The sequence below is a fragment of the Eulemur rufifrons genome, chromosome 6 (assembly GCF_041146395.1).
Source record: "Eulemur rufifrons isolate Redbay chromosome 6, OSU_ERuf_1, whole genome shotgun sequence".
NCBI classification, from domain to species: Eukaryota; Metazoa; Chordata; class Mammalia; order Primates; family Lemuridae; genus Eulemur; species Eulemur rufifrons.
The window spans coordinates 94,418,786-94,479,733 of NC_090988.1; the positions used below are offsets into that span (position 1 = coordinate 94,418,786).

Below are 60,948 nucleotides of genomic sequence, written 5' to 3' on the forward strand. Positions count from 1 at the left end.
CTGGAAAATTGTTTGAAGAACAGGATTTTCTTCAGCCCAGTCATCTATCCATCCTCCAGCTTCTGCTTTCTGAAGGAACAGTCCTCAGGCCTGTTGATGATGTCTTCATAAAAAAAAAGAAGAAAGAAAAATCTCTTTATTGAGGTATAATTGACATACAACAAACTGAAGTTTTTGGAAGGCTATAATTTGAAAAGTTTTGACTTATGTATACAGTCATGAGCCATGATCACAATAAAGATAATAAACATTGCTATCACCCCCCAAAATGTCCTGCCCCTCCCTACCTTCCACCCCTATTTCCTGGAAACCAATGATCTACCTTCTGTTGCTATAGATTAGTTTACTGTTTGAATTTTATATAAATTAAATGAAACAGCATTTCCTATTTTAAAGTATATTTTATTCGATATGAATATAGCCATTTCAGCTCTCTCATAGTAGGTAAATCATTTTTGCAGATATAAATAATAAATAATTTTTGAAAAATGCATAGTTACCCCTACTGATAATATGTGGAGACATTGTAAAGGACAAAGGTTGCAGGTGTGATTTCCTATGGTCAAGTTAGCTGCTTCCAGGAAATTCTCCAGGGAGACACAATTAGCACCATGGTTTGTGTTTTCTGATTATCTGGAGGGCAAAATTGTTCCTCATTATCACCACAAGGTGTCAGTAGAGTCAACTGTGTAGAAACTGAAAAAGGCCATTGATTCTAGTATCTTTCTCTGTAGGGAAAACAAGTTCACTACATGGTCTGAGACTCCCTGTTTACAGAACTCTACAGACTTTCTTGAAGAAATAGATATGATGAGAACAATCAGGTTCAAAGTCCCAGAGGTGTATTCGGGTTAAAGTTTATTTTAGTCTTGGAGGATCAAGTTGAAATAGGGAAGTTTTACTAAAAGGAGAAGGGAAGAAAATAGAGAATAAAAACTCAGGTTAACTGAGCATCTTCTAGGTGTCAAATTTAATGGTAACTGCTTTACAAATGTTGTTTCAGTACATCGTCATATCTCAAAGGAGACGCCACTCTCATTTGACTCAGGCTGCAGGGGCGTTGCTACTTGAAAGAAAACATGCGGATGGCTGACTGAGCAGTTAGGTTAAGCGTAGGATAAAGAGTGGCTTTGGGTGCTGCCTAAAGAGCTGTCCACCTTCTCTGATAAACAAACCAAAGCTGAAAAGAAGCCCACGAGGGACCCTGGATACCAGAAAGTTTACTGGTGGCCGTGTGGTGGTGATGAAGATATGGTGGCCAGGGATGAGGAACAAAGCGGGAGAGGGAGCACAGTAGATAAATACATCAATTGTGTATTCTGGGTCATATCCTCCCTGTGGCAGGAAGGTGGCGCCATGTGATTGACACTGGAGAGAGAGAGTTGTCACAGGAAGGTCTCTCTCTCTCTCTCACACACACACACACACACACACGCGCACACACACATTTATTGTCTATATTCTTTTAGGCAGAATAAGGTATGCTTTATTCTGTGCTCAAATAGTGTTTGGTGCCCTGTATGACAATTTCATTGTCATCTTTGTTTCCCCTATTTGACTATAAATTCCTTGAGGCCAAGGAGCATATCGTATTCACCATGATAACCCTGGCATCAAGCACAGTGTCCAGTGCCCAGTAAATATCAATAAAAGTGGCCAGTCCACAATAGGTGAATAACAAAGAGGAATTCTGTGGGAGGGAGGAGAGCAGAGGACAGGGAGTAGATATAAGGAAGAGAGAGTTTGCAGAAAAAGCTAAAACTGAAGGAACTAACATCCCAGTCGCAGACTGGGGAAAAAACAGCAGGGAAATTGAGCCCCAAAGATCTGATACAATAAGTATGACCCCTGCCATGGTGGGTCAGGACAAGGAAAACATGACAAGATCTTTCAAAGAAATGGAGTTCATACAAAATTGAGAAAACCTTTCTACGCCTGTGCGTGCCTCTGTGTGTGTGCGTGCTGAGGCTTAACATTTATACTTGAACAATCGTTCTTTCTTACTGTGAAATAAGAAAAAAATTATGAACTAGTTGCCTCTTATGAACAGAGAAGTATTCCTGGTTAGCTTTTGTTTGCTTATTTGTTTTGTTTGAGTATTTGGTGGTGAGAAAAAGACTGTTCAAATTTAGGTTTATATCTATCATTGTTGACTTACTCTATGTTTAAAGGAAAAATAGCAAAGTAAGTTTTCAAACAAAATATGCACTCAAATAAAGATTTTTATTTTGAAGCCAGCTACTTGTATACATCCTGAACTTCGTCATAAGGAGCTTGTCTCCATGTACTAATGAGTAAAGTACATGTGTTAAAACACTGGTGCCTATTATAAAGGAGTCTGAACACCCCAAAAACTCAGTTAACTCATGTTGACAATTAAGGGGTATAAGAAAAAATGTCTCCTTTGCATCACCATGACCCACTGAGTCATCATCATTCTGCCTAGTTTTCTGAGGACCATCTATGACTATTTGAACAGTCTAGGAAAAGGTAATTTATAGCTCTGTGCTTTTGTTGAAGTCAATATCAGGCAAATCAAGAGATCCTCATTCAACATATATATTCAATTAGAAGAAAACAATTTTTAAAAATGTTGATTGCCTAACAAGCTCACATTTAGGAAACTGAAACTTTGCTTTTTAAATAATTATTAGGTTTTCTATATTATCCTAAAGACCAACTTTCTGATGAATATTCCACCCCCGCCTTTTTCCTAAGGATTCTATAGCTCTTGATATCCAGGGCCACACTTCTTTGAGGGCATGCTGGATACATCCTTGTAACTCTGAGGCAGGAAACGCACAACCTAGAAGAAACAAAATATATCTTCAGACTTCACTCAAGTTGAACTTTTTATATATATTAAATATATAAAAATATTTCTTGATGCCATTTCCTCCAACTTTATACATAGGATTCTTAGCTATTCCAAGATGACTATAGCACATCAGAAAATTCTTCGTATAATTGCTGTTCATTAGCCTAGTATTCATTCTGCTCTCTGTGATAAAGTTTTGGACAAATCAAAGCTTTCTAATTCAATTAAATGAAGACATGAATCCATGGTTGTGGTAGTGAGGTGTCCCATGTAATTTGATTAAATAATAATTTTTTATATCTTTTAGGGGAAAAAAGAACTTTAAAATCACAAGAAGGGAAAAGCAGAGCATAAGACATTTACTGAATCCAGTCACATGTTCAAATGCCCTTTACCAAGTCGAGACTGTTAAGGAGACTAGTGGCTGTGGCTGAATTTATCCCTACTTAGAAGGGAGGCACGCCAGGTTCTCGTGTTCTAAGCACAGGCACAAGCTCATAGCATAATGCCAGACAAGTCATTTAACTTCCCAGAGCATTGGTTCTTTCATTGGAAAAATGGGAGAATTGAAAAAGTTGATTTCTCAGGCTTAACTATCTTCACATCCAGTGAATCCTCAGCTGGTCAGCTACTTAAATTGCCATTCCTTATCTGACTGTCTTCCATCACCATCAAAATGACCCCCCACGTATATCTCATGACCAACTGATTGTTCCTTCTGCCATTCTTGGTGACATAGCTCAACACAGCCCAGAGACACAGCAGGCAGGATTCAGTAAGGCTGGCCAGCACACTCACCCCGTCGACGTCAGAGTGAGCCTGTTTCCACCAAAGCACAGCGGTGAGCACAGCTAGGCAGAACTCCAGCATGGTGCAAATCAGCATCAGAGACAAAGTTCCCTGAAAGTCAGGAAATGAGAGACTGGTGTTGCTTGAGTCAACCGAAAACTTCATGCCTGTTTGGGAGGTGACTGCGGGGATAAAGACCATCTCGACCATCAGAGAACAAAGTAAGGACATTGTCAGGAAGAGAATAGTATCCTCCCATGCCTCACGGTTGGCTCAGTTCAATCCCTTCACTCCTTTATTCTCTTGGGAGGAGGAGAGGCAATGTGTGGGAACTAAATCAACTAACCCACTTTATACACTTGTTTCTGACCTCTTTGAGACACATAATTCTGATAACATTGTTCACTCAGTAAGAAAGGAGCGTGGTGTAATGACTCCCAGGATGGAAAATCAACAGCTCCCATTCTAGTCACACTTTTCCTGCTGAGTAGCTATGTGAGCCTGGACAAGTCTCCTTCCTTCTCTAGCTCTTTTTTCCTCATTTATCACACATACGTGATCATATTTCCTTCTCGGAAACTTGTGAGGATCCATAGGTTTTGAATGTGTAAGCCCTTTGTAAAATTCAGTATTGCCACTTTCTATATATCTGAACCCTTTTGGATTTTTTTTTTTTTTTTTTTGGCCTGTTTTGGTAGCTGTAAGAGTTAGAGAAAGACCATCAAGGTAGAAAACTGCCACAGTTGCTAATAACTCAAACCAATTAAAGAAAAATTACACTGAGAGGTAGATTCTACCATTTCTCTCTTGAGGCATCATTCATGCAGAACTGGCTGTCTGATAAAAAAAAAGGGAGGTAATTTGATTGCATACATCTCAGGTTCACAGTATTTACACACAGTTAAAAAGGAGATACAATTGTCTCCATTACCTAGAAACTGTCCCAGCAAGCAAGCTCAACATAATATCCCTTATTTTTAATGTAAAACTGTCCCATCATAAATTTATGCTTTATCTACTACAAAGACTCCTCCCAAACTTCTCTCCAGAATTTTTCCCAAGGTGGAATTGGCTGAGCCAGGTGGTACTTTATACCAATTACTATCAGCCTCATTTGCATGTACTTTTTTTCATTGTAATATCATTAACTTGGGGAGAAGCAAAGCCAGTTTTATGAGGAATGGTTACAAGCATGAATTTGAACAGACCTTTCTACCTGTCCATCTTCCTTCTGAGTCTTTGGCTTGTCTCACTTTTATGATTGCAGAACAATAAACATTCCTCAACCTCCTTATTCTTATGTTGCCTGCTTTTTCTCTCAATGTATTGCTTACTATATACATGCCCCTTAATCTTACAACTTAAGACATATTATTTCTGTTAGTCAAACTGCATTGCTTTCCTTGTCCTGAAGAGATAGATTTCCTTACAATCATTATCAGTTAACATTCTCCATCTTCCTACATTTTTTATCTCCTAATTTAATATATCACACTTCCTTTTTTTTTTTTTTTTTTTTGGAGACAGAATGTCGCTTTGTTGCCCTGGCTAGAGTGAGTGCCATGGCGTCAGCCTAGCTCACAGCAACCTCAAACTCCTGGGCTTAAGCGATCCTACTGCCTCAGCCTCCCGAGTAGCTGGGACTACAAGCATGCGCCACTATGCCCAGCTAATTTTTTCTATATATATTTTAGTTGGCCAGATAATTTCTTTCTATTTTTAGTAGAGACGGGGTCTCACTCTTGCTCAGGCTGGTCTCGAACTCCCGACCTCGAGCGATCCACCCACCTCGGCCTCCCAGAGTGCTAGGATTACAGGCGTGAGCCACCGCGCCCGGCCTCACACTTCTTTAAGTTATAACAAAAAGCAACAATGGTGTTGGCTTCTCACCTGACCAGTACTATTGGTTACTATGGTCACTGCAATGGGGTGACTTTGCCTTCTAACCCCTATTTTCTACTCTCCACTTCTTAGTGTTGAGTCTGATGTCCTCTCAGACCAGGTTAACTCCCCACTGCACACACATGCCAGGTTTCCTTCCTGGCATTTCCTGATCACCTGGGCTATGTTTGCCTTTCTTAATTCACCAATCCATGTACCAAGATTCTGTTTGACAAATGCATGTCTTATGCCTCTAAAATTGAATTAGTTTGATAATTAAGAAACTCTACCAACAATAAGTTTTAGTTTTCTTATTGTCTACTTTATTTGATATTTACTGTTTAATTTCACCCTATTAGTATGTAATCCCATAGCCTGGCCCCTTAATCTCATCCACGTAGTCCTCTTTCATTTATACGACCATGGCCTTCCCCCAAATGCCCAAACCAGAAAGAACAGAGAGATTTTCAAAAGAAGGAATACCAAGACATCAAAGCTTTCAGAACCCTCATGAAATCAGAACATCCCATCTAAAAACACTTACAAACAGACTGGTTTGGGCCATAAAGCAGTCCTTCATATCATAGAAATCCAAATAGAAATAACTGTAAGCTTTAGTGGGCCTGTTATTCTTGTCCAACTCACACTCCAGTGAAGCAGGAGTCACAGCAGCCAGGGTGACAGAGAGGAGAATGAAACCCACTAGAGCAGCCAGAGTGCTCAGAATGCTTCCAGCCAGGCTGCCGTGAACCTAAAAGAGAAACAGTGAGTAAGGATCACTCCTAATGGGAAACAATTGTCTCCTATACCTCTCTGCCATTACACTACAAATTATTCCCTTATCTGTTTCCTTCAGGTGGTCTGGGATTGACCATTCATTCATGTCTGTCTCCCCAGTGGCTAGCAAAAGTCTCTGAACCTAGAAGGCAAATCTTGGCTGATCGAATTAATACTTAGAAACTTTCCCCCTTCGGCAGGACTTCAGTGGTGTGGCAGAGAATGATGCTCTCCTAAATTCTTTACCCTGGACTGAGAGCAGGGTCTCCATGAGGCTTTGCCTGCAAAATCACGAAGGGAGTGTGGCCAAAAGCAAGGGTGACAGCCTACCAGATATAGTTCTCTGTCCCACAGCTCATTCAGAAACCCCGCATGGAAGCTCCAGTCACACAGAAAAGGCAGGCGGAGCAGTTCACTCTTCTTTGCACGCTACCTCTCTTGGAAGCACAGCCTTTTGGACGTGGTTCTCAGTCTCAGGCAGGCCCAGGAGCCTGGACAGGCATATGATCGGTGGCATCGAGGGCCACACGTGGATGGCTGCAGGCAGAGGTCTAGATGCAGGGCCAAGGATGGCGTGACATGTGGCAGGCAGTGTGAGATAGAAGAAAAAGGTCCGGACTGATGTCAGGAAACAGAGGTCCACAGTGCTGGGTTTGCCTCTGCTCTGTTTCCTTGGATACTCAGTTCCTCAGTTTTACTTCACACTCGGGGTCTGCTTTCCACATTAATGAAGTGAGTGAAATAAATATACTGGTAGAGAAATGGCTTCCTTTCTGTGCCAACTCACAGGAAACAGAATTGAGTCAAGACCACTCTGAAAGCGATAGTGATAGGCTGCTGGGCTGCAGGGCCCATCCAACAGCCACACGCTGGAGAGTCACTCAGTCCTATATAGGGCCCTCTTCTTTTAGGAACTCAGCAGTTGATGCTTTGGGGCGCCAATTTTCCAAAATAATGACTAAAGTGCATGCTCCTGGGCCTCCTGACAGGCAATATCAGTCATGATGCCTGGAGTCTGTGTTTTTAGAATAAGCTAGGTTTGTTCTCAGATGGTACTTTTCTTCAGTCTCAAAAAGGTCTATTATAATATGTGACAAGAGGAGAATTCACTATAAATATTCGAGTGCAGATGTCTTTATTATAGAATGTCTTTTTTTCCTTTGGATAGATGCCTAGTAGTGGGATTGCTGGATCAAATTGTATTTCTATTTTTAGCTCTTTGAGGTATCTCCAAATTGCTTTCCACAGGGGCTGTACTAGCTTGTAGTCCCACCAGCAGGGTAAGAGTGCTCTAATCTCTAATACTCTTGGGGTGCCGGTCAGGTGAGGGAGAGGAGGGGGCAAATCCACAGCTAATGAAAGTGGATGGGGGAAGGACACACTTGTAGCCCTGGCTGGGGCGAGGCAAATGCATTACATGGAACCAAAATGTTTGCACCCCCATAATATCCTGAATTAAAAGTAAATAAATAAAAATTTTAAAAAAACGAGTAGAATTCACTAAAGGCTGGATGTCTCTCTTGAGCCTGAGTCTATCCTGAGACCACATCCTGTCTCCTTGAGCTTCTTGCACACTCACTGTGGGATTGTTCTTCTCTAGGGTAAAAGCCTCATATATTTCCCCCGAACATTTGGAAACATTACTCTTATACCATGTTATCCAATATGGTTGTAACTGGTCACATGAGCTATTTATATTTAAAGCAAAATTATGTGAAATTTAAAATCCAGTTGTACTAGCCACACTTTAGGCTATCAATAGCCACATGTGGCTACATATTGGGCAGCTCAGATATAGTGCATTTCCATCATCACAGAAAGGTCTATTGAACACCACAGATCTAGTGGTTTGGAGTCGAGTTGGGGGTTCCAAATAACAATCTCTAAATTCTGGGGAGAGAAAGAGAGATATTGGCATTGTCCTGAGCACCGTGTCTCACTTCCTTGCTGGCTTTGGGAGATTTTTCTAGCCAGAGCTTCCAAACTGAGTTTCTGTGTTATTGCATTATATGACATTCTCTCACGTGTCCTCCAACATCAACCCCTTGAGGGAGGTAGGATTGAGTGAAGACTCAGGGAAACTTTACAGACTAGAAAACTACTTCTCCCTATAATCCAGATTTCTACTCCCTGCCGCTTCCAATTCTAGTTTTTCCTAGAATAAGGGATAGGGGCAGATAAAGCTGTTGTTGGTATTTCTTTTCTTAACCAGTACAAATGACTAATAATAACTTTTAGCTCTCAAGAATTTATATTCATACAAAATAAAAGTATTAGCTTACTAGTGAGACAGATGAAAGAATGAGATAAATGAGATTTTCCTTCAGATGAACAGCATTTTGACTGGGTTCCTCAAGGGTTTTAATTCATGGGCTTAAAATTCCCTGGGCACTGGGCTAGGGAATAATACAGTACCCTGAGTGTAGACTTTGATTTGAGGTACAATAATTGGAGAACTGTGCTCTGAACAGGGATGTGGAGGATCCAAGCCCAGCTTCTAACTCTAACACATGACCGCTCCAGAACTTAGTCTCCAACTTTTCAAGGTGGAGAGACTGGCCATGAAGGGTTCTAAGTTTCATTTTGGTCCATCAGGCTGTTGGTGACAGTTCTCATACTCACCAAAGTCCTAGTTGACCTTTTCTCCGTGATGATTGACAGAGAGCCAGAAATGACAAACTACTCGGAAAAGAGAGAAAATGGTCAGGTCAGTTCCTACAGTTTTCATGTGCAGAGTAATTACAATGTTACTATCATGGTGCTTATGGAAAACTCCCATGGGAAAAGCTCTGGGAAACCAATGACCAAAAATGTGAGACCCATTTAAATATATAAATTTGTCCTTCTTGCCTGTATAGCATTCAGATAGCATGAGGGAAAAAAAAAAAAAAAAAGCAGATATGAGCAGGAATCTATCCTAACGAACAAAATGAAGACTTTAAAACCAGGGAAGAAGTTGTTTGTTTTTAATTATATGAGAAAATCTTGGAGTAAGATCTTCTCTAGAGAAGGACATAAAAGAAATGAAATAGAAAAAAAAGGAACAGGGGATAATCATGTGGATTTTGCCCTTCATTCTAGCCATGTGATGTTTCACATTTATTGATTTATGTATGTTGAACCATCCTTGCCTCCCTGGGGTAAATGTCACTTAATCATGGTGAATGATCTTTTTAATGTTCTGTTGAATTCAGTTTGCTAGTATTTTGTTGAAGATTTTAGCATCTTTGCTCAATAGTGATATTGACCAGTAGATGGTTGGTTGTTTGTTTGTTTGTTTCCTTGTAATGTCTTTGCATGGCTTTGATATCAGGGTAATGATGGCCTCATAAAATGGGTTTAGAAGTACTCCCTCCTCTTCCATTCTTGGAAGAGGTTAAAAAGGATTAGTATTAGTTCTTTAAAAGAAAATCATGGGGGAAGCTAACAGATATGAGAAGACAGAGACACAGGTTTTAATTTGATGGCTCCCCACGCTAAGGTAAAACAATAAATGAAAGCAGAAGGAAGGACCAGACTGGATGGCAGAAAGCCTTTAAGGCTGTGTTTAAAAAAATCAAAGAAAGTATTTACTCTCTAAAGCATTTGTGATCTAATAGATTAAGAGAGGCTAAGTAATAGAAAATTCTTTGACAACGAAAAAAAAAAAACAATACAAAACAGATGAAAAGCCGTGGTTCCTGTGACCCCAGCATTAAGTAATTTGTCTATATAAATAAATAATGAGTCTTAAAATAATTGATTACATGCCTCTCCAAATGTGGGCTGTGCTTAGTGACTTGCTTCTAAAGAGTAGAGAGTACAAAGAGGGAAAGAAGTAGTAACTTCACGGTGGAGAAACCTGAAAAACACCACCTCAGCCACATGATCAAGGTTAATTTCATCAGTGACATTATGTTGATAGCACGTACCCTTGACATGACTTGACAAAAATGAAACTTTACCTCTGTCATCTTCACCTAAAAATTTAGCACCCTAGTCTAAACATGAAAAAAATATCAGACAAACCCAAAATTAAGAACATTCTACAAAAATCCTGGCTAATGCTACTTAAAATTTTCAAAGTCATTGAGGGAAAGGAAAGTCTGAGGAAGCATAGAGTAGCCCCAGGAGATATAGCCACTAAATGTAATGCAGTATCCTTGAATGGATCTTGGGACAGAAAAAGGATAATTGGGGAAAACTCAAATAAAGTGTTGACTTTAGTTAATAAAACAAGAAAAATTGACCAGATTGACAAAAAGGTGGACTTCTAGATGCATTACAGAAACAAATGTAGAAAAGGCAAGTAATAGGTACTGAATTGCAGTAAGTTGTCTATATCCTACCACCCTGAACGTGCCTGATCTCGTCTGAGTTGCGGGAAGTTGATGGCACAAAAAATTATGACAGTGAAGCTTAATTATGAGAAAGACTCACCCATATTAATCTAGAAGAAAGCTATTCTCTGTTAAAAGGACTCCTAAGTCCTCTTGACACCCCAGACATTGAACTGTTTCAGAGGAACTTCCAGGACATCACTGAAGTATAAACAACTGCTCAGACTGCCCTGGGAACCAATAAATGCAGCAAAAATCATTTTCAAACTGCTTCTTCCTCCATGATTCCCACAAACATCTGTGTGGCTCCTCTGTGAGTGGGTGATGTCCTCCACTGATGCTCATTTTACTGTAGAGAAATGTCCTTCCCAACTTTATCCTACTTCCTGGATTTTTGCCTAAACCTGTAGAGAAGCCACTGGCCTCATCGTAGCTCAAGAAGATAAGGTGAAAATTAAATGATCTTCAAAAGAAATGTTTATTTGAGCCAGAAAAGAACGAGATCAAAAATCAGGCAACTCCTTCCATGCTACTTCACTCAATCCTTCCCTGAACTACACATATAGGAGAAGTTCCACCATTGACTCCTTGCTCCTGGCAGACAGAAACATAGCAAGGTGGCAGTTGAAGAGTCTAAGCTGTTGGCATCTTCCTCCCCTCTCCACCCCATTCTGCCCTCCTCAGGAACTCTACTCACACACAAGGATCCTGTGAATGGGTAACTTGACTGCAACAGGGTAGAAAACACATCGGTAAAATGTCGAGAGTAGGAAGCACATGCTAAAATGATTCCCAAGTTTAGCACTATCACGCCACAAAAGATCTGGATAGCCTGTTGGAAGAGGAAGGGAGACAGAGGATTAAAACCAGCATTTGTAAAGACAGGTCCTTTCCACCCCTCTCATGATGCTAAAGCATTATCACTTTTTGCAAGATTCCAGTGGGGCTACAGACCGTGTACAAGCTCTGGAGTGAGAAATATGAAAAGACATTTTGGAGGGGATACTGCTCTGCCACAGAAAGCCACTGTCCCAAGCCATGGGGCAGGTGCTCAGCAAGCCTTAAAGTCTTTCTGTCTCTCAGGCCCTGGTCTGCCCGGGACCCAGCTCATGGCAAGTGCTGGAATCTGTTTTCCCAGCTCTCTGAATCCATGACTAGGAACTCTCTTTCTACATCTTATGGGAACAGGGGCCATAAGAAAGCCCTCACACTCTCTTGAACATGGACAGTGTGGAAGTCCCTCCCCACATCCCCCAGACCCCACTAGACACAACACGGAGTCTGTCTCTGTGTCTCTTCAACTGAGGATCCTGAAGCTCTATCATTAAGAGGTGAAGTTTTCCTCCCTGACATCCACCTCAGAGAGTCACAGCTCTATTAACATTTACCAAGCAGTTTTCTAGACCTTATATCACTTAAGCCTCACAGGAACCCATATGACTATATATATGAGGCAGGGAAATGAGACCCACCCAGTTATGGAACCTAGTCACACAGAGCGCTCCACCTCAGATGGTGTGATTGCAGAGACAATTCTAGACACCAAAACCCTATCTTTCCCTCCCAGTCCAAGATAGAGCCCTTCTTCTCCTCTTCCCTTCATTCAATAGAGTTTGTTTAATAAGTCCTGGATTGGAGGAGAGAGATCAAAGAGACAAACAAAAGGTAAATATCATTTCATAAAGAGAGGAGAAAAGAGGGGGAGGAATTGTGTTTTCCCATAATTTGCAGTGAAGGAAAAATTCCTTTCAAAAAATCAAGATGGGTGGAGCACGGTGGCTCACACTTGTAATCCTAGCACTCTGGGAGGCCAAAGCAGGTAGGATCGCTCGAGGTCAGGAGTTTGAGACCAGCCTGAGCAAGAGCAAGACCCCGTCTCTACTAAAAATAGAAAGAAATTAGCTGGACAGCTAAAAATAGATATAGAAAAAAAAAATTAGCCGGGCATGGTGGCACATGCCTGTAGTCCCAGCTACTCGGGAGGTTGAGGCAGGAGGATCACTTGAGCCCAGGAGTTTGAGGTTGCTGTGAGCTAGGCTGACACCACAGCACTCTAGCCCGGGCAACAGCATGAGACTCTGTCTCAAAAAAAAAAAAAGAAATCAAGAAGGATTATTAAGTATGCAATTAATGATCCCACAGAAAAATGTTCATAAAATGTGTCATCATTTACCACCATTATTTTTGTAAAAGAAAATATAGAGAAGTACTGTGTTGCAAAATTACAAAAACAACAAATATATTTAAAAAACTCAATTGTTCATATTCAGAATAAGGAAAAAATATTTTTAGAACTAACTCTTGGGTAAAGTTCTGGGAAAATTTATACAGCTCTCCAAGTGGCTTCCACAGACCTGCAGATCAGCCTGGAGTCCCTCTGACAAAATTTAAGGGTCTCCACACCCACAATGGATGTAGTCCCAAGTCACGCATAGTCTTTTCCCTCTTCCCCCCCCTCCTCTTCAACATGTTCTGAATTGGATTTACCCCAATAACGTTGACTTCATCCTTTAGATATTTCTTCAGGCTATCTTGCCTCTGGTTGGTGGGGTGGGATTTCTCCGTTTGGGAGAGGTTGCTGCCATTTGTTGAGAGCACCACAACGGTCTCATTGGTCATGGGTTGCGATATCATGATGGTGCTGCCAATGCTGGAAAAAAAAAATAGCTCTTAAAAAGTACATAGCTTCCAGGCTCTGGCTCTGTAAGTCAGTTTTTGCCTATTAGTCCAGACTTGGCCTGTCCTTTAGGGAAAGAAACTGGTAGTATCTCATGGAAACCACTGTTTTTCACTGGTAGCAGTCAAAACCACAAAACCTTGGTTTCCTGACAATTTCTCCATAATGTTTGACATAGTCCATTAATTATAGATAATAAACACATGCCAGGACAGCTGCAGCGTGAATCTTGAGAGGTCACTATGTTCAGAGGCAAATGGTCACACAAAATTTGCAATATGCGACAATATCCTCCCCCTACCCCCTCCCGTCCTGGCTACGACAACGGCACTGCCATATATTTGTTGAATTTCATCCTCAAACTACCCCATCCGTCATGAGATATGATCAGGGTTCTCGTCTTCACTGTTTTCCCATCCAGGTTCTGTACTACTCAATCTTACTATGCTCGTTTATTTTTTGTCTAGTAATACTTTTTACGAACATTAATCCTAGATAGTTTTATCATATTTTACTAGACATTATCCTGCAGTGCTTTGAATCCTTACAACAACCTTGCATGTTAATTAGCAAAAGCACATAATCTATAAGAAAATTCAGAATCAAAAAGCTTGTTATGAGTACAAATAGTACACTTTGCATATATGCATGGCATAGAGTTAGAGCTGAAGAAGCCTTTGCAGTTATCATTATCGCTTGGCCCTGTTCACACAACTGGGAAGCTGTAGAACCAGTCTTGGGCCCCAACTATCCCTGAGTCTGAACTCTGCATAATTCTATAAAGCATTCTACCTCTTCCTACTTTCCCACCTAGTGATGGCAGCCTGCATCTGAATTTATTCAGTCGTGTGACACAGCTACCTGCAGTGGTATGAAAATAAGTCTTGGAGTCCTGACATCAAGGCTGGCCGCTCCATTTGCTAGCATAAGGACCAAGTAGACCGTGCTGTTAGTGGCTGAACTCAGCTCGGATCTCTTTGCACTACATTATTGTCGGCTCACGGGCTGTCCAGTTTTCAAATGGCCTGAGGACATTTGAAGAGACACAAGCTCTGCTCCCATTAATTACATGACCTTAGGTAAGTGACTCACCAAGATGATGCAGTGAGAAAACGGCAGAGAGTTAAAACCAGATACTCCAGAGAAACAAGAGAAAGTGTTTATAAAAACGTTTTCCCATTCTATTTCCAAAATGCTCTAGCATCTCTGAACTGCTCTCAAGGAGCTTCAAGTTAAATTGCCCCTCTAATGGGGTCAAAGCAAGGGAGTGCTGAGCTGAGAAGAGTCTTCCAGCACTGCCTACCTGTGCCCGTGGTTCCAGCTGAGTTCTCAGAAGCTCACAGGAGGTTTTAAACCCTGGGTCCTCGGGCACTCCTATCAATAGTTCCTCCTTGTCTTCATCTTTTGAAAGTCACCAGCCCTTCCTTAGTCTAGCATTTACAACCACACAGGATGTGATACTTACAGATTGTAGACTTGTGAAATGTGCCTGCACTTCCTTTTTTGTAAACTCCTGGCCACTTCAGAAAAAACACAAAAAGAACCAACTAACAGTGGGGAGCTTTACGTGTGAATTGCCACTTGGTGACTGATTTCCTGTTATTAGGCCACCCTATTCTTGGAGCCTCATTTTTCTAATCCGTTGAATAGGGAAACAATACTAACACCGGCGAATTGTTATGAAGATGAGAGAAAATGTTTATAAAAAGCCTATACTGCTTTCAAGGAGCTTTCAATAATATATGTAACTAATATTCATAGCAGTAGTGATATTGATAAATAACAGTCCATACTACATAATTAACCATAATAATAGTAATAATTGACTACACTGCTTTCAAGGAACATTCAATGATATATATAGCTAATACTAGCAATATAGAACATAGAAAAAAACTTCTTTTGTTATTTATTTATTTATTTCATTTTCTAATTCCCCAAGCTTTTGGTAGGCTGAAAGCAGCCTTGCAACACTTGTTGAGCCATTGCTGCCTCCTGTAGAATTACTTTCCTCTTCCTGCTACTCTCTTTCTCTTACGGTAGACCCTCGCCCTCCGGAAGGGTTGGGCACTGTAGGGAAGTGGTGAAACGGGAGAGGCCCCCCATGGGGAAGATTCAGCAAGACCTAAACAAATTCAAGCACACACTTGGGATGCCTTGAAGCCCTGGGGAAGACTTTCCTTGGAAGCTGACTTTGGTGCATAGGGCAGGAAAACCAGAGCCATAACAGCAACTGCACAGCCTCCTCTACAGGCTTCCTCCCTTCTTGCCTTGGGGGGCTGCCAGAATGAACCCAGGAACACAGCCTCAACCATCACTCAGAGGACCATGGACTCTGCACTTAATTCCACATGTTAATTCTTCCAGTGAAGAAAAGAGTTAAGAAACATCATTTAGAAGGTTGGCTTAATCCTTAGAGTCAGAATGACATGGTCATTACTAAATACAGTCCCTTCGTCTTAAGTTCTAGAGCTGAGTCTGAGAGAGGGAATGGACTCATCCAGGAAACCTCCAACCCTCACTCTCCTGAGCTGTTGATGCTCCTTCCCCTTTCCCGGAGTGCCTGTTGTACTTCCCATAGGTATCCTGTAGCTTTATCACCATGGCAGCATCCAGTGAAACAGTGGGATGCAGCTCTCCTCCTGAGCTTTAAACCATGCCATGTCAAACTAACACAAGGTCGAGGCCAATTCCTTCACGAATAATGAACAGTGACACATAATTAGTATCAATTTATTTAAGAGTTTGCTCCAATTATGTCTTCCCAGGAAATGCACAACATTTATAGCTTGATATCAGAATTTCTGTCATTCAGTTGTAACCTGAATGGTAAAATGGACTAATAAATTTAGGCTGAGAATAGGAAATAATATGACAAATTGAATGGATGCTAAAACCATTCGGTGAAAATGTGCTTTGGAACATAATACTCACATGTTCTTAAAGTATCAGCCTACTGATTATTTTTTTGGTTACAAAGTAGAAAATGTGTCTCTATAATGAAGACAACAGGTAGACACTACCTGTCTTAGTCTGTTCAGACCATTTATAGCAAAAAAACACCATAAACTGGGTGACTCAAACAACAAACATTTATTTCTCACAATTCTGGAGGCTGAGGAGTCTGAGATCAAGGTGAGGTGCTCACGTATCCTCAGATCTCATGAGAGATGATTTTTGTATGTTGATTTTGTATCATACAACTTTACTCAATTCATTTATTATTTATAACTGTGTGTGTGTGGTCTTTGGAGTTTTCTACATATGGTATCATGACATAGGCAAATAGAGATAATCTTACTTCTTTCTTTCTGATTTGGATAGCTTTTATTTCTTTTTACTGCCTGATTGCTCTGGCTAGAACTTCCAGTACTATGCTGAATAGAAATGATGAGAGTGGATATCATTGCCTTATACTGAATATTAGAAAAAAAGGTTTCAGTCTTTTCACATTGATTATGATGTTAGCTGTGAGGTTTTTTTTTTTTTATCAGTGGCCTTTATTATGTTGAGGGACTTTTCTTCTGTACCTGAACTGTTGAGAGTTTTTGACAAGAAAGGATGTTGAACTTTTTCAAATGCTTTTTTCTGCATCTATTAAGATGATTGTATGGTTTTTATCTTTCATTCTGTTGATGCAATGTAGCACACTGATTAACTTGCATATGCTAAACCAGCTTTGCATGCCAGGGATAAATCCTACTTGGAATTTGGACATGATGCATAATATTATTGATGTGTTATTTAATTTGGTTTGCTAATATTTTAAGGAGTTTTGTATCAATGTTCATCAGTCATATTGGCCCAAGGTTTTCCTTGTGGTGCTTTTGTTTGACTTAGGTGTCAAGGTGATGCCAGCCTTGTAAAATGTATTAAGGAGTATTTCCTCTAGCTCTATTTTTTAGAAGAATTTAAGAAGTATTGGTATTAATTCTTTGAACGTTTGGTGGAATTTAGCTGTAAAGACATCTGATCCTGAGATTTTGTTTGTTGGGAGATTTGAAATTACTGCTCCCATTTTTTTATTTGTTATTGGTCTGTTCAGGATTTTTATTTCTTCCTGATTCAACCTAACTTTTGATTGGAAAATTTAATTTACATAAAGTTATTATTGATAAATAAGCACTTGTAACTGCCATTTTGTTAATTATTTTCTGGTTGTTTTTAAGATTCATTTTTCCTTTCTTCCTCTCTGTTTTCTGTCTTTGTGATTTGATTATTTTCTGTAGTACTAAGTTTTGATGCCATTCTCTTTGTCATTTGCTTATCTTCAATAGTGTTTTTGTTTGTTTTTTGTTTTTTTGTTGTTGTAGTAGTTTTTTGTTTGTTTGTTTGTTTGTTTTTTGCTTTCCTGTTACCATAGGCTTACATAAGAAAATCTTATAGCTGTAATAGTTTAAGCTGGTACCCACTTAACTTTGGTTGCCTACAAATATTTTTGACTTTTACCTTTACTCTAACAATTTATATTTTTAATGTCACAGATTACATCTTTTTATATAGTTATTCTTTTACAACTTATTGTAGCTATAGTTGTATTTGACCACTTTTACTTTTAATCTACATACTCAAGGTATACATGATTTACATACCACCACTGCAATATTAGGATATTTTTAATTTGACAATACATTTACCATTACCAGTGAGTTTTATACTTTCATATGTTTTCAGGTCTGTAATTACAATTCTTTCATTTTTACTTGAAGAACTTCCTTAAGCATTTGTCATAAGTGGTGTCTAGTGGTGAATTCCCTCATATTTTGCCTGGATGGGACTTTGTTTCTCCTCCATTTTGGGGAGATGGCTTTACTGGGTATAACATTCCTGACTAAGAAGTTTTCTATTTTGTTTCAGCATTTTGAATATATCATCTCATTCTCTCCTGCCCTGCAAGGAGAAATCCACTTATAGTCTAATGGAAATTCCGTTGTATATAAAATCTCACTTTTTTCTCACTACTTTCAAAATTCTTTTTGTTTTTGACTTTTGACAATTTAAGTATAATGTGAGTACTTATTTGGGTTGAACCTGAATGAGAATCTTTGAGATTCATGGATCTGGATGTCCATATCTTTTCCAAGACCTAAAAAGTTTTCAGCAATTATTTCATCAAATGGGATTTTTATCTTTTTCTCTGTCTCTTCTTCTTCTGGAACTCTCATAATGCAAAAATTTGTGTGGTTAATGGTGTCTCACAAGTCCCTTAGGTTTTATTCACTCTTTTTTATTTTTTATTTTTCTCTTCAAGTTCACAGATTATTTTTTCTGTTTGATCTAGTCTGTGATTGAAGCTCTATCGTATTTTTTATTTTGCTCATTCAATTCTTTAGCTTCATGACTTCTGTTTAATGCTTGTTAATGATTTCCATTTCTTGAATTTCTCATTCATTTAATGAATGTTTTCTGATTGTTGTTTAATTGTCTGTATGTTCTCTCTTGTATCTCACTGAATTTCCCTGAGAGCATTATGTTTGAATGCCTTTTTAGGAAATTTGTATATTTCCATTTCTTTGAGCTCAGTTACTGGAGAATTACTGTGTTTCTTTGGTGGTCATGTTTTCTTGCCTTTTCATATTTCTTGGATGCCTGTGTTGATGTCCGTACATCTGGTGGAGCAGTCCAAACTTTACCGAGTGGATGTCATAGGGAAAGATTCACTTACAAATGGGTGCAAGGGTGCCAGTTGGGCAGGGTGTGATGGCTCTGCTTCCATTTGTGCACAGTGCTGTAGGTTCTGTGAAGGTTCTTCATCTGAAATCCATATCAGTGATAACTCAGGGGCCTCAATGGCATAGACTGCAGGAATTTGTGGTGGCTATAGTGACAGTAGTGGTTATTTGAGTCCTTAGAGGTAAGGGCTTTTGTACTTGTTTTCCCCACACTGGGAAATCTTAGCCGGAGGAACTTTCTTTACATTGGGTCTAACACAGCCCACAGCTAGCCACAGCAGTGCTGGGATACAAGGTACATGTTTTCAGAGCAGCTGTGGAGCCAGGGTCCTGAGCTCAGAGTCTATGAAACTACTTTCATCTAAGAATTGGGGCACTGGTTTGCTCTCCAGAGAATAGTGAATGTAGATCACCCACAAAGCTGGGGTGTTGGACTCTGGGGCACCTTAGCGGCTTGGGCCCAGGGGGCAGGGATGGAACTGTGACTTCGACCCTGGGGGTTGAGTGCAGTATCATCATAGCTATGGTGAAGAAGAAGTTCTCCAGAGGCTTAGGCTCCAGGGAGCAGGGTGTAGCTGCATTTCCTGGAGCCAACAAGGCATAGCAGCCACTATACCCCAAACAGTAACTGATATCATGACATCTAATACCTGGGATTAGTTTTGCTTGGTTTTGAAGTTTTAATAAATGGAATCATACAGCATGAATTTTTTGTGTGTTTGGCTTCTCTTCAATATTACTGTATTGTATTCTGGGTAACACACAATCAAAAACTCAAGGATTAAATTAAATCTATATTATCCCTCTCAAGTTTGTAGGTCAGTGGGGTTTCAGTATGGTGAAAAGAGTCTCGTTGATAAGGAAATAGTCGAAGTTTAAGGACTACATCAACTTTTTGATACCATTATTAACTGAGAACTCTGCATTGAATGTACTAAAGCTGCTTCCTGAAGAGTAACTCTAGAATGTAGTTAGAATGTCAGCTCTACGAGGTCACATACAGCTCAGATGGTACACTGCTATATTCCCAGCAGTGCCTGGCGTATAGTAGATGCTCAATAAATATTTCTTGAATAAAGATATTGTGAGATAGAGTTAATTTACAGATGTACAGAAAGAGCTCTGTCTTCATCACTGGGGATGCCTGAATGTGTGGATTTTGAATTGTTTGAGATAAGAACATTGGAAATGTTGTGTGCTGTTTAAAACCAAACTCTTTTGGCAAGCCCCAAGATCAGTTTCTTTACTAGTGGCTTGTAACTAGCTTAATGGCTTTGACAAAACTTCCTTGACTACATAATGGGATACTCAGAGTTTCTTGTGTAGAACAGATAGAAGAATAACAAATGTTTGAACTATAAAACCTTTATTTAGTAGGTCAACTAAAACAAATTTCTTGTAAGACAGCTCATAGAATCCAATTAAAATATAAATACAGTGTCCCCAAAGTCACCATACATAGGGAAAATGTATGATTTCCCACTTTCCCTATGTATGGTGACTTTTAGGACACCCTGTATTTTAGTTGTATGCACATGATCCTTTTATAAGTGAAATTTGCGTCATTTAAAGGCTTGTTCCTTGTTCCAACATAAATTAAATTAAAATATTGAGACAATGCAACCAAGTGCTAAATAACTAAATTTTCTAAAATTTAGATATAATTTTGTTTTGCGAAAGATAATTTTCATCAGCAAAGACATAAAGAATCTCATCTTCCATGCAAACCTTGCCAGAGTTTTATAACTTAAGAAAAAAAGCATATGCATATATGTATATGTGGAATATATATAAATTTATGTATACTCCATGTACATATACATGTGTCTGTATGCATAAATGTAATTTAGACTGTTTGGAGACCTTGCTATGGCCACAGCTTCTGTGACTTCAGAGCTGGAAATAAATGGGAATGTTTTCATTACTTTCCATCTTAAATCAATTTGAGAAGGAATATTAAGTAGATAAAACAATTTAAGCAAACCATTGAATAACAGTTATCGAAGGTAATCAATAAGGGTTGAAGCACTCTGCTCTTGGCAGCAGGGGAAAGGAACCACCCTAGAGACAGCTGGGTTATAGAGTGCTATGAGGTTCCTGAGCCCCACCTATACTGTGGCTCTCCTTTCTCTTTCTGTCCAGCTTCTCCCAGCCAAGCTGAAAGCATGCGTGCACAAGATGGGAGAAAGTTACAGACTGTATTTGGTAAACTGTGTCTGGAGTCTGAGAAGAATTAGAGCAAGTTGACCTGGCCTTTTCAATGAGTGGCAGGGCAGAGTGTATCACCCTTTACTGAAATTGCCAATAAAAAGATCCAGAGGGGAAATCATAAGAAACTTTCTGAACGGCTTCCTCTGCTGGAATGTCTATGCTTATTGAATAAACCAATTTTATAAAAAATCTAATATTATCAGCTCACACAGTTAATCAGAAGTAGTTAAGTTCCTGAGAATCACATGAGCAGTAGCAATCCCAAAAAGCCTTAGTAAAGATATAAATTGCTGATCTTGAAAAGGGTCAAAGAGGAAGGCAAAAATGTGTTGTCAGCTTTTTTCAAACCATGTGTCAAATTTAGTTTTTTTTTCAATCCACCAGGCAATCAAAAGAAAATGATTTTATACATCCTTTTGGTGTTTATCATATAAATTTTGAGTAATTCAAACCAAGGGACATATTTTAATTAATTCAAAAATTTAAATATTTCCCTTAGAATTTGTATAGCTTTGTCTCATTTTGTTTCCTGTATTTATGCTGTGTAAAAACAAAAACCTTTGAGCACGTATTAAAACTGTCCGAATATTACTATATAAGGACATTGAAAAATATTACAAACTATTTTAAATATAAAATAACAACTGAAATTTGCTAGTGTCTTGTATGAGTTGCTTTTCATGGAACCTAAATTAGGTGGCTTTAAAAAGATCCGTATGTGTACCCACTATCAAATTGGTATTAACTGATCAAAACTTAAGTGCACATATAGTAATAATATTCATCGAGTGTCGGCAGATGGTGGGGAGGGGGGCTGAGTGTATACACACCTAATGGGCGTGGTGCCCACCGTCTGGGGGATGGACACAATTGAAGCTCTGATTTGGGTGGGGCAAAGGCAATATATGTAACCTAAACATTTGTACCACCGTAATACGCTGAAATAAAAAAAATAAAGATCAGTATATGAAAATTGTAACACTTCAACTTTATGCTTGAATATTTTAAATTATCAGATAAGTATTGATTTAACTAAGTTACATATACTGACATACTTAAGTGAATTTTAAATATTGCAAAAAATGAAATAAAAATACAAATGTCTATGTTTACGGGCATCTTTTTAAAACTGAAACTGAACTCTTCCAGTCATAATGAAATAAGACTTACTCGTCCTCTCTATACAATTCAAAACTAGAAAAAAAATTAAACTGCTTCCAGACATTGGCCAACAGTCAGTGCAGGGCTTTCAACATTGAGAAAATGAAAACATGCGAATGTAACAATTGCTCTGGTTTTCCGTGGGCAGGAACTTTCCAGACCATAGTCACATGGATGGATCCCTGTTGATCTTGCTAAATTCAGAAAACAAATCAGCATGCTGAGGCAACAATAATTAGTGTTTAGAGAACCATAAAGGAGGTAGATATGTAGACACAGACTTCCAGGAATCTGCAAGGGAGTCTCCTTAATTTTTTTATTCAGTACTAAGCTGTGTACATTTATAGGTTGAAATTCCAAATGTACAGTTAAAGAATATTAAGGTAGTTGTAAGCTGTATGACTACCAGAACTCACATGGGGCCGAGACATTGAAGTGCCGACCTGCTATAATGCGGTGACTTCTACGAATACCTGGGGCATAGAGACCTCCAGAAATGTTATAATAATATTAATAATAGTAAGTCTAAACTAGCCCAGATTAATAACTCTAGACCCTCCCTATAATGTCTTTTTAAAAGTCTGAAAAGAATTACACTAGTCTTCAAGTTTAACTTCCTGCCAGAAATAAAGTATAACACTGTGAAAAAAGAAAAATTTGAGCACTCAATCACATAAAATCACAATATCCAGCATCCAGTCCAAAATCACTGTACGTGCCAAGAGGCAAAAAAACTCAATAACTAACTAATAACAAGGAGAAAAGTCAATAAACCAATAAAAAAACAGTCCTGTAAATTATAGAGACAACGCAAATAAAAGAGAAGTACTTTAAAACATATACTATAAATATGAAGAAGAATTCCAAGGAAAATGTGGACACAATGAGTATAAAAAAGGAAAATATTAACAAAATACAACTTCTGGAGATAAAACCACAATATATGAAATGAATAAATCACTGTATGGGATTAACAGCACATTAAGCCTTCTAAAAGAAAAAACGTCAGTACACTCAGAGATGGAAATACAATCTATGTAATCTGAAGCAGAGAGTGGGGAAAAGGCTAGAAAGGTAAATAAACCTCAGGAGGACAATACAAGATGGTCTAACATGTGTAATCTGAGTCTAGGAAGACGAGGAGAGCATGGGGGCTGGAAAATTATTTGAAGAAATCATTGGAATTTCCAAATTTGATAGAAAGTATAAACCCACAGATAGGAGCTGCCCAAGTAGCCACAAACTGGATAAACAAAAATAAAACTACACCAAAGCATACCTTAATTAGATTGCTGAAAATAAATGATAAGGAGAAAATGTTAAAAGCAGAGGAAGAAAAAAAGCACCTTAGCACAAAGATAAGAATAATTGCAGACTTCCCATCAGAACTTATGTATGCCAGAAGACACTCAAAAGACATCATTAGCGTACTTAAAGGCAACAACTGTCAGCCTAGGATCCATACCCTGTGAAAACATCCATCAAAAATCAATCTAAAATATAGATGTATTCAGACAACAAACAAAAAATTCTGAAGAACTTTGATGCCAGAAAATCCACTCCAATGAACATCAAAGGAAGTTCTTCAGGCTAAGAGCAAATGACATCAGATGAAAACCTGGATATACACTCGTGAATGAAGAACACTAGAGAAAAAAATGAATCCAGTAAGGTCTTGGATAGAAAGTCCATATATTAAAATCAATTTTATTTCTGAACAGTATAATAATTTGGAAAGTAATATTTCATATCATTCTATTATATATACATATTGTATACCATTCTATACCCCCACAATATACATAAGGATGAATTTGACAAAATATATGCAAGACCTAACATTGAAAATGACAAAACATTGCTGAGACATATTAAAAAAGACCTAAATAAATGGATTTATTTAGTATAATCTGTTAAGGGATTGAAAAACTTAAATGGCAATTCTTCCTTAATAGACCTATAGATTCAGCACACTGCTAATCAAAATCCAAGAAGGTCTTTAGAATAATTGACAAGTTGACTCTAAAATTTATATGGAATAATTAAAGACCTACAATAGCCCAATCAATCCTGTTAATAAAGAAAAAATACATAAGACATATGTTACGTGATTTCAAGACCTACCACAAAGTTACATTTTAATGATGAAATTAATAACAAGAAACAAAACAAAGAAACGGGAAATTACTAGTCAAGTCTTAAGGTAAAATGCATCGCTTAATTCTGCAAACAAAGCAATGGCCTTGAACTCTATTTCCTCCCTTCTGATTTAGTTCATGTTTTGTTGAAGATAAAAGTGTGTCTTTCTTGATACTGTTTTCATTCCAATATAGCAAATTTACAAGATCAGGACTCAGAATCAGGGAAAACAAAAGTGTGGAAAATGGCAATATTTTAAAAAGAGTTAATTTAAACTAGGGCAAACTCCACATTTTCTAATGATCACTAAGAACACCCCATATAATTCTTCCCCAAATTGTTCCATGCCCTATTTTCCAATTCATTGAGTTATATAAGGGTGATACATCACTCCTAGATACATCACCTTTGATTTGCCTCTGATTTTGCATATAGTATTCAAGATTATCGTCTTACAATCTCACAATACAGAAATACCTATTATAACTGTTATTACAATGATCAAAGCTCTTTGACTCTTCTGTTATACTTGCAAATAAATTTCATTTGATTTTCTGAAGATTAATTACTTTTAATAGTTGGATGCATGTTTTCTCAATAGACAAGTTTTGCAGCAATGCTGATTATACTATAAATTGTTCACAATTCATTGGCCATTTTCTTTACCATTGACTGTGAAAAGATAGAAGTCTGAATATGCTTTTTTTTTAAATTTCAGCATATTATGGGGGTACAAATGTTAGGTTACATATATTACCTTTGCCCCACCTGAGTCAGAGCTTCAAGTGTGTCCATTCCCCAGATGTTGCACACTGCACCCATTAGGTGTGAATGTACCCATCCCCTCCTCCCCGCCAGCTGCCCGACACCCGATGAATGTTCCTACTATATGTGCATCTAGGTGTTGATCAATTAATACCAATTTGATGGTGAGCACATGTGGAGCTTTTTTTTGTTTGTTTTTTTATTTCAGCTCATTATGGGGGTACAAAAGTTCAGGTTATATATATTGCCCATGCCTCCCCATCCCCCCCAAGTCTGAGCTTCGAGTGTGTCCATTCCCTAGACAGTGCACATCGCACTCATCGTGTAGGTAGGCACCCATCCCCTCCCCCCACCCCCATCCCCCCCAGTTAGAACTTCAAGCGTGTCCATTACCCAGACAGTGCACCCAGCCCCCACCTCTGTCCGATACCCAATTGGTGTTATTCCCAAATGTGCACTTAAGTGATGATCAGGGAAACCAGTTTGCTGGTGAGTACATGTGGTGCTTATTTTTCCATTCTTGGGGTACTTCACTTAATAGAATGAGTTCCAACTCTCTCCAGGAGAACGAAAGAGATGCCATATTGCCGTTATTTCTTATAGCTGAGTAATATTCCATGGTATACATATACCACATTTTGCTAATCCATTCATGAATTGATGGGCATTTGGGTTCGTAGGAAAGACTCTTACAGACATTGGCCTAGGCAAAGAATTTATGAAGACCCCTAAGGCAATCACAGCAACAACAAAAATAAATAAATGGGACCTGATCAAATTAAAAAGCATCTGCACAGCCAAAGAAACAGTCACAAGAGTAAACAGACAACCTACAGAATGGGAAAAAATTTTCGAATACTACACATCAGATAAAGGACTGATAACAAGAATCTATTTAGAACTCAGCTTGTTTTACCATTCTTGTGATACTTCATTTAGTAGAATGTGCTCCAGCTCTATCCAGATAATACAAGAGGTGCTAGATCACCATTGTTTTTTGTGGCTGAGTAGAACTCAATGGTATACATATACCACATTTTATTAATCCTCTCATGTATTGATGGGCACTTAAGTTTAACCTACAAGAGAGGAAGGATATTGTCTCTCTTATTCACCATTATTTTCTCATATGCTTAAAACAATGTCTGCCTTGTCGTATACACTTTATAAATATGTGTTGAATAAAATGATAAATTGATATATATGAAATACAAATATGCATATATAGTCATGCATATATATAAATAAATTAAAGATTTTGAGGCTCACTATGTGCCAGAGTAAGTAGTGGTTGCTCTATCTATATTATTAATATACCAAGTAATTATCACAGGTCTATGAAACAGCTAGTATTATTATTATTTTCTTTAAGAGATATACGAGGCACAGAGAAATTTTGTGGTATGTCCATGGCTACACGGGTAACAAATAAAAAAGACGAGATTTCAAGATGAAACCCCCCAGGGTTGTCAAATTAGAAAGCCCACATTATTTACCAATATGCTATATTTCAGACATCAACACTTAGTTTTTTTCACTATATTGCATCTGAATGGGAAATAATATGGGAACATATCGCTTTTAATTTTATTTATTTTTGCTCTGCAATAAAAACAGCAAGTGTATTTAACAAACATTTAGCAAACACCATGTATTACATATTTTCATATATTACACTGGTTACAAATTTGCTGAAGATATAATTCTGCACAATAGAGGAGAGGGAGGAAGAAGAAGAAACAGATAGAAAATATAAATTTAATCTGATCCACGATAAGATTTTTACTCCGATGTGTACTTATACTCACATGATGGGTTGCTTATACGCAAGGACTGACTGTGCGATTACAAGGCACTTTCTATGGGAGAAGGAAAGCAGGAGAAAGAAACGGTGCGGGGGAAGTCATGCATTTCAGCTTCTTGAAGGAAAAAGCACTTTGTGTCCCCAAAGGTGGGAAAAAAGTTAGAAATATGTATTCTTCATGGAGGCCTTGTTTCAGCAATTCTGTTTTTTCCCCTTATGCTGCCAAATTTTATTTGCCAATTAAATGCCTTTATATAAAGTTCTAAAGATGAATGAAAAACTCTCACGTTGCCTCATTAAACGCATGATTTATTTATTTAATTTCTAATACTCTGATAAGGAACCACCAAAATGAGTTATTGAGTTCTTGAGAAAAAATAAAAATATGATTTTGAATTTTTTGTGTATATTTATATCTATGCATGTATATATATTTCTGAATTGGATTTTTCATATATCATATATATATATATATATATATATATATCAGAGTTGGATCCTGGTACTTTCACATATGGGGTTCTTGCATTGCAATCAGCATAGATTTTCTGGAACATTTTTCTATTGATCTGTTGGTGGCGTCAAACCTTCGTTCAATGGTGCAGGAGATGCTGCTTCTGCCACGTGAGGATCGGATGGCACAATTAACACAACCTGTGAAATCAATCAGAATGCCCTAGGTGAGTCACCCAATGACCTGAGGGTTTCCCTTTCCTCCCCACATAAGGTCATTAATGTCAGAGTTTACTCTTTCTTCTCTGAATTCATTCTCAAGATCAATCTGACGGGCTTCTCAGTCATTCTGTAGATCGGCTTAGATGTAAAGACACACACATGCAGTGATAACTCTTAGCCTGAGATGCTGATGGCTGTTGCTGTGCTCTTGCAAGTGGGTCAATATTACATGTGGATGATGGTGCCCAACATGTCAGGTAAACCCAGGTGTCACGAAATATACAGAGCTCTTCTTTCAAAGTAGGTTTCTCACGTTGATGATATCAGAATATCCAAATTATGATTTCTTGGTTAAGAATAAAACATTGCAAAACCCACACTGGCCCAAAATAGCAGGGACCTTATAAGACTAAGAAAAATTATGGTCCTTCTTCCACAAAATTAGTGTGGCGTGGGGTTGCTGGGGAGTGGTGCCACGAAGAGATAGAGATGTAGGCACTATTTACCCCAAAGCCACTGCTGTTCTGGATCCATAGCAGGAGATTGGTGGCAGCAACATCCCCCAGCTCCTACACCAGGAGCAGCCAAGACTACGGGCCCAAATACTCTGATATGACGCTTGCTAATTAGTTGGCCCCCGTGCCCAAATTTTTGAAATCATTGTAATTCCCGAGAAACTCTCACTTTTAGGGTTTTATAATGCAAAAGCACATTATTAGAATTAATACAATTTTGTTCATGTCTCTTCTGTGAGGAAGGGCAGTGGGGGTGTGGGATGTGGTGTTGCCTGGGAGCTCCCAAAAGAAGACAAAGAGGTACAAAATGATGGAGAAGGGCACTAGAAACACAACCTCATCAAGCTATTATTATTTTATTGCTTGGCTATGGGTTTTGTCTGCCCCTGGGACTTTGGGTAATGAAGCTAATGAGTAGCTTTTGGGGTTTTACTATCCATTTCCTTACTCCAGAACCCTCCATCCTTGGAGGATGCCCCTACCCTACTCTTCCTAGAGCCTCTTTCTTGCTCTCTTCTCTCTTTCCGTTTCCCACTTTCCTCTCTGTGTGACATTCTTTCTGCTTAGCAGCCAGAACAGTCTGCCGCAGGTGTCAGAGTGAGAGAGTGGCCACACGTTCACCGGCTGATTGAGAAGTTTGAAGTCCTGACATTTCTTTGGTAGCCCAGGAAAGGTTGCTATAATAACACCATGGAGTAAAATCCAACACTCCTTGGGGACCTCTCCACTGTGAAATGTTCTCTGACCTGGACTTAGAGGGGAAATCTCAAGGTAGTAAGGATAGGGGAAAACAGCTTTTCTTGAGTGATTGTGGTAGGCAGAATTCTAAGACGACACTCAGTGAGCCACACTCTGTGATCCCCTCCCCGTGAGTGTGAGTGTGATAAGTGTATAGGAGAAGTTATCATCCTTGTGAGTAGATACTCATCAGTTGACTCTGAGCTTATCAAAAAAGGCATTATTCTGGATGGAACTAATCTAATCACATGAACTCTTTAAAAGAGCCTTAAGATATCAGAGACTTTCACTCTCCTGCTGACCTCAAAGAAAAAGTGCATTGTCGTGAGTTCTACACCTGAGAGGGAATGAATTCTGCCACATGAGCGTGGAAGAGTATCAGAGCTTCCGATGAGACCACAGCCCCAGGCAACTCCTTGATTACAGCCTTGCAAGATTCTAGGTGGAGGTCACACTTCAGCTGTGCCCACATTCTTAACCCATGGAAACTGAGAAATAATAAACGCATATTGTTGTAGGCCTCTAAGTTTGTGTAATTGATTACACAGCAATAGAAAACTAACACAGACATCTTCAAATGAGAGCCAATACTCACCCCACCGGGGCTACAACACATGACTTGGCATCCAAAGGCAGAGAGGGACACAGCAATGCAGAATTCCAGCATACTTAAGACAGCCACTGTGGCATCCATTCCCTGGGGGAAAATCCATGACAAAGAAACGTGAGGCCTAGAGATGACAAGTTTCAAACATCTACCACTAACTACAACACCAAAAGAGAAAAATGACTGGCCAGGAGTCAGGAAATCTGGCTTCTAATTGCAGCTATAGCCTTGGCCAATTCTTGGTCTGCTGAATGTCACTTCACTTCTTACTTTTTCACTTTTAAAATAAGATTTTTTTCCCCCGGTCCACTACTTTCCAGTGCAATCAGGGGCACAGAATTATTCTAAAGTGCTTTAAAAAGGGAAAGGATTTATAAAGATAATTGTCATCTTAGTCTTTTCGAGTACTATAAATTTCATAGAATTGACACAATAATATGATTCCATATCTTGGTGATTATAGGCAGGATAATGGTTCCTCAGGGAGGTTCACACCCTAATCCCCAGAACCTGTGACTATGTCAAGTGACCCGGCAAAGGAGAATTAAAGTTGCAGATGAAGTTAAGGCTGCTTATTAGCTGAGATAAGGGAATTATCCTGGATTGTTCAGGTGGGTTCAAAGTAACAACAGAATCCTTATAAGTGGAAGAGGCAGAAGAGTCAAAGTCCAAGAGAGATTTGAAGATGCTGCACTGCTTGATTTGAAGATAAAGGGTGGGGCGACAAGCCAAGAAATGTAGGCAGCCTCCAGAAGCCAGAAAAGGCAAAGAAACATATTGTCCCCTTGTGCCCCCATAGAGGAACATGGCCCTGTCAACACTTGGATTTTAGCCTAATGAGACCTATTTTGAACTTCTGACCTCCAGAAATGTAAGATAATCTATTTGTATTGTCTTAAGCCACTAAATTTGTAGTAATTTGTTATAGCAACAATAAGAAACTAATGCAACAATGAACACCAAGTTAATAAATCTTTAATTCATCTCCCAAGAGAACTGGTTTTAGATAACCTTTGGCCAAAACACATGGTCAAATTTAGGGAACACTGGGAAGTACACTTATACCAAACAATCTTACCCGGGATTGATGTAGGGAATTCTTTGGTTATATTCTCTTTTTCTCTCCATGGTTAGGGATAGTCCCTCTGCTATGGAAGGACCAATGGAGCAAAAGCTCAGGACATGAGTGATGCAGACTCAAAGGGACCTCGAGAACATTTGCATTCATTGTTTATTTGCTCATGCCTTCAACAGATGCAGCAGCCTCTGTTTCAAGCATTGTCGTAGGCACAGAAGACAGAGCAGCAAACGAAACAGATCACTCCCCTTTCCTCAAGGATCTTACGATCTAGTAGGGAGGACTAGGAGTTGGCAAACTTTCTATAATGGGCCAGATAGCATATATTTTAGGTTTTGCAGACCAATAGGTCTCTGTGGCAAATGCTCAACTCTGCCATTATAACACAAAAGCAATACACAATATATAGACAAATGGACTTGACTACATTTCAGTTAAATTTTATTTACAAAATAGGCTCTGGGCTTGACTTCCAACAAAAAGTATACATGTGTTTGAGCCATATGAAACTGCTGTCTCTCTAGGTCAGGGGTGGTTGATCATTGGCAATTTCATATGGCTCTGCCTGATGATTCCAGGTAGTATGCTCTCTAACTCCTCTTTTCTACAAAAAGGTCACCTTTTTATAACCTCTTTTTGTAATTATATACTTTCCAGTATTTCCTATCTTTTTCTCCCAGGAGAATTGGAGCTTCCTTATGGTAGGAAGCTGATCTCCTTCTTAGGTCTCCCAGCGTGCCCAATCTGGGACTGGGCATAAAATATGGGCTCCAGGGCCTGTAGACTGATCATGCAGGTGCCCAGGCAGGAATAGACCTGCTGCTTCAAATTCTAGGAAGCCCTTACGGATGTCCTCTGCTATAAGGAAAGGCAGAAAAAATGTGCATACAATTATAGGAATTCATAATGGCCTTTGGGAGAATGTGATTGAGATGATTGAAGAACCAGCTACATAATTTACAGGGTATCTTGTTTAAATTTTTAAAAAGAATTTCAAGACAGCAACAGCAGAGTATTAAATGAAGCATAGGGTTCTTCTAACTATGAAGTCACGAATAACTACACAGGTCCCAAGCTCATGAAATTAGCTCTGCAAAGCTGGCCAACTCCAGATTTTGTCTCCATCATTGTGCCCTTAAAGTCTATGAGTGGAGAGATCCTCAGAAACCCAAAGTAAGGTTCTTCTTCAAGATAACAATAGCAAATAACGGGGGAATGAGAGGCAAGAAGTTCTAGAATCGAATCTTGCTTTTGCCAATTTCTAACTTAGTGACTTGGAAAAATTTGTCAGGTTCTCTGAAGAAGCTTTCTATTCTTATTTTGAGGAAATAACATTGCTTACTATAAAAGCTATTTGAAAACTCTGAGTAAATCAGTTTAGCAATGACACCTCCAAAGGTTATTTTGGTGTGAATACATAGCCCTAAAGACTTATGTAGGATTAGCTAGGAATTAAGTAAAAGGAATGCAATTGATTCTGCCTAATAAGTTAGAAAGAATGTTGAGTTTTCACATAGAGTCGAGGGAAGGAGAAAATGAGGAAAAGAGCTAAGCGGCAAGGCAAGAGGCTGAAAGCACATATGAAGGAAAGGGAACAGAAAATTTGGTGGTATGGAGAATGGCCAATAGGCTTTTTCATAGCAAAGATTTAACTGCGCATTTGGTCTGCTATGACGTGTGGCAGTAACTCTTCCTCCCCACTCTAATCCAATGGCTCAAAACTTCAAGAAGTTTTACTACCTACAAAACATTGTGTCAGTGGTAACTTGCAGAATAAAGCAGTTAGGATAGCATCTAAAGATGGGCAATTGGTACCAAAAAAATGGTAAAATACAGCATGGAGACTGAGAAGTTACCAGGAGCTAGATGTTGAAGCTAAAAGTGGTTAACCTTGCCAGAACATCCAGAGAAATTAGAAAGGACACTCACCACTTGCAAGATAACAGTCAAGACAATTTTACTTTATTATTAGAGAGCCATGTAACTCCATCAGGCTCCATCAGGACACCCTGGGGACATACAGGGACTGATACCTGGGCTCCATTTGTAGAGGGGATTAACAGTAATACCGATCAGTGCTTTAAAATCAAACAAAAAAAAATTATGCAAAATGCCTGAACAGTAACTATTATATTGAGGAGTAGGTGTTCTATAACCGTGAGCTTTTCCCCCTACTTTGCCTCATCAAATATAGAGGAGGAGAAAAGAGAGAGAAGAGACGTGGACCTGACTCCTAATTGTTCTATTTCTCAATCACTTCCAACTTCCCAAAGTCATTCAGCAATTAGAAAATGTTGATTATTGCTTTTGCCAGAGCCAGCATTCCCCAGACTTGCTTCCCCCATAGCATCCCATGAAAAGAGGAAGAAGCACTCACCATTAAAATGGACATGTACATGGGACAATTTTCTGTCGTCTGATTGTAGTTACAGTAAGTGTAACGGAACGAGTAGATACTCGCACTGACTGCACTGATTACGACCCCTGAGAAAGCCAAGACAGAGCTGGTGATGTTCAGTCCAAGGCTACCTCGGACCTAGAAAAGAATGAAAATCAATTAAACAATTCAATATTCTCAGATCTATCTCCATGAACCACTTTACACCCACCATTTCTTTCCCAACACAGTCTATCTTCTCTATCTTGATTGAATATTTCAAGTCTTCTAACTTATCCCATTACAGTAGTTTCAGCTCTAACCTCTTGCCAAAACACAAATCTAATGCTGTTATTCCCAAGCTTCAAACCTTCAGATGACTTCCGTGGGCACGTGAGACAAACTGCAAACCTCCTTAACGCCGTGGCTGGACAGCCCCGTCTGTGTCCCTCCCTCCCACTGCCTGCTGCATCGTTTTCTAAATGCTGCTGGCCTCTCACGCCTCTGTGCTTTCTGTATGTTACCTCTGTCTGCTGCATATGTGCTTCAGCACATTCTCTTCTCATGGGTGAAGGTAAGGAGGCTTTTTGTAAGAACTAAAATTGCTCGGGAAAGTGTGAGAGGTTTCGTGCAGCTGTAGCACAAAAGGGTTGTGGCTGGAGGAGATGCTAGGGAAGCAGATTGAGGCCAGATTTGGAGGGGCCGTATCAATCACGCTCCAGAGTTTGATGTTTATCTTTTGAGCAAAGAAAACTCAAATATGATTGTGCGCCAAGAAAATATTTGTTAAGATCCGGGCTTATGCCTTTTGTTGGCTTTATGAAAGACATGTTGGCATGGATGTTACGATTTAAATTTGCTTATTCTTATGTATTAATAATAATAACTTCATAGTGAATTTCTTTTATTGCAAACTAAAAATCCTTTATGGACACAGTGGGAATGCAAATTTTAATCAATCTGTCGATAAATATTATGGCATCCCAATATCTGATGTCACTGTCACGTGCTGGATCTCAAGCTGCTGGGGTTTTTTTGGACTGATCCCGCTTGACATTTCAAGAATTCTCTGTCTCTTTATAAAGATTCTCTCAGGAACTACTTTGCCAAAATATTCAGTCTCGTGTCAGTAATTCTATCGTTAGCCAATTGTTTGATTACAATCTTTAAAAAACAGATCCTACTAAGTAAAACTTATAATCTCTTCTGATTTTTTAAAAACAAAGAAACAAAATATGTCTTATGCCCTGAAAGAATACATATTTGATTAATCCTTCCTTTCTTGGAACCCCCCTCCATTAAAAAAATAAGAAATGTTACTCACCAGACCTTTTGTAGTTCTTTTCTCTGCTGCAATTGACAGGGATCCTGAAATAATAAACTAGAAGTAAAAGGAAACACGCAGATAAAAAAACTTTAAATAAACATTGGAAATCATAACTTAATACAGCTTACTTCTAAAGTTAATAAGTATGTTGAACAGACCAATTATCTGAGAAGAAACACAGAAGCTGGCATGCATAGATATTTTTAATATTGAAATATTACAATTTTTGAAATTGATAGATTTGAGGAAAAAATCACATACTAATTGCTATCCATGTTTACAATGTTGGTAGGACATTGAATTCAATGCAACATTATTATTGGTTCAAACATTATTGACAAAATGTATATAATTGTATTTTCCATAACATGATAGACCATCTGTCTCAGTCTGAAAGTCTTTCTTATGTTTAATGGTAAAACCTTAGGACTATCTCATTAAAGTCAAAATCAAGGTAAAGACATAGACTACTATGCCACACTATTCTGAGCATATTAACCAAAATATATAAGAAAAATATTTGAAACAAATGGTTAAAATTACTGCTGTGTAAATATGAATATAATTTATGTTGTAAAAATCTAAAGAATATGAACTAAAAAAAGAAAAGATAATAAAACGAACAAACAAAAAACTACTATAAATTATTTAAAAATTTAGTAAGGCATATGGAAAAACATTATATGCAGAAATTATATATACATACTGTAAATTTGTGTATGTATTCGTGTATTTGAAGATAGGATTGAATAAAAGCACCTCATTTACTATAGGAAAAATATATATATATAAAGTATCTCAGAGGAAAAATTTAACAAGAAATATGAAAGATACATAGGAATAAAACTTTACAATGTCTCAAAAGTACACAAAAGAAAATTTGAACAAGACTAACGTGGGAATAATTTTATGGGATTCTAGCAAAAGACAGATAGCTGTTTTACTGGAGAGTAAAGAGGCTGAAAATATGAGAAATTTACAATTGGTTCTTGGGACTTAGGCTGTATAAGGGAGAAAAAAGAGACATTTTACAGGTAAGGTTTAGAAATAACGGTGAAATAATAATGGAGGTTAGCTGCAAAAAATGTTTCACCAAATAAACAAAGGCTCATCCAGTGAGATGCCTACAATAGTCTGAGTGCTACCTCAGTTGGCAAACAGCCCTGCAGTCCTAATTACATATGGAACTGGTGTAGAAGGTTTAAACTACGTAAGCAGCTTTCCGATGTGGTCTTGAACAGGAAATGAAAAAGAAAGCAGAAAACTAGAGTGGTTAGATATCTGCAATTCTTGGAATAGCCTAACCCTACGTGAGCCCTGATTCCTGGTACCAAATAGCTTTATTTTTTAATTTCAGAATATTATGGGGGTACAATTGTTTAGCTTACATATATTGCCTTTGCCCTGCCCACGTCAGAGCTGCAAGCGTGCCCATCCCCCAGACAGTGCACATTGCACGAATTAGGTGTGAACATACCCATCCCCTTCTCCCCTCTCCTACCTGCCCAACACCGGATGAATGTTACTACCATATGTGCACATAAGTGTTGATCAATTAGTACCAATACGATGGTGAGTACATGTGGTGCTTGTTTTTCCATTCTTGTGATACTTCACTTAGCAGAATGGGCTCTAGCTCCATCCAGAATAATACAAGAGGTGCTAGTTCACCATTGTTTTTTGTGACCCAATTTCTTCATGGATAAGGTGAGGATGATAATAAATCCTCCCTCAGAAATTTGTGGTGACTATTTGAAATGGAATTGCACATATAAAGCACTTAGCAGAGTGCCCAGATCATAGTAAGAGCTTAATAAAAGCTATTATTGGTATTTTTAGGTATAAAAAATGCTGTGCAACTTCCCGGAATTAGAACAGCATTTTCCATTCTCCAAATCCTGCACTTCTGCTGTAAACAGGTGAGGGGGAAGCAAAAGCAAGCTCTATAATAAAACTTTAAATTATCTAATTTTGAACTTGGTAGATTAATGAAAACCCCATAACACTTAAATAGATTCTCTGAGTCTCACATAAACCTAGTTCATAAATTTTATTTTTCTGTTGTCAGTAGATGAAACTTGTTATTTTTCACTCTCAATTTGCATAAAAACTCTCTGATGTTTTGTCTTAGGGGAAGATTTTCAAACTCTCTTAAATTTTCATTATAATTATAGCTAATATTAATTATAGTTATTTTTATTAAACTTGTGAAACGTATTTTACCAAATAGCAATTCCATTTTCTAAGATAACAATGTGCTGATATTTGATAGTTGATAGGCTGGGCACTATAAATTGCCTGTGTACCAGCCACATCTCCTTTTCTTCCTTACTAACAAAACCCTCATTTAGCTTAGTCCCCTGTGAGCTTCAGGGTAGGGCGAACTCTTCCCAGCCACAGAGGTGAAGCTTAATTAGTCCAAGCCAATAATGGCAAATCCTTTACCTTCACCCATAGTTGGTTTTGGAATATGCATATAAACATTTATGCAAAGTGGTATGTGTCAACAATATCTCCTCTGATATGATCTGCCAGCAGTCCTTGGTGAGATCTTTGCACCACTGAATCAACCAACCCTGCAAATGACTAGCCGCTGAGCTTCTTGTTGTGAAATAATCAGTAGTTTCAATGTTTAAGCCATTGGGTTTGGCTACATGCTGCTCTAATAGATCCTAACTGATACATGTCAAATATTTCATCTGCCTAACTTTCTAGGAGTTTTATATTATTATTACCACATTAAATGTGAGAAAATGGAGTCAAAAGAAGTTTAGATACTTTTCTCAAATTTATAAAGCTACAAGATAAGGCTAGAATAGGATTCCAGAGATCAGGATATTAACAGCTATGTTATGTCATCTCCAATTACATCAGAAAGTATTCTACTTACCATCACTGACCCCCAAATTGTGTATCCAACGTACACTGAAAGGGGACATAAAGATACATAACATGGCATGGTGACACTCATCATTATTATTCCCAAGCTGAGATTCACCAGGGAAATCAGAATCTGCACGGTCTAAAAATGATGAAGAAAGTATAAATTGATTATTCACCATAAAATTGGTGTCCATGCCCCCTCCTTTACAATCACTGTTACCCTTATTCTCCCCTTTTTGATATAATCACATGACCATCTTGATATTCTCTTGTTACTTTTTTTCCACATCAAGAACCATGAAAATACCAACTTAACAAAATTATCTTTCAGAATATCCATCATTGTCCCAATAATTTCAGTGTTAAAAGTAGTAAGTCAGAACCAGCCCAGAGGTAATTTTCTGATATCTAGGATGCTACATCTTCCACAGCTGTTGTTTTCCTTTGTCATATGCTCAGAGACAAGTGACCAAGGAATTAAAAAGCAATTATTCTAGCAAAGAGAAGTAACCTGAAGGAAGAAGAGTGCATACAGAAGGAAACAAAAAAAGAAAAGAAACTATGATATTTTCTTGGGGTCTGGTGCCTGAGGACATGAGTATGCGTACAGGGGTCTAAAAATAGGAGAGGTGGAGGAGGGCAGAGCAAGATGGCCTAATAGAAATATCCAGCGATCATCCCTCTGCTTGAACACCAAATTCAACAATTAACAGTGCAAGCAAGCACCTTCAGAAGAACCAAAAATCAGTCGGGTGATCATACCATCTGGCTTTAACATTATATCAAGGAAAGATGCACTGAAGGGGGCAGAAAAGACAATCTTGCACTGCTTATGCCACCCATTCCCCATCCCCCGCAGTGCCACGCAAGCTCGCCAAGTGGAGAGAGAATCTGTGTGCCCAGTGGAGGGAGAGTGAAGTCATTGTGGGACTTTGCATTGAAACTCAGGGCCATGCTGGCACAGGGAAACACTGCACAGGGCAGAATTCTGCTGGTGCCCACAGAGGGAGAGTCAAGGCCGGCCCAGCCAGAGGGAAATCCTCCATCCCAAAACCTGAGTTCTGGCTAGGCCCACCACTGGCTGGAAAAAAGTAGACTGGGGCCTGGACTAAATTCATAAGGCAGTCGGGCCACAAAGGCTGCAGTCCTTGGGCAATTCCTGTGGCTGTGCTGGCTCAGAGCCAGTGAACTTTGGGGTACATGTGACCCAGTGAGATACCAGCAGCTATGGCCAAGCCAGTGCCTGTGTCACCCCTCTCTTAACTGCAGACAGTACAGTTCAGGGAAAGTCTTCTTTTACTTGAGGAAAGGAAAAGGGAAAATTCAGAGGACTTAGTTTTGCAACTTAGGTACCAGCTCAACCACTGTAAAATAAAGTATCAAGCAGACTCCTAAAGCCCAGAGTACAGGTCTTAGTTCCTGGGCCAGAAGGAAACATGTTGCCCTGAAGAGAAGGACCCAGTCCTAGGAAGAGTCACTACCTGTGGATTAAAGAGCCCTTGGCAAGGGAACAAAAGTCATTCTATAATAAAGACATTGGCACTCAAATGTTTATGACAGCACAATTCACTATAGCAAGGATGTGGAAACAACCCAAGTGCCTGTCAATCCATGAGTGGATTAATAAAATATGGCATATGTATACAATGGAATACTACTCAATTATAAGAAACAATGGTGATCTAGCACTTCTTGTATTTTCCTGGATAAAGCTTGAGCCCATCATCCGAAGTGACGTATCACAAGAATGGAAGAATAGGCATCACATGTGCTTGCCATCAAACTGGCACTGACTGACCAACACTAAGGTGCTCACACAGTAGTAATATTCTTTGGGGGTAGGGGGATTGGGGGTGGCTAAACTCACAACTAATGGAAGCACAGAGCATTGCAGGGGGGGAAGGGCATGTCTCAAATCATGGTTGGGATGTGGCAAAGTCATAACATGTAACCAAAATGTTTGTTCTCCCATAATTCAAAAATTTAAAAAAGAGCCCTTGGGCTTTGAATAAACATCAGAGGTAGCCAGCAACAGTCAGCAAGCTATTTTGTGGATATTGAGAAATTGGCTCTAAAGTTTATATGGAGAGGTAAAAGACTCAGAACAGCAAACACAATATTGAAGAAGAAGAGGTTGGAAGACTAACTCTATCTGACTTCAAGACATATTATAATGCTATAGGAATCAAGACGATGTGGTATTGGCAGAAGGAAGAATAGGCAAATATATCCAAGGATAGAATAGAAATCCCGGAAATAGACACATAAATATAGTTAATGATCTCTGATAAAAAGCAAATGTAAATAGAATGGAGAAAAGATAGTCTTTAAAAAAAAAGATTCTAAAAACTGGACATCCATAAGCAAAAATGGAACCTAGACACAGACCTTATAACCTTCACAAAAATTAACTAAAAATGAATTACAGGCCTAAATGTAAACCTCCAATCTATAAAACTCCTAAAAGGTAACATAGGCCAAATTCTAGATGACCCTGGGTTTAGCGATGACTTTATCAATACAATACCAAAGGCAAAATCCATGAAAGAGAAGCCGGATCTTATTAAAATTAAAAATTTCTGCTCTGCAAAAGATACTGTTAAGAGATGAGAAGACAAGCCACAGACTGGTAGAAGATATTTGCAAAAGACTTATCTGACAAAGGGTTGTTACCCAAAATACACAGCAAACCCTTAAAACTGAACGATAAGAACACCAACACTATGGTTAAAAAATGGGCCAAAGAACTTAACAGACACCTCACCAAAGAAGACATAGAGATGGTAAAGAAACATATGAGAAGATGCTCTACATCTTAAGTCATAGGGAAATATAAATTAAAATGACAACGGGATTCCACTAAACACCTATTAAAATGGCTAAAATCCAGAACATTGACAACACCAAATGCTGGTGATGATGTAGAACAGCGGGAACTCTCATTCGTTGCTGGTTGAAATCTTCAAAATGGCACAGTCACTCGGAAGAGAGTTTGACAGTTTCTTTCAAAACTATACAAATTCTTACCGCACAGTCCAGCAATCGTGCTTACCCAAAGGATTTGAAAACTTAACGTTTATACAAAACCTGCACACAGATGCTTATAGTAGCTTTTTCATAATTGCCAAAGTTTGGTCCTTCAGTAGGTGGTGTGGTTTGGATGCTTGAACCCTCCAAATCTCATGTGGACATTTGATTGTCAGTGTTGAATGTGGGGCCTGGTGGGAGGTGTTTGGGGCACAAGAGCAGATCCCTCATGAATGGCTTGGTCCTCCCCACGATAACGAGTGAGTTCTTACTTTATTAGTTCACGCGAGAGATGGTTGTTTAAAAGAGCCTGGCACCACCTCCTCCCTCTTTGTGCTCCCGCTCTCACCATGTAACATGCCTCCTTCCCCTTCACCTTCCACCTTGATTGGAAGCTCCCTGAAGCCCTGCCCAGAAGCAGATGCTGCCCTGGTGCTTCTTGTACAGTCTGCAGAACCGTCAGCCAATAAACCGCTTTTCTTTACAAATTACCCAGCACCAAGCATTTCTTTATAGCAATGCAAAACGGACTAATACAGTAGGTGAATGCATAAACAAACTGTGACACATCCAGACAATGGAATATTATTCAGTGCTGAAAGTAAATGAGCTATCCAGCCATTAAAAAAATGGAGGAAACTTAAATGCACGTTATTAGGTGAAAGAAGCCAATCTAAAAAAAAAAAATTACCTATTGTACAATTTCAGTTGTATGACTTTCTGGAAAAGGCAAACTATGAAGACAATAAAAGACTGGTGGTTGCCAGGGATTGGGGTAAGGAAAAGATGAACTGGCAGAGCACAGGGAATTTTTAGGGCAATGAAACTGCTTTGTATGTTATTATAATAGTGGATACATGTCATTATACATTTGTCAAAAGCCATAGAATGTACAACACAGGGAATGAACCCTAATGTAATTTATGGACTTTGAATAATGTGTTAATGTAGGTTCATTGATTGTAAGAAATGTGTCACTCTAGCGCAGGAGGTTGATAATGAGGAAGCTGTGCGTGTGTTGGGGTAGGGAGCACAGAGGCTGTATCCGTACCTTCCTCTCAATTTTTCAGTAAACCGAAAACTGTTCTAAGACCTAAAGTCAAAAATAAACCTAATGCATGTCAAAATAAACAACATATTTCAAGAAAAATAACTACATTTTCCAAAATAAAAACTATAACAGTGGGGAAAAAAAGGATCCAAAGGGTTCACAATGACTTTTTCCCAGTGGTTTGAAGATTGGGCTAGAGATAAACCTCTATATTTCACGTAGATTTTTCATCCTCTGAGCACTGGGCTAAGAAAAGCTACCAAGAGAAGCAGTGGCAATATGGGCCCATCAGCTTTTGCTGTTCTAGCACGCTAAGGTTAAATGTAATTGTCATGGATGACCCAGAACCCTAGAATACATCTGAAGTCAATATATTTTAAATATAACTAAATTGGAAGCATGATGTGATAGAATATTATATCATTTTTCAAATGATATGTTCTGAAAATCAAATACTGGTGTCTCTTGGGCTGATTTATGTATTGTAAGGCTAACGGGACAGAGCATTGGGCATTAGTTCTGATCGGCTGTGAGTTTACACCACCATTGCCCTTCTCCCAGATCCGCAACTGACTTACCCCAAGGACTTTGGGTTTCCCCTTCAAGAACTTCTCTTGCAACTCTTTCCAGAAATATGAGCGTAGAACAGCAGGCTGGGGCACAGCAAGGCCAGCTGTGGTCTGTTCCATTCTTTGCATGGTTTCCATAGTAGCAGAAAAAAGTGCTACAATAAAAAATGCAATTTAGGATGAGGTCCTGAAAATAAGAGAGGGGCATGACACTTAGAGGCAGGTTCCTCCCTAAGGACAAAATCTGGTCTATATTCTCTTCCTGTATTATACTAACTGTTACAGCCAGATAAATGGAAGCAGCAACATGGGGGTGGAGGGGGGCAGAGAGAGAGAGAGAGAGAGAAAGAGAAAGAGAGAGAAAGGTGCTCAATGCCACGGATATCAAGATGCTAGAAAGTCTTGTAGAGACAGAAATATGGACAGAATGAGACAAATACGTTGGACCTCTCAAATTAGAGAAATTTCTTTGCGTTCAAATCCTGAGTCTGCTCAGATTTTATCTCTATCCCTATTACTGTCTGTTTCCTTGATAATAGCTATTTGCCCATTGAAGGATAACTTTTATAATAGTAATAAAATACACACTCATCTGCTTTCCAATTTATTATGTAGGTTTTTTTATAGTCCCCCTTTTCTAATCAGAGCACAGTCAAATTCTCAGAGCTAGAAACCTTCCTAGGTTCACCTTTACTGAGTGTGATTTATGTAACCTTATATCCTGTCCTGTAAACTCTGAACTTTGGGGATGGAACTTATGTCTCTGAGTCATATCCTTGGCACTACAAATTTAAATCTTTTATCCTACTACAGAGCTTTAAGTCCTGACTTGCCAATGCATAGCAAGGATAGATAAAATTATTTTTCTGAGACTCCAAGCACAAATATATTATGCTTATGCCTCTTTCCCTCCTCAACATAATAATGCCAATCAGGTTACGTGAAGATAGGTTTAAGCCACATGAAAATTTTTATCTACTCGTTTGAATTGATATTCAGATGTTTCATGTCTAATTTCCATAAATTTAGGGGGAAGTGAAGCTTGCCAAGATTCTTCAAGCCACAGTTGTTTCTGATACTATTTATGCTTCATTGAGGCCCCATAAAAGTCTCAAGTTTGAATATGTGCATCGCTTCATTATTGATAGTACCATAGATGAAAAAAAGTTGCAGCAGTCCAAATTTGCTATGCTCAGGAAAAGAATTCAGATTTCACTGGAAAGTGTTATCAACCTATATTTGTCTTTGATAGACTAGGGGAAATACATTGTTATCTATGCATCAATAAAAATGATGTAAATCAAAGAGAGAGGGTCAATTTTAGAGAAAGAGGGCAAATGCCTAAATAAAAATGAAAATAAAAGATTAATCATTTAAAATATTAATTTAATTTTAGTAAGGTATATATTCAAAGTTATGGAGAGCAGTAAAATTAAAAGTGCAAAATTACAAATCATAAAATAGTAAGTTAAGCAATTTTTTTCAGATCCCAAGAAAGAGCTGACACTGTGCCCTGCCCCACATGGCCTGCTCTGCTACTGTGCTGCCCCTTCTTGGAACAAATGATTGAGTGTCTCTTGCTCCAGACATGAGCAGCCATTGCACTCCTCCACCACGGCCCCACGCCCACCTGGTAGCCTGCCGTACCCAAGTGGAACTTCTGCTACTCCCTACCCCTTGGGGCCAAGCTGCCATGGAACAGCTCCCCATCCCAGGGGCTAGTGCACTCTGCCCCATCCTGTGGGGACCCAGAGCCTTGGCTGAGCTGGGCCACCCGATCCTCAAGTCCAAACAACCTCAGTGCCCCACCCCTACAGTCTGAGCTGCTAAGGCACTCTGCCTTCCCAGGGAGTGGAGTCATTTCTGTACTTCTCCATGGTCCCCAAGGGCCAAGCCACGGTTGTTGGGCTTTGCCATTCCTGGGATCATACTGCCACTGCACCCAGCCTCACAGAGCCTGGGCTACTGCTGTGCTCCACCATCCCCGGGTAGACAGTCACCAACCACTGCATGATACCCCGTCGTCTGGGGTCAGAGTTGCTGCTGTGCCCTGTTGTTTCTGGGACCTGGATTGCAGCTGTAACCTGCTCCCCAGGGGCTGGGCCTTCAGAGCACCCCTTCTTCCCTGGAGCCCCACTAATGCTGCACACAGCCCCGCAGTATGGGAACTTGTTAATTGATTCTGAAACAAATTAAGACTTCTTTTTTTTGATAAATTATCCAATCTACAGTGTTCTGTTACACCAGAAGAAAACAGATTGAGAAAGACATCAAAAATATAAATTATAGTGGGGAAGGTAAAAGTTTAGAGTTTTTTTTTATGTGACAGACGTTAAGTTGTTATCAGGTTAAAATAGTGAATTATAACTATAAGGTGTTTTATACGAACAAAAATGCATAGAGCCTCAGAGACCCATGGGAACAACAAAGCATACCACCATACATTAATACATAATGGGAATCTCAAAAGGAGAGGAGAAAAAGCAGCAGAAAGAATAGATTAACATTTCACAAACTTGAAAAATATGAATCTACATATTTAAGGAGCTCAACAAACACCAAGTAGGATAAACTCAAAGGTATCCTCCACTAGATACATAACATTCAAATTGCTGAAAAATTAAGATAAAGAGAGCCTCTTGAAAGCAGCAAGAGATAGACACAAAAAGATCTGAGCAAGAGGGATAAAACATAGGTAAAATATACAATTAGTAACCAAACGTGAGTTGGAAATGTAATCCTAATGCAATGTGATAATAAAAGGGTCAATTCACAATTGGAACATCATAATTATAAAGATATGTGCACCTAAAAACCCTAAAATATGTTTAGCAAAACTCAGCAATAATAGTTGGAAATATCAATACCCCACTTGAATAGAAAAACGAGGCAGATCATAAGAAAATAGAACTTCAACAACACTATAAACCAACTAGACTTAACAGATATTTACAAGGAACTCCACCCTATAATCTGTACATGAATTTTCTTAGCAGCATTATCCATAATATCTGAAAGGTGGAAACAACCCAATTGTCTATCAAGTGATGAGTGAATAAAGGTGCAAACAAAATAGTTCTTCCACTCACCAGACTAATGTAGTGGATCCTCTTAAGCGAAGAGGCTCTGGAATTTTAGCACCTGGATTTCAAGTCTGGCTCTGCCACTTTTTATTCAACTTACTTATGTAAGGTTGGTGGGGGGGCACAATATAGCCCCCTCCCCTGCTACAAACCCCTCTGCCCTAAGCAGTGAGACAGCTCCACTTTTCCACATGAACAAGCACCTGGCCCCACCAAGCCTCAGCCACATCCTGTGACTAGCAGCACACCCAGCCCCCCACACTGCCTACCCGACCCTGGAGACTTCCTGTTGCAGCCCCTGGGACATGCTTACTGAGAACTTGATAACCCACTTGAACAAGCACCTAAAAAGCAAGTCCCCTCCGCTTATGCCCCTCACCGTATATAAAACCCCTTGCCTCAGTCCCAGGTGACTGCAACTTCTAGAGTCCTTGCTATGTTGCAATCCTCCCACCTGGGCCTCCCAAAGCCACCATGCCTGGCCTTCTCTTTTTCATTTTTAAAGACCTGCAACATAGTGAGATCCTGTCTCTACAAAAATACTAAAAAAATAAAAAAAATGGCCAGGCATGATGGTGCATGCCTGAAGTCCTAGCTATAATACTTGGGAGGCTGAGGCAGGAGGATCACTTGAGCCCAGGAATTTGAGGCGGCAGTGAGCCATGATCATGCCACTGCACTGTAGCCTGGGCAGTAGAGCAAGACCCTATCTTAAAATAAATAAATAAATAAATAAATATACTTGACTTATCTCAGTTCTTTCAGAGCAGGAATTTCATTTCTATATTGGGACATTTGCAGAGGTTGAACCCATTTGCAGGAATATTCCACCCCTCCCATGGCCACCATGCTAAAAGAATAACAAAAAACCCAGCCCAGCATCTAATCTTGTCATACACTAACCGTATAGAAGAAGTCTCTGTCTTCTCTGATGCAATACCCCACCTCCCTCAGTCCCCACATCTGGAACACTAAGCCAATGTTGGTAAGTAAGGGTTTATGAAATCTCTGTTACTTTCCTTTTACACCAGAGGCCAAAGTTGTTGTAAACTTAACTAAAGGTGATTCCTCTTAGTCCAACTAAATGTGTACTTTAATTTTTAATGTAAAGGAACCTCTGCCTTGATGTCTCAGACATCCTGCAGACCTAGGATTCGGGAAATGTAATTCTGTCTTATCGAACATGACTGGTGACTCTTCTGCATTTAGTGTCTCTCTAGTAAGACTGTAAACTTCTTCAGGGGAAATACATTATATCAAATTATATCATTATATCTTCTAGTATTTTTTTTTTTTTGAAACCCTAAAGACTGTGCTGAGAATTTCTGAGAAACACAACTAATTCCTTTCATACGTTGGAAGGGCTAACTGATTTTGTGTTGCCAATATAGATGTGGATGTCTATTTTGAAATTTGCTGAAAAAGCAGTGGCTGCCTCATACAGTCTTTCTTATGAAAATAATAGTGGTTATTACTGTGGATGTCAGTGATTGAGGATACATACAAGTGACACTTATGGTCTTTCCATAATCCTCTGATGACATAGGTCAGGTTCTGGTGCTCTGTCTTTGTAAGAAACTCTGGCCATAAATTTATATAACTGCCTTCTATCTTCACCCCACAGAAACCCATGTGTTAATTACCTAGGACAGGTACATTCCCCAAGGACAAAAATGTGTGTTTGCTATCCATTGCTCAGCTTCCCTATTTTCAAATATCAAGGAAAACAAAACTAACGAGGATATTGGACAGATATGAAAGACATTTCTTCCAGGTTGGGGAAGAGTCCAAACCTTAGTTTGGTCACATCATATGTGACACATATCAGGCTATTGACAAATGGTGTCTTTTTTTTTTTTTTTTTTTTTTTGCCCCTTGTACAGAGAAGGAGAAACCCAGACAACCATTCATCCTTCTATTGGCTCCAATCTCCTTATGGATCCAAATCACCACCAATCTTTTGTTTCCTTATTTTTATATCTCCATCCCCCTCATGGGTCACAGTCGTCAAGGAGGGGCATGAGGAGAGTGGTGTGCAGGGCCAGCCTTTCCTTCTTTGGCAAACTTATAAAATGGACTAGAAACCCAAATGGAGGCCTGAACCTGGGTGGTTTGTTAGAGGATGATGATGGTGATGTAGAAATGGTGACCTCGGCAGGGAAAAGGCCTGGACTAAGAACCAAGAAGTCTGGGATTTTTAGCTCCTAGCTTTTTTGTTAAGTTATGTGATTCTGGGTATGTTATTTCCCTTTTCTGGGTTTCATTTACGTCATCTGAGGAAAGATTGCACCAGGCACAGTTACCGCCAAGCTTTTTTCTTATCCCCAAAATACTAAAAGTCCTCAAGGTGTCGTTCGTTAGTAGACTTCTTAACGAGCAGCTTCAGTTTACAGCCTGGGTGCCATGAATGGTGCCAAAGACCACTGGAGAACGCGGTCAGGCCACTGTCTGTCCCCAGACCAGTCTGAATGCACACGACTGGCGACCTTGCCCGCACCCCACTCCATCTCCACCAAATCCTGCAAGGGGCAGATCTTTTCCTAAATGTTGAATTATAAAAATAACAACTCAGAGAATAAAGACCATAGAAGAAGGAACATTAAGAGTTGATGGGGGCCGGGCGTGGTGGCTCACGCCTGTAATCCTAGCACTCTGGGAGGCCGAGGTGGGCGCATCGTTTGAGCTCAGGAGTTCGAGACCAGCCTGAGCAAGAGCGAGACCCCATCTCTACTAAAAATAGAAAAAAATTATATGGACAGCTAAAAATATATATAGAAAAAATTAGCCGGGCATGGTGGTGCATGCCTGTAGTCCCAACTACTCGGGAGGCTGAGACAGGAGGATCCCTTGAGCTCAGGAGTTTGAGGTTGCTGTGAGCTAGGCTGACGCCACGGCACTCACTCTAGCCTGGGCAACAAAGTGAGACTCTGTCTCAAAAAAAAAAAAAAAAAAAAAAAGAGTTGATGGGATAATTAATTAGTAAAAAGTTTTAAAGTATTGCTTTCAGGTTTTTGATAGCCTGGGAATTTAGAAAACAAAAATAACTAAAACAACCTTATCTAATATTCAGCTTCAGCCTTTAGGATTCTTTCCTAATTCCCCTAATTCTTCCTTAATTATCCTTTGATGCTCTGCATCAAAGACTGCTCCTCACTCCCTGCCCCCACCAACGATACATCTAAAGGTGCTCTCAACCCACCTCCAACCCAGAATGCAAGCTTGCCCATGAGAAGTGGGCTCAATTTTTCTCATTCCACTCCTAGAAATCTTAGAATCAGGAAATGAAAAAAAAAAAAGAACCATTAGCCCAAAAGCCTGGGAAGGCAATTCCCTGGACCTACCTTTCTTCAAGCCTGCAAATGTCTGCTGTGTGTCTGATGAGTACAAGGCTCTAGGCAAATGCCTCAAGGTTCTTTAGAGGGTCCAGATACAAGCACCTTCCCCTACTCCACACCTCACTCAATTTAAATCTGCAATCCTCTTCTTTTTGAAACCCTAAAAGCTGTGTGAAAATTTCCGAGAAGAATAACTAGTTCCTTTTTTACGTCGGAAATGCTGATTTTGTGTTGCCAATATGAGTGTAGAAGTCTATTGTCAAATTTGCTGCAAGAGCAGTGCCTTTCAGCACTGCTTTTATAAATAGCAGTTTCATTTGGGGCAGGAAAAAATGGATTCCACAAAAAGATAAATAAATGCTAGTGGTTATTCAAATCCAGCTTCAGTGGCTTCATGTATTAATAATAGTCTTTACAATATCATTTCGTCTGAATTCTGAATACAAAATCATCAGTTATTCCAAGTAGTATATTCCAGTAGTATATTCAGTAGTATATCCAGTAGTATATTCCAGTAGTATATTCAGAAATCTAAACAAATACTATTCTCTACCAACCATTCATAATAATTTGCTTTAATAAAATAGTGAATGAATTACAACTATATTATAAACATTGGACTTTGATTCAAGAAGATTATTATACTTGCTATGGTTTCTAGGAAAAGGGTATTAAAATCATAAGATTAAGAGCTAAGAGGGAGGACAGATGGTCAATGATACTAAGGGAAAACCAGGACAGAGGGAATCCATGAACTCCAATCACATTTGCAAGAATTCTTTGCTATGACGACTTTCTAGGCAACAAGGTGGCTGAAGACAATATGGTACATTACTAAGAGTGAGATGACCCAAGTTTTAATCTCAGCTCAGCCACCAACCTCCATGTGATGTAGAGTAAGGTTTTGTTTCTTCATCTTTCTGAGTGAGGAGTTGAAATAGGTTAAGTTCTGAGGACCCAACAGCCTGATCTCCAGGGATTCCACACTTGGTTGGCTCTTCCCATCTAATTATCTCACTGGCAATATGAACCAGCTTATTTGAGCACCTCCTCCCTTACCATCAATACCATGTATATTTCATGACTATTCTTTCTGACAACCTGAGGATATTAATCCACAAAACCCTCGAAATATATTGGGCTTAATGGAAGATGCTGGCACTCAAACTGGGGGAGTTTGAGTTGAGCTATCTATAACACAGCACACACATAAGCAGAACACCAGGGCTGAAAGACCAATATCACAACCAGTGTCTTCTGCAACAAAGAAGAGTGGGTAGTGCCTGAGTCTTCACCCTTCAACATTTTAAATATTTCATTCCATGCTCCTCCTGTTTGCATAGCTTCTGAAGAGAAGCCCAATGTAATTCTTAGGCTTGTTCCTCTTATAGATAAGTTGGGTTCCCCCCGCCCCCCGCCCCACCGCCCACTTTTACCTTTTCTGGCTTCTTTCAAGATTTCTCTTTGATTTTTTGCAGTTTGAATACGATATGCCTAGGTACAGAGATGTTTTGATACTTATTGTGCCTGGTATTCTCTGAGCTTCCTGGATCTATGATTTTGTATCTGTCACTAATTTTGGAAGAATCTTAGTCATTATTTAAACTTCAAATATTTCTTCTGTTCCTTTCCCTCTTGCTTCTTTTTCCGGTATTTCAATTATGTGTATATTAACCCTTTTGAAGTTGGCCCACAGTTTTTGGATATTCTATTCCATTTTATTTTCATTCTTTTTTCTCTTTGCTTTTTAGTTTGGGAAGTTTCTATTGACATATTCTCAAGCTACTGACTTTTTCCCCAGCCTTGCCCAGTCCTCTGATGAGACTTTCAGAGACAATCTTCATTTCTATTGCACCGTTTTTGATGTCTAGCATTTCCTTTTGATTCTTTCTTAAAGATTCCATCTCTCTGCTTATATTAACTCTCTATTCTTACATGTTGTTAATTTTTCCCATTACAGTCCTTAGAATATTAGCCATAGTTATTTTGAATTTCTGACCTGATAACTCCAAAATCTCTGCTGTATTTAAGTCTTGTTCCACTGCTTGCTTTGTCTCTTTATGCTGTATTTTTTGCCTTTTTAACATACATTGTAATTTTTTGTTGATAGCTGGACATAACATAAAAGGGGCCGAAGTAAATGCACCTTTTGTGTGAGTAATTCTGTCTGGCTGGCTAAAAGTTAAGCCACATTTACTGTTTGCTGTAGCTATTTGTGTCAAAGTCTAAAATTTCCTCTAGTATCCGTGTTTTGGTCTCCCCTGTTATCCTTTGGTCTGCCTAGAGACTACTTCTGTCATAGGGTCTGAGGTTTACAGTTCTTTCACTGTAGCCACCTGTTAGACGGGAGCCTGATTGATAGGATGGTAGAGTGGGGTGGAGGGGAAACATTCTATAGTCCCATTATTAGGTCTCAGTCCTTTAGTGAGCCTGTGACCCTCAGCTGTGAACATCACAGGTGCTTCTTAGCTCCCACCCCAACTTAGATGAGGCAGGAAGGCTAGAGGGGGCTGTAGCTGAATAGTCCACCTCCCACGTGGAAGGCTGGAGGAAGGTGGGGTTGGTATATCCCTTACCCCAGGTTGGTTAGGCTCTGATAAAACCCAGATAGGTTAGACTTTGGTAAAGTAGTTTTCCTTGAGGGCAGACTTTGGTTAGAGACAATAAAATGCTCTGGGAGTATTTCAAAATGGTTATTTTAACCTTCCCCAACATGAAACCCAAGGAGATTTTTCTCTGATCTTTACCCTGAGAATCTGGCAGGACTTTTGGAGGTAAAACTCACGAAAGTGTGGGATCTTTCCCCCAACACTGGGCCCCATGGAGTTTTCAACTTTCAAGTTAGTCTATGTTGCGTATCCAGCAATTCATCAATGACAATTGTGTTTCTCCTGTTGGTAAACTGTGACTCTGTTTATGCCTGTCTCTCCAAATTTGGGGGCAGCAATTGTCTTCATGACCTCAAATCCCTGAAGAATATAGAAATATTTGTTGATTTGGGGTTTGCTCAGCTGGTTTCTTATTGTGAGAATAGGTGTGGCAACTTTCAAGTTGTTTTCATGGTAGACTAGAAACAGAAGTCCCAGCCTTCATCTTTCATTAAAAGGTGATCTAGGTATGAAAGCTACATAAAACATCAGGAAAAATAATGGTAACACCATCAGAAAAAGAAAACTCCTCAATCCCCGGTTGAGATTTGTTCCCATTGCCAGTTCTTTTTTTCTCCCTGGAGGGGAAGAAAGGGAGTGAGCAGACACTACGTCTCCTCACCCATTTATACTTTCAACCTTCCCTGTTCATCATCCCTGTGAGCCAAAGCCAAGTCGCATTTGACTGTTTCTCTCAGAAGGGAGGACCATGGAAAGAACATAGCAGTCCTAAGAAGCAGCAGATCTGAGCACTGAACTTAATTTGCTCACTTGCCAACTGTGACTCTGGGAAAATCTCAACTCTCCTTAACATTTGGTATAATAAAGCAAACCATTCAGGCTTGTTTGGAGGATTAGGGACTGTAAAGAGAGAAAGGGCCAAGCATTTCTTCTCCTATCCTTTCTCTGCATTGGCGCAGCCTCTGGCAATAGCTACTTCTTCCATGATTCCACTACAAGGAGCCCCTCTTCCAAGATCCCTGCTCTTACTGGACTCCAGTAATATTAATATGATGTTCTCTTCACATTCCTTCCTGCTGTTTCTTGTCTTTGGTACTTTCTCTTCTCCTTTTGTTCCTTTAACTGTACCCAAATTCTGTGAGGTCTTCTTTAGGGTCCCTTAAAACAAAGCATGTGGGATGAATTCTGTTTCCTGGGGAGACCCTGACTGATACACTGGGCCTTCAAATTGATTGACTGTGGGGAAGTGAAAGGAAGAGTGTCTAACCAACCTCCCAGATTTCATCCTGAGTGAGCAGCAGTGCTGCCTCCCAACAGTCCAATCCACTGTTCTCTCTCCTGGACTATTGCCTTAGCCTCTTCACCATTCTCCCCATTTCTTCCCCTGTCCATTTTCAGTCGATTCTTAACATGGCAGGCGGCCAGAGAGATCCTGATAAAATACAAGTCAGCTATTTACCCTTAACTCAAACTCCTCCCATCTCACTCAGAATAAATCTCAAATCCTTAAACGGCCTCAATTCCTTTTATAATCTAGCCCCCAGACACCTCAGACAACATCACCTTCTCCTCTCCCTATCCCAGCCTCAACCTGTCTTCAGACACTGCCCCTTCAGAAGCACCAGGCGTGTGCTCACTTCAAGAACTTTGCACTTTCCACTTCTTTGGTCCAAAGAATTCATGGGGAGCTCTAGGGATTCTATCAGGTTCAAAAAATAAGTGCTTGGTTCCACTGACTGTATCAACATTATTGGGCCAGAATAGGAATAGTACTTGTACATTAAGTTAGATTAAATTTAATTCCTCTAAATTGCTTTTTGAGAAAATTCCTTTATTATCCATTTTGAATACAGAGTGAGAACCCTAAGAGGTATTCAAGCAACACTGGGTAGTTACTAAATTGCTGGCATAAGAAAAGGTGTGAATAATTTAACGTTTCTATGGGGAGGAAGGGCTGGAAAAAAATCTAAGAAGGAATAGTCAGTGAAGTTCTGTACTGTGTGAAATAAAGGAAGAGAAACAAAACAAACACTCTGATAGTGGTAATGGCCCAGCCATGACGGCACTGGGTATTGCAGACATATTCAAAAGTCCTGTCTTTATTAGATGTTTTTATCCCCTCTCCACCCCCCAGCTCTCTGCTGACCCACTTTGTGGCTTTGGGCAAGTTCATTTCCATCTGTCAGCTTCACTGGAAATGACCAAGTTGGCTCAGTCACCTCTAAAGTCACTTCCAGCTCCAGAAATCATATGAGTCATCCAAAAATCTCTTATGGACTTATTCCCTTAATATGTGGTGTATAAGTCCAATACCATGCAGGAGGCTCACGGGGTCTAGTTCAGGTTATTTCCTGTATGAGAGGCCAGTGGCTGCTCCACCAAAATTGGAGGGAGCCAGGCACAGACGGTGCCACCTGGCCACTCATCCTGAAGGTTTCCCAAACTCTCACCTTCTGCAGTAAGATGCAGATCCACTTCCGAAAGGCAGAAAAGGGGACAATGGCAATGTCCCTGGTGTCCCATCCACAACCCAAATCATTCAGACTAGAGATCAGGTGAGATTTTCAGTCTCTGTCTCTCCCTCTAGCTTTACTCACACGCTCCTCCACCCTGCGTGTGCTCAGATTCTGCAGGATGTGAAGAAAGATGCAGAAGCGAGAGACGACTAGAGTAGATAACAGTTAGACGAAGTCCAGAAGATTTCTTTCAATTTACCAGAGTGGAGGGAATGGGGCTCGGACGGAAGGCACCAAAAGCTCTCTTTGAAATTAAAGCATTACACATCCATCAGCATCATGAATATTTACAATCTTGAGAATCAACTTGTGGTAAGCATTTACTATTCATTCTCAGTTATCCTTACAAACAGCTTCCAACATAATAGTAATATCTACATTTAGGAGATGAAAAAACTGAGGCCCAGAGGAATGAATTACTGCATCCACTATACCCCCAGATAATATGATACAGAAATGGGATCCAACCGAGATTTAGTAAACACAACCAGGGATGTAGGTCTGCCTTCCCCAAGACCCTCCCAGAAGACACGGGTTAGGTGGGAATTCGAGCACATTTCTTGCCTACTGACTCCCTCTTGTGGCCAATTAAATGTATCACTTCAATGTGAAGGAAATGAAGCAGATTAGGGGGGAAAAAAAAAACACAGAAACTGGGTTAATTATCAACCCATTACCTTCATGATTCACGTGAATCGCTTTCTTTCTCTGGGCCAAAATCTTATCATATTTCAGTGTAGGGAACTGTGCAGGAAGATCTCCAAGTCCCTTCTAGCGCTGATGTTCTATATTTATAAGATGTATATCAGGTCTCTTAGGTACAGCCCACTCTAAGCGTCTTTATATTATAAAACTCTGTATGTGTGTGCACATGTGCATGCACCCACGCAAGTGTGTGTATGTCTTATTTAAGCATCTTCTCTGTGAAAGTCTCCATGACTTTAAGCCTGGCTCTAGCACAAAAAAAGGAATTAATGTGTGCAGGGCTGAGTTCAGCCAGTTCATCAGACATTCCCAGGAGGGCACCCCAGGGCCATTGAGGACACTGCTTAACCTCAGGAAACTTGGTCAAAAAGGCCAGTAAGAATAGGACCCAGGGTTTAATCCTAGGCTTTCTGGCTCTATGTCCAAGTGTATTCCTTTCACGCATATCTGTAGCAGGTTGAATGAACAATGTCAGAAACAAAGACACCTAAGAAAGGAAGAGGGCACGAAGGAAGCTATGATGGTCTGGTGAGAGGTGCCAGAGGGAGCACCTTACCAATAGTGTGGATGTAGGTGGATAATGATGCAAAACACCAGCATTTATTTGAACCTCTCTGTGTGTCATATGCTGTGTTAAAACACTTTGTGGGTGTGAATCGTATGCACTGTTTTGTCTCATATACAGTTAACTAACAATAATTAAATTGCAGAATTGTAAGAATTAGTGTGTGTCATAAGGAGGTGCTTGGTCAGTGACAATAAAGATGATTATAACTTCTAAGCTTATTGAAAAGCAATCCAAAAGAAATGGACTGGGAAATGTCACATATAAGTAGAAAAAAAAAAAGAAAAGAAAGAAATCACACAGCATTTTAAAGTGGGCAGAACTGGGGCAATGGTTCTGCAGGTGTAGGAAATGGCTAAGCCAGTACCAGGAGTTTAGTGAGGGAATATTTGGGTAGGGGGGTGATGGGGAGAGGGGAGGTGATGACGGTAATGAGGAGTACAGTGCAAGTAGTAGGAGAACTGTTTGTATTTCTGGACACCTTAAAACTATGTGCCACCTACTATGTGCTTCATAGTCAATAGTGAACAGGCCAAGCCATGAGCACTAGGGGAATTCTTCTGATGTTTGAGAGTCCCATCGCTCCTCCATCCTAATTCATTCCCAAAGACATGTCACTCTTTTCCCCTTGATGGGGAAAGAGTGAAAAGTGAATCCTGATTTTGATTTTCTGGGACAACTAGTCCCTGAGAAGTTGATGACTTTAGGCTTGGTTCTGAACTGAGATGATTGTGTCGATGTCTCCTCTAGTAATCTGAAGTAGCACGATGACATCACATCCCACTCCTGTCCTTACAACAAAACGTATCTGTTCAGTATCCACCAGTCCAACCTGGCCCTACCCACCAGACACAGATAGGAAGATCTAAAGAGGAAGCCGAAGTTCCTGGCATAAATCCTCCTCAGAAGAGAAGACAGGCACTGGGCCAGGTCTCAGAGCTCAACACCAACAGTAGAAATGTCTAAGAACCTGGGGTTGTATCTGGTGTGTCCACAACAGTAGCTCTCAAAGTGTGTTTCCCACACAAGTAAAATCACACTGGTGGCAAAGCGTGAGTCCTGGGTGTGGTTGTTGAAATGCAAACGCCCTACCCCAGACCTATCCAATCAGAAAATCTGGAGGTCATCTGAGGTTTCACAAGCCACCAGGTGATTCCGATCCACTCTCAAGTGTGAGCTCTGCAGGCTTAAAGCTGTGATTGGCAACTTTGACTACATAGTAGAACCAGCTGAGAGCTATAAAAAAAATTTGACTCCCCAGCCATAACCCAGGTTAATTAAATCAGAATATTTAGTGAGGGGCCACATGCATTAGTAGGTTTTAAAGTTTCTCAGGTGATTCCAATTCTCAGGCACAATTGCGATCAGCTGCTCTAGGGGTGAAGGTGGATTTCTTGGAGAGCCTTTCGCTTTTCTCACCACACCTTCACTTAACTGGTAAATAACCCCAGGCCTCTGTGCAGGTGAATTTGTTTTTAAACCTAAGTTTGGGACTTTATTAAATTTGATCTGCATTTCAGCTTTTGGGGGTTTCATTCAATCCTGACATTTGCTTTCTATGTGTTATGCCTTCCACCTTCGGATCATTTGCAAATTAGACCAGCAGCTAAATTCTTGATGAAAAATATCCAACCTAGAGACTCCATGTAGGTTGATATTAACATCCACTGTGTAGGATTTTTGCCAGATACAATTCATATAACTGAGTTGTATTCTAACCTTCATTTCTTCATCTTATTCTCACAAAAAAAAATCCTGCAGTTTTAATAAAATATTGGAAATCTTCCTGACCCACCCATTTCATTTCCACCATTATAGATTAATTCATTGTCTCAAAAACTTCTACTGTGTATACAACACTCCCTTTTCTTTTTCAAGTGACTGATATTAAAGGATACTTCGTATTGCTCTCATACCATACATTTATTTACAAGTGTTCACAAATTGTCTACCAAGCATATTCTAGAAAATATCCACAGAATTCTACCAGGCTCACAGCCTTAATGCCAATATTTGGGGATTTTCTTGTTGTTGTTGTTGTCCTGTTTGAAAACTGAGATAAAATATACTCATTATCTTTGACGTCTCTTTGATGCTTTGCAATTTTTCAAAGAAACGCTACTCAATTGAAGAGTAATGAAAACGAAGAAGGGAGAGAAAGGCGGGGAGGGTGAAACAGAAATTCCAATCACTGCGTTCACCACTGTCTGCTTGTACCACCCTAAGTCTGTCAGTTTATTCCACTGTGTCTCCATTTAATCATACGGAAAGTGGGGCGGGGGGAAGCCACATGTAATAGCCACGCCTTATAGGTTGTCGTGAGGCTCAGAGGACACAGGAATGGGAAACCACTTGTTAACTCTGCAGTTGTTTTATTAGGCGGTTTTGTTCGTTGCTCTCTGGGAGCTTGAACTTGGCCTCCTAAACCTAATTTCCACTTAAAGGACATACACTGTGACCGTGAGGAGGGGAGAGGACTTTTTGCTTTCTACTGGGTCTTTGGCGTATTCGGGGCCCTTGTGATGCTGCTGAGTACTCAGGCAGGGCAGGAAGGATTGTGGGTGTGGTTCCTTCCAATTTCAGTTCAGATCCCTCGTGCCTAGAGGTAGCCACGGAAGGCAGGCGGCTTTTCTGAGTTTGGCCTGGCTTTCATGCATATCTGGGCCTAGTCTGTGAAACCTGGCCTGACTCGGATATCGTCCTCTCTCAGATGCTCAGGCCTCTTCTCATGCGAACAGGGCATGTTTCTGAGAAGAGGACCAGGCCTAACCTCAGATTTGGCATGCCTTCATTTCTGCTGCACTCCGTTGTCTAAAGCAAGTGGCAGGACTAGCCAGATTCAAGAGCAGGGAAAATAGATATGTTCTAATTGAGGATCCTTAAGATGGAGAGTACCCATTCAATGATTAGGAGAAACACAGAGTGGAAATAAAGATTTTATTACTTACAAGTCCTGGGAGGTACACAGCACAGCCGGAGGCCACACACATGAAGGTCAGGAACAATGTTGGGGGGAGGGAAGAAATAGGGACCTATGGGCCAAGGCCTCTATTGAAGTCCAGAAACTTATCCAAACATTTTTTTCTGTAAGAGTTTGTTGTTGTTGTTGTTGTTTTTTAGAGATGGGGTCTTGCTATGTTGCCCAGGCTGGCCTGAGCTCAAGTGATCCTCCCTCCTCGACCTCCCCAGTAGCTGGGACTACAGGTGCATGCCATAGTGCCTGGCTCCATGGGGAGTTTTAATTTGTGGGTTTTAAGCAAGCAGGTATGAGTTCCAGAAGGTCACACCGTCACTGAGAGGTCATCACTGAGACACGTCTGCACAGTTTGTGTGGCACGTAAAGTTCAGAAGGGCCAGTCAAGGAGGTTGCATGCTGCTGTCCCATAGGGAAGTGGTCACCAGGGAGCAGAAGGCACACATCTGGGTCCGCCACTTTGAGGAACTAATAGGGGATGTAGCACTAGAAACCACATGAAGGTGACTGAATTCTGCTTCTGCCATCAGAAAGTTAAACTTGTGTTCAAAATAACTGCTGGGGCAACACAAAATTAGAAAAATTCACTGCGAGATGCCCACCTATTGATGGGAAATGCTGCACAGTCGAATCACAAAGGGTGTCTCCTAGGATCAAAGAACCTCAGCAGCTCTTCTGCTTGGAGAACGTCTTCTGCCTTGTTCTTTCTAGAATACAAAAATTCCCAGTTTTCATTTAGCTCCTCTGCATCCTTAGCTCACTGATTCTCCTAAACCTAACAGTCTCTCTATACTTTATGTTCCCATTTTCTTATGCAGGGAAAAATTTTCTCCTGTTGGTATCTTGGTATCTGCACATTTACGTGTGAAGTGACTCAAGTTAGCAATCAGGGACACTCACTCTTCCAAACCCTCCCCCTTCCCTTGAAGGCCACTTCCAAATGTTATAGCAAGTAAAAGAAATAATTCGTTCTGGAAATTTTGGCCATTGACTCGAAGCTTATAGACTCATGTCAAAACCAACATCTGACTAACTTCTACTTCTTCAGGTCTCAGTAAAAATCTTTTTTTTTTAGAGATGCTATTCCTGATCTCCCCACACCTGGGTTTGTTATTCCTCTTTCATGATGTCTTTCATGATCTTTCTGTTATTCTTTCATAGTTTTCATAAGCATATTGTGATAAGCACATTATTTTGTTTCTTTTTTCTCAATCTCTCCTAGACTTTAAGTCCCATAAGGATAGGGACTGTGAGCAACCAGTTCATTAATCAATGATCCTTCAGGAATCAGCACAGAGTGTGCTACTTGTAGGTACTAAATATTTATTGACCAAATAAATGCACAGGAGCAGGCCACAGTCTATGCCAGATAGGCAACTGGCACACAGGAAATATAAGAAAGTAGCTATTACTAAAGGAGAAAATACTTCCAATAATGATTTCAAAGAGAGGCTATGGATGAGGGGGAGAGTATCTGAAGTTAGAGAATAAATGAACAAAAATCCATATCAGGGTAAATATGCTCAAAGACAATTCTACAGTGTTCAGGAATAGATTTAAGACAATGAAATTGGCAATCGGTCATGGCCAGTTTCATGGTTACTTCTAAGAATGACTGCCTTGTACTTAACCAAAAAGAAGAAATATCTTGTACCTGTCATTCCCCCCTTACCATAATCAGGCCAGCACAGGTGCCCAGAAGCTGCATTTCAGCCTCACAGAAAGTCTCTTAAGCATCAACAGTGCATCCCTTGTGCTCATAAAACATTATTTTAAGAAGAAAGAGAGATGTTCAGGTCAGGAGTTATCCCCAATGTGACAAAAAGAACCCACAAGAGACGCACAGCTCAGGAGACAGCCAGAGACACGCAGCTTCTCTGGAGGTAGAGAGGCAGGTAGGTAAAGGTGACTCACTTTTTAGTTCCAGAATGCTTGGATAATATTTGACTTGACGTCAGGTTTCAGAGTCTAGTGAGAGGAAGATTAGAGGGACTGAGATATTTGGCAGTTTGAGATTTCAGACACTAGGTCAGCCAGGCTCCTATATTCCATACCAGAAAGGTTTGAGCAACATCTGGATAGTAGATTCAAAGTACCCTTTGTGCCTCCTGGAGTACATTACAGCTGGCCAAGTGTCTCCAATCCCTTGGGTTTCCTTCTTAAAGGAAAGCTCCAGGTGATGGCTGATGGGCAGAACATACCATGGTTCTCCTGAGAGTCCACCAAGGACAGCAGCCTAGGTGGGCGTTGCTACTCCCCAAGACTTTCAGAATCGTACTTCATTTTATTACTTCTCAGGCTGCCAAGCAAACAAACAAAAACACCCTTTCTGTTCTAATGGGTGACAAGCTAGGAGGTGTTGACTGTTCAGCAAAGGAGAATAATCAGGGGATGGTAGAGCTATAGCCCTGACTCTCTGGTTTTCTGTATTTAGGTTCAGCCCTGAGACATTGGCTGAGACCAGCCAGGCCTCGGCGTCACCTATGTCACGAGACCAGTGCCCCGCCTGAGCACCGAGGCCTCTTCAGTACTTCTTCTGAACCAGAGACACAAGATTCCAAATGCTAGGCACAGGAGAACCTTGGCCTTGGCAGTTCCTGGGCCTGGGTTTTTAGGACAGGAGCAGGGAAAAAGACACTTGACCGTGTCTCCAGCACCAAAGGAAATATACCACTGCCACGCCGTGAAACCGCACCGTAGACGTGATTGTTGTATGTTCTGACTAGACACAACAGAAGAGAGCAGGGCCGGGGTTTCACCGCCAGCTCCTAACTGGCCACATGACAGCCCCCACATATTCTTACTGGAAGACTCCCCTGGGGACTTACACCCCAACCCTGTTCGTGCTGATTCTGCAGAAGACCCAATGTTGCACCTCCTGTCCCAGCTTCTTCTTTCCCAGGGACTTTCACATCTTAAGTGACATACTCACATTTTACCAATTTAGAACCAAGACTAGACTCAACTGTTAACTTGAAGCCACCCAACTGATGCTACAACAGATTTTACAATCTCCCCAAGTAAGAGTTTTTATATACTTTTTAGCTCCTACTCTCTGGGCATCGATTTGGGAGGGGGTTAGGGGACTATTAAATAACACCCCTTTCCTCTTGTCCCATGTTTAGAACGACTTGCAAAATAAGACGTGGCACATACTGAAGTGAAAACCAAAATAACACTTTATTCCTGAAAGCATTCTTTCAGTTCAAGGCCAAATGGCATTCAATCAATGTACCCAACCAGTCCCTGGCAGAGCTGGGTCACCCCAGGCCTCTCCCATAGGAGGAGAGACCTCCAAACC

The 60,948-nt window shown here is 39.9% G+C and overlaps 2 protein-coding genes across 2 annotated transcripts; both read right to left on the reverse strand.

The window, feature by feature from the left end:
* Positions 1-2,770: 2,770 nt before the first annotated feature.
* Positions 2,771-14,612, reverse strand: MS4A6A (membrane spanning 4-domains A6A). The gene is made up of 7 exons (XM_069470072.1): positions 14,565-14,612; positions 13,072-13,234; positions 11,282-11,416; positions 8,888-8,944; positions 6,134-6,239; positions 3,617-3,718; positions 2,771-2,806 (listed from the first exon to the last, which is right to left on the reverse strand). Exons 2-6 carry the CDS (start codon positions 13,216-13,218, stop codon positions 3,627-3,629), a joined length of 537 nt encoding a protein of 178 aa, XP_069326173.1. The 5' UTR covers positions 13,219-13,234; positions 14,565-14,612; the 3' UTR covers positions 2,771-2,806; positions 3,617-3,626.
* Positions 14,613-27,547: 12,935 nt separating this feature from the next.
* LOC138384555 (membrane-spanning 4-domains subfamily A member 4A-like) lies at positions 27,548-41,998 on the reverse strand. Its single transcript, XM_069470076.1, has 6 exons — positions 41,870-41,998; positions 37,221-37,352; positions 34,328-34,384; positions 33,004-33,162; positions 29,537-29,638; positions 27,548-27,667 (listed from the first exon to the last, which is right to left on the reverse strand). Exons 1-6 carry the CDS (start codon positions 41,996-41,998, stop codon positions 27,575-27,577), a joined length of 672 nt encoding a protein of 223 aa, XP_069326177.1. The 3' UTR covers positions 27,548-27,574.
* Between the last annotated feature and the right edge of the window lie 18,950 nt (positions 41,999-60,948).

Excerpts from the sequence above, each read along its gene's own strand:
- MS4A6A (XM_069470072.1), bottom strand. The coding sequence starts at position 13,218 with ATGATATCGCAACCCATGACCAATGAGACCGTTGTGGTGCTCTCAACA. Across the intron at positions 8,945-11,281 it reads CATTCACAGGATCCTTGTGT|TTTGTCATTTCTGGCTCTCT; the intron begins GTGAGTAGAGTT and ends TTTTCCGAGTAG. Across the intron at positions 6,240-8,887 it reads AAAGGTCAACTAGGACTTTG|GTTCACGGCAGCCTGGCTGG; the intron begins GTGAGTATGAGA and ends TTTCTCTTTTAG.
- LOC138384555 (XM_069470076.1), bottom strand. The coding sequence starts at position 41,998 with ATGGAAACCATGCAAAGAATGGAACAGACCACAGCTGGCCTTGCTGTG. Across the intron at positions 33,163-34,327 it reads AAAGAACTACAAAAGGTCTG|GTCCGAGGTAGCCTTGGACT; the intron begins GTGAGTAACATT and ends ATTCTTTTCTAG. Across the intron at positions 29,639-33,003 it reads TGTACATGTCCATTTTAATG|GGAATGGATGCCACAGTGGC; the intron begins GTGAGTGCTTCT and ends ATTTTCCCCCAG.